Source organism: Sorex araneus, chromosome 11, assembly GCF_027595985.1.
Source record: "Sorex araneus isolate mSorAra2 chromosome 11, mSorAra2.pri, whole genome shotgun sequence".
Taxonomy (NCBI): Eukaryota; Metazoa; Chordata; class Mammalia; order Eulipotyphla; family Soricidae; genus Sorex; species Sorex araneus.
The window spans coordinates 26,402,135-26,458,431 of record NC_073312.1 but is presented as its reverse complement, the minus strand read 5'-3'; the positions used below and the strand labels follow the sequence as shown (position 1 = coordinate 26,458,431).

The 56,297-nt window shown below is 50.9% G+C and overlaps 2 protein-coding genes and 1 non-coding gene across 3 annotated transcripts; 1 reads left to right on the top strand and 2 right to left on the bottom strand.

Moving 5' to 3' along the window:
* Positions 1-4,858: 4,858 nt before the first annotated feature.
* Positions 4,859-12,087, bottom strand: NDUFB8 (NADH:ubiquinone oxidoreductase subunit B8). Its single transcript, XM_004616354.2, has 5 exons — positions 11,929-12,087; positions 11,562-11,688; positions 8,468-8,567; positions 7,948-8,103; positions 4,859-5,043 (listed from the first exon to the last, which is right to left on the bottom strand). The coding sequence occupies exons 1-5, from the start codon at positions 12,011-12,013 to the stop codon at positions 4,951-4,953; spliced, it is 561 nt and encodes a 186-aa protein (XP_004616411.1). The 5' UTR covers positions 12,014-12,087; the 3' UTR covers positions 4,859-4,950.
* On the bottom strand, positions 9,630-9,761 carry LOC129399506 (small nucleolar RNA SNORA84). The gene has a single exon (XR_008627138.1). It is a non-coding gene; the product is annotated as a small nucleolar RNA SNORA84 (small nucleolar RNA).
* A 4,536-nt stretch (positions 12,088-16,623) lies between the features above and the next one.
* On the top strand, positions 16,624-33,871 carry HIF1AN (hypoxia inducible factor 1 subunit alpha inhibitor). The gene is made up of 8 exons (XM_004616353.3): positions 16,624-16,826; positions 17,016-17,266; positions 22,300-22,448; positions 25,846-25,991; positions 26,926-27,032; positions 27,436-27,499; positions 27,735-27,845; positions 28,678-33,871. The coding sequence occupies exons 1-8, from the start codon at positions 16,650-16,652 to the stop codon at positions 28,720-28,722; spliced, it is 1,050 nt and encodes a 349-aa protein (XP_004616410.1). The 5' UTR covers positions 16,624-16,649; the 3' UTR covers positions 28,723-33,871.
* Positions 33,872-56,297: the final 22,426 nt, after the last annotated feature.

Here is a 56,297-nt window from a genome sequence, read left to right as displayed (position 1 = left end):
AAGCGGAGACGACCTGGTTTGAGCTCCAGGGGCTCTCGGTGGAATCCACTTAGTTGAAGAGGTCAAGAAAAAACAAAACAAAACATCGCAGTGCTGCAGAGTGGTGAGCGGTAACTCCGCAGCGCAGCTCCGACAGCGGGTTGAGCTAATTAAGGGCTGTCCAGTGTGACGAGGGCAGCGCTACTCTAGACCCGGGCTGCCTGCGAGGGTCCCGAGGCCGTGTCATTTCAGTCCTGGGAGCTGCAAAAAAGATACGGACCCACCAGCTCGTAGTTCCGTAGCATTCCCCAGGAGATGAACGGGAGGCTAGACACAGAATACAGGTTCAACTGGGCAAGCGGGTCATCGGGAAGGAGGCAGTGTCAAGTATGGCTAGGGAAGCAGGAAAACTGCATTTTTGATTTGTTCTGTTTGGTTTGCTTTTTGGGTCATACCATCCGTGCTCCGGGGTTACTACTGGCTTTATCAGTCAGGAATCACTCCTGGCAGTGTTTGGTGGGGGGGGGGGGGGAGGGAGAAGGGGGGGCAGGGGAACCACAGGGGATGCTGGGGATAGAACCCTGGTCGGCCGCGTGCCCTATGGACTATCACAGACCCAAGACTGCATTTATACTGCAAACAGTATAAATCCTTTCGGAGAGGACAGAACTGCAGGCAGGAGTTAAAATGAGGAGCTCCTAGAACCACCTAAGCACCAGGCCATTAGAATTTAGATTAATATTGTGGAAATGATCATAAGGGGAGTCCAGCAGACCCCAATGACTCATAAAGGAGTTAAAGATTGTTATGGCTTTATTTTTTTTATTTTTTTAATTTATTTTATGGAATCACCAAGTGGAAAGTTACAAAGTTCTCAGGCTTATATCTCAGTTATACAATGCTCAAACACCCATCCCTTCACCAGTGCCCATATTCCACCACCAATAAAAACAAAAACAAAACAAAAACAAAAACAAAAAAAAAACAGTATACATCCCACCCCTCACTCCCCAACCCCCCCCATGCGTGAGTGATAAGTTCACTTCCTTTTCTCTTTACCTTGATTACATTCCAGATTTCAACACACAACTCACTATTGTTCGAGTTTCAAAACAGACTCACTATTTTTGTTGGAATTTATCCCCCAAGAATACAGCTCTATTGGCAAGGAAATATTTGATAATAAGTTTTCCACTGATGAGAATGAAGAGATAAAATGTCACGCGGCCGCGGTAGTGGCCACGCGGTTTACAATTTCTGTATTATAGTAATTAAGTCCGCGGAGATTTAAGTTGGAAAATGAATCATTTCCCTTCCTGGAACAGCATGTAGCAAAAGCTTAGTTCACAGTCTCCATACATGGGTGCAAGCACTTGCTGGAACCCCAAATCCTAAAGCTGTCTCTGGTTCCCGCTCGTTCCACATCCACCGGCTGTGCAGAGGCATGGACTGCCCCAGTATCCCGAGGCTGTTTCAAGTTCAAAGCACTTTTTTTTTTTTCCGCGCCAAAAGTTCATACCTTCTCAAAGGACCCACAAAATGTCAGACACCACGCCTTCTCCCGGAGGGGAGAGAGACCAAGAAGGAAGGATATTTCCTCCGTTAGCCGGCGTGGGGCAAAAGCTTAGTTCACAGTCTCCATACATGGGTGCAAGCACTTGCTGGAACCCCAATTCCTAAAGCTGTCTCTGGTTCCCACTCGTTCCACATCCACCGGCTGTGCAGAGGCATGGGCACCCGGGCCAAAACTCGGCCGGAGCCGAGCACCGGCCCCGGCTGGGACTGCCCCGGTATCGATTGTTATGGCTTTAGAGCTTGTGAGACTAGGAATGCAATAAGTGCTATTAGCAGATTCAGGGAACTGGAGGAACTGGGGGATAGAGGTGAAAGGCCTTTATTGGGACAGGAGTGGTAGTACTACAATGGGTACATACAGAAAACCCTGGTTCACCCCATATAATCCCCTGAGTCTGCCAGGAGTGATCCCTGAGCACAGAGCCAGAAAAAAGACCCGAGCAATGCCGGATGTGGCCCCAAAACAACAACAACAAAATTGTTTTTTTTTGTTTTTTAAAGATACAAACCCACTAGAATTATGGCACTTACAAATAAAAATGTTCTTTAGGTGGCCCAAGCTCTTAGACCTAAGTTGAGTCCAAACTTGGATCTAGCCGGAATTCTACTGTCTCCCTGACTGACAGACTTCCAAAAGATGCAGGGCCTGTCACCCTGGTGGGCTTCTCCAAGTCATTGTGACACAAGTAGATTTCCTGTTTGTTGGCAGGACAGAAGACCTGCACTGCGCCTTTCTGCCCTATGTTCAGGTTTTTTTTGCCACCAGAAAGGTCCATGAGGGGGCAGGGGAGAGACATAGAGTGCTGAGCACCAGGGATGTGGTTCCGAAGTAGAGCACTTGCCTTACGGGAGGGAGGCCCTGGGTTTGCACCCTAGCCCTGTGGGAGGGGGGAGGTTTAGGCTTGCAAACAAATCTTGGGCTATTCCCCGGATTAGGGAATGAGGCAGAAGGGTCACCGCTGTGTGCTTTGAAATGCCCACCAAAAAGCACAGTCAGTTTCAGACACTCTTCTCTCAACTCACACAGCTCAGAAATTCTTTTCACCTTGTTTTGTGACTGCCAGTGTCATCCTCTTCTAGGTAACTACTTGAAGGCAATTATTTTGTCTTGCTCAACTTCATATCCTCAGGGCCTATCAGTGTCTGATCTATATTAGGCACACAGATGTTTGTTAAATGATTACCAAAAGCTGCGCTTCTCAGCTGGGGCCATATGGCCCCCCCTAGGCCCCCAGGATACTCCAAGGGGACCACAGGTGAAAATTGTGCAAATGGGGGCCAATGGCTCGAGAGTAGGAGGCCAACTGGTAGGACAGGGGGCCACAGAAAAGAAGCAAGGTCAGAAGGGGGCCTCGAGAGATAGTACAGCGGATAGGGCGCTTGCTTGCAGGCAGCTAGTCCAAGTCCAATCTCCAGCTCTCTATCTGGTCCCCTCAGCCCCACCAGGAGTGAGCCCTGAGCACAGAATCAGGAGTAAATTCTAAGCACCACCAAGTGTGGTCCCCAAACCAAAACAATAAAACTAGGTTGGAAGGGGCCCGGGGCAGGAAGGTTGAGAAACATTGGTCTAGAAGGCAGAGGATGGAGGTAGATAAAAACCCAGCTGGCTGAGAGGGGGCTGGAGTGGTAGTACAGTGGTAGGGTATTTGCCTTACATGCAGCTGACCTGGGTTCAATCCCCAGCACCCCATATGGTCCGCTGGGCCCCACCAGGAGTGATATCTGAGTGCAGAGCCAGGAGTAGGTCCTGAGCATCACTGCGTGGCCCCAAACGAAACAAATACAGCTGGGAATCAGAGAGCTCAATGAGCTGAGCACAAGCCCGCAGGAGGTGCAGGGTTCGATTCCTGGCACTGCAGTCCCTGATTACTTGCAGATGTAGCTCCAAAACCAAGCGGGTGGTGACCCCAAAGTAGGTATTGTCATAGAAACACTCACTCTCGGGTCTAATTGACTGTCTAGACACCTGATAAGAGTTCATGTCTAACTCAAATGGGCTTACTTTTTTACTTCTCTCAGAAACTTTTTTTTAATGCTGAACGTATTTCTATTGGTATTTTTTTTCTTTATGGGATGCCAGGGATAGTACCTATGTTTTATGGGACTAGCTTCCAGGCAATGTGATTATCACTTAAGGAACTTGTCCCCAGGGGATGTGTGAGACCCTGGGTCTCAGCATGTTCCCAAAGGCTGGGTAAGAGTTGCTTAAGGATACTAGGGTCAAGAGATAAAAGAGCAGGTAAGACACTTGCCTTACATGTGGTAACCTGGCTTGGTCCTTTCCACCCTCAACAACCACAATAGGTTCCCTGAGCACTGCCAGGCATCACTCCTGAGCAGAGCCAGGAACAGCGCCCCAATACTGCAGGTTTGGGCCACACCCCATAGTGGTCTGGAGTAACTCCGGTCTCTGTGCTCCGATATCATTCCTGGCAGTGCAGGGGATTGAATCTGACTCACATGCAAGGCAAGCACCCTATCAACTGTCTATTCCTTCACACGCACCCCCACCCCTAATTTTTTTATTGTTTTGGGCTACACGTTGCTGTACTCAGGGCTTACTTCTAGCTCTGTACTCAGGAACCACTCCTGGCAGTGCTCAGGGGACCATATGGGGAACTGGGATCCAACCAGACTGTATCCCATGCAAGGCAAAGAGCCTTACCCACTATACTACCACTCTGGCCCCAGGCTGTCTTTTAAAACATAAAAGATATATTAAGGGTCTGAAGAAATAAGTTTAGCAGTGTGGAGCACATGATGCAGGGAGCCCAGGTTTTGATCCCTGGCACATGGCCGCCAAACAAGATGATGACACATCGAGAGACCCTCAAAAATGGGATTTGCCTTTTTATAAGGTTATTATAGGAGTTTGGATGAGCCATTAAGGTAGCAAAAGCTATACATTGGTTCAGTGACTCCTTGAACTGCCCTGATTCCTAAACACAGTTGCTGTCATCTAAGCACTGGGACTTACAGGCTGCCTTGGAGAAAGGGGACAGCACAGGCTGTCACAGCGAACATCTCTCTCCACCTGAATCATGTAAGAGGACAACTGGTTTGTAAACCCAAAAGGATTTCTGTGAGAAATACACTGTGTTACAACTTGCAACATCAGGAACCTCTCCTCATTCTTTCATCCCCCCAAATGGAAAAAGGCCCCCCCCACGTGGGCTGCACACATGGCAGCCTTGACCCGCACCAGTCCCAGCTGGGAGCGTGGGGGGAGCCCAGGAAACAGGAGCAGAGGCGTAAGATGGGGTTCTTCAGCGCAGCGGCGGCTGCTGGGGAAATGAGGCAAAGAGACCGTAACACTAGGTTTTATTAGGGTTTTCAGTGAGATGGAACCTTGAGGAATGAGGAGCGGGGGCGGTGCACGGAGCCCCTGAAGCCGCCTCAAATCTCATAATGAACCACTGGCTCGGGTGTTTTGTTGGGATCGCCGCCTCGTTCCAGGTACAGGTTATTGTAAGGATACTGCTTTGGCCCCTACGGAGAAACAAAAAAAGACAGTCAGCAAGAAGCACTTGCCTAACAATCACCCTCTACTCGGTTAACTAACGGTCACATACGGCAGCCTCTGGTCTGCCCCAACCAGGCTAGAGCAGAAGGAAAAGCACTTGTCTTCGTGGCTCAGTGCAGGGCAGACAGAAAACCTAGATTGTAAGAGAATTGTGACAGAGCGGAGGGGAGAGAGAGAAAGAAAGGAAGAGAGAGCGCGAGCAAGAGCAACCCCCCATGAGAGGGGAGGGGAAGGGAAGCAGAGGAAGGGACAGAGAAAGGAAGGAAGGAGGAGGGGGAAGAGGGGCAAGAGCGATCGCACAAGCTTTCTAAATGAGACGATGCATCCATCCATCCTACTCTCTCTCGGGGTCGAGACAGACTCAATCTCCTTTAAGTCACTCAGCCTCTAATGGTTCCACCACTAAAGTGGCCCAGCAAATGAGGCGTGCAGGAGCAGCAGTGGGGGAAAGCACAGAGGAGACACGGCTGGGACGTGCTTTAGGAGCTGCTGGCTTTACCAACAAACAGCTGTCAGAGAACACCGCTCAAGGGGAGGAGAGAAGGGTGATGTGCTTACAGAACTGAAAAATGGAAGAGCCACACTGTGTTTCTTGCTCTCCTGAAGTGAAGTTAGTGCTCACACCAGCCGACGTGCTCGCTGCAGCCTGGGGCCCCTGGGGCTTGGCAGGAGGCTTGTCGGCAGCTTGTGCCAGTGCACACAGACAGCCCGGCTACCATCAGGACACTGATTAGCTCTGCAGAGGTAGCACTGGGCAGCTAACTGCAACCGGCGGCTCCCTGCATTCCTGGCCTTTCCTTACTCCGGGTGAGGCCTCCCCTCCCCAGAAAAACTTGTGGATTCTAGGGCTGGAGCACAGGCTTTCCATATAGGGGCCCAAGTTCCACTCCCAGCACACAGTCACCTGAGAACCCCTGGGCGTGAACCCTGAGCACTCAGCCAGGAGTAGACCCCTCCCTCCCTTCCTCAGCAAAACAAATAAATAACCAAATCAAACAAACAAACAAAAAAACAAAAACCTAATTGCTTCCAGAACCTCATCATGGAGCTGAACTAGCAGTCCAGGAGTGAAGCCCACCCAGGAATCTGAATTCTCAGCAGCTCTCCAGGTAACCAATGCAATAGTATCCAGGAACTTTGTGTTTTGGGGGTTTTGAGCCATACCTGGTGATGCTCAGGGGGTACTCCTAGACACAGATTTTCCTGGACAGGGTTGGCAAGCTAGTACAGCAGGTAGGGTTCTTGCCTTGCATGTGGCCAATCAGGGCTGGCATCCCTGGCATCCCATATGGCCCCCTGAGCACCACCAGAAGTAATTCCTGAGCACAGAGCCAGGTGTAACCCCTGAGTATCACCAGTTGTGATCCGAAACTAAAACAATACATACATTGGGCTGGAGCGATAGCACAGCGGGTAGGGCGTTTGCCTTGCACGCGGCCGACCCGGGTTCTAATCCCAGCATCCCATATGGTCCCCTGAGCACCGCCAGGGGAAATTCCTGAGTGAAGAGCCAGGAATAACCCCTGTGCATCGTCGGGTGTGACCCAAAAACAAAACAAAACCAAAAAACAATACATACATAAATAAATAATTTCCCTTCATAGGGCTTGGCAGTGCTCTGGGACCCTGGGTTGGCCACGTGCAAGGCAAATGCCTTAAACCCTGCACTACCTTTCTGGCCCTTGTTTATTTTTTGGCTTATGAGCCATGCTGGGCAGTGCTCAGGGATCAAACCTAAGGGCTCACTTGCATGTACTCCAACTCTCTGAGCTAGCTCCCTGCCTCTGGGAACTAATTTATATGCCCATCCACTTCCACTAATCCTTTCTCCTTTTCCTTCAGTCCTTCTTTTTTCTTGTTCTAAATGTACTCTCCAAGTTTCCCCCACCATTCAGTCTATGTATTTTTAGCATCTAGTATAACCTGTCTCCTTAATAACATGTCATACCCTTAACACATTTGCTATACATGTATGTTCACAAAAACTATGCCAAGCTCCAACATTTGTGCTCAGATGTGGCTCAGTGTGCCTGGCAGGTGCAAGGCCTCCATCTGATCCCATCACGTCCCCACCACCTGGTATGGCTCCTAGAAAGAATTCAAAATCATCATGCAGGAGGCCTTGATTGGATCTGCCATCAAATTTTCTCCTGAATACCACCAGGAATAAGCACAGAGCCAGGAATAGCCTTGGAGCACCACCAAGTGTGGCCTCAAGAAATCAAACCAAAAACATAAAAACAATCCCCCCAAAATATTTTTTTTTTTGGAAAGGGCACACCCAACGGTACTCAGGGATCACTTCTGGAGACTCAGGGCGTGCTGTTTCCATACAAGGTCTGTTGCACACAAGGCAAGAGCTGTACTATGCTCCAATCCCAAGCCAAAAAGTTTTTAATTAAACGGGGCAAAAGAGATAGGACAACAGGCAGGGCTCTTGGTTTGCGTGTGGCAGACCCAAGTTCAATTTCTGGCACCCTGTATGATCCCCTGAATTCTGCCAGGAATAAGCCCTGAGCAATGTTGGGTAGAGCCCCCAAACCAAAAATAAATAATACAACTTTAATTTTTTAAAAAAATCACTTGCTACAATACACTAACATCCGAATGGAATTGAGCAATGGGCTGCCTTCCATATTTTTATTCCTCAACGGGTCCTAAACTGTTTCTTCTCATTCTGGCTGACGGAAGGTGCAAGCATGGCGCAATGATCTGCTACTTGTGCCACCCCACTGGGGAAGGCCCTCTGAGGCCTTACCTGGGAGCCAAGCTTGGAAAGGGCTGGTCGGCTTTCTCACCCACAGACTTCATTCCCTCAAGAAATGGGACACAGCAAAAGGGACAGAGGGGAGCATTTTTCAGATACTCACCACTGGCTGGTAGGTGGGGTAGACCTCGCCCATCCAGAACATGAACAGCATGAAGGCCACGAAGCCGAAGAGCTGCTTACACATGACATCCCAAGAAAGAGCCGTGGGGGACGTGTCCACACGGTTCCTGAGATACATGTCTACGTCCCAGTGGATCTGAGGCAGAAAGGCAGACAACAGTCACACATCAGCAAAAGGCAGGCGGTCCAGAGTGCCTGACAAGGCCTGACAAAGGCCTTCTGCTGGCTCGGGCAATATTCTGAGAGTGTGAGATACTGGGCCCACAGGGTTTTCCCAGTTCTGCTGCTCCGATGGAAAGCTCAAGCACGGAAGTTCACAACTTTCCTAACAGGGACCCAAAGATTCCCAGTCCCAGCCCATGTACTAGACAATGGGGTCAACGGTTCTTGTTTCCTTGTGCAAAAAATTACATTACTCAGAGAAGTGCCACTGGAGACAGAATCTCCAGGAAGATTAAAGGGAGAAGGAATGAAGATCAAATAAGACACGGTTCTCTCACCGGCTCACCCCAGTTCATCCTCAGGTCGGTGTGGTCCCATTCATACCACGGATCCCTCTCGTGCAGGGAGCGCTCAGGAAGCTTCGGGTAGTCCCCATACCTGAGACAGCAAGAACTTCTGGGAAGGGGCTCTGAGCAGCTTCAAAACAACTCAGATGCCTCCCAGAGTGAAAGCTAACTGCCTCACTGCCGGGCAAAGGGACAGACTTTCCAATCAAGATCTCAAGTTCTGGGGCTGGAGCGATAGCACAGCGGGTAGGGCGTTTGCCTTGCACGCGGCCGACCTGGGTTCGATTCCCAGCATCCCATATGGTCCCCTGAGCACCGCCAGGGGTGATTCCTGAGTGCATGTGCCAGGAATAATCCCTGTGCATCGCTGGGTGTGACTAAGAAACCAAAATAAATAAATAAATAAAAATCTCAAGTTCTGGTCACTAGGCATAGAACTACAGAAACCCAAATTCCTTTTTTTTTTTTTAAAAAATGCATATATATATATATATTTTATTTTAAATAATTTTATTGCAAGAGAAATCAAATTTATTACTCTAAGAAAAAGTTACCAGAGACTGGACAGAGGGCAGGGAGTTTGTTTTACATGTGATGGGCCAGGTCTGATTCCCGGCAAAGCATATGATAGCTCAAGGGTGATCCCTGAGCAGCCAGTCAGGAACGTATAGAAATGTTGAGTGTATGCATTCCTGTCCATGTCTCTGTGAGTGCAGTGAGTATATGTATTCCTGTCCTGTCCATGTCTCGGTGAGTGTATGCATTCCCGTCCATGTCTCGGTGAGTGTGTGCATTCCCGTCCATGTCTCGGTGAGTGTATGCATTCCCGTCCATGTCTCGGTGAGTGTGTGCATTCCCGTCCATGTCTCGGTGAGTGTGTGCATTCCCGTCCATGTCTCGGTGAGTGTGTGCATTCCCGTCCACGTCTCGGTGAGTGTATGCATTCCTGTCCATGTCTCGGTCAGTGTATGCATTCCTGTCCATGTCTCCGTGAGTGCAGTGAGTATATGTATTCCTGTCCTGTCCATGTCTCGGTGAGTGTATGCATTCCTGTCCATGTCTCCGTGAGTGCGGTGAGTATATGTATTCCTGTCCACGTCTCGGTGAGTGTATGTACTCCTGTCCGTGTCTCGGTCAGTGTATGTATTACTGTCCATGTCTCAGTGACCGGGCTATGGCGACTGCTGAGGAAGAACAGCCCCATGCATAAATCACAGAATCACTCTGGCCCCTTCTATCCACTGGAGAGCTGTACATGAACAACAGCGTCCAGAAACCACAGGGCCTAAATTTATATATATTTTTTATTAGTGAATCACCATGAGTTACAGTTACAAACTTGTGAACTTTCATGTTTGCATTTTGTTTATATCCCTACACCAGTGCCCAGTCCCCTCCACCAATGTTCCCAGTATACCTCCCACCCTCCCACCCCATCCCCCCCACCCCACCCCACCTCTGGCAGGGCATTCCCCCTTGTTCTCTCTCCTTTTGCGTGTTGTGGTTTGCAACAGAGGCACTAAGTGGCCATCGTATTTGGTCTAGATTCTATTTTCAGAGTCCATCTCCCATCCCGTGTGCAGAAACCCAAATTCTAATTAAAAGTCCAAGTCAAAACTTTACAGGGTGTTTTTCTCTTTTTTCTTTCTTTCTTTTTTTTGCTTTTTGGGTCACACCTGGCGTGGCACATGGGGTTACTCCTGACTCTGCACTCAGAAATCACTCCTGGCAGTGCTCGGGGACCATATGGGATGCTGGGAATGGAACCTGGGTCGGCTGCGTGCAAGGCAAATGCCCTACCCTCTGTGCTATTGCTCTAGCCCCATGTCAAAACTTTAAAATGTTTTATTAATTCTTACCTTCAAGATTCACACCAGTGCTATATTGTTGGACCTACAGGGAAATTTAGTACCTTATCTGATTCCCTCAATAGAAAAAACACACACATGAACTTTTGTGTCTGAACCTTAAGTCACCCAGCTACTTGGAATAAACCCCCAAAGGGTATACTGAGTAAGGGCTAAAGCAACAGTATAACAGGTAGGGTGCTTGTCTTACACACAGTCCAACCGGTTCGATCCCTGGCATCCCATATGGTCCCCTATGTGTGATCCCAGGAGTGATCCTTGAGGGCAGAGCCAGGAGGGAACCCTGAGCACCACTGGGGTGGCCCAAAAACCAAACTCCAAAACCAAAGAAGGATACAGATGAGAGAATGATTCTCTTTGCAGCGGCTGCGCTCCTCCAGCGAACCACTCGCACACCGGCCTGGGACAGTCCTTACTATCCTGTGCACCCCCGCCCCCATCACCACCACACCCACACTCATCTGACATCGACTGCTGCCGTGGCTGCGCCTGTCCAACGCCAAATAACAGACGCGGAAAAATGAGGACAAGCAGGCATATGTCAGAGAAAATGACTGGGAAAGAAGAATAGGAGCTGCTGCAACTGCAATTGAGAGGGTGATGCTCGGGCAGGGAATGAGGGAGCCGGTGATGACCCCGGGCCATTAAATCCGGGGATGCTGTGTGATTATGAGGGGAAGGGGGGAGGAGAGAGTAACATTGACTAAAGGAGCTGTTAAATCTGCATACGCGTTTTGCTCTGATCGCCACGGCCCCCATCAGCCAAGTTTTCTGGTTTTGCTTTGAATGGAGCTAAGCGCAGGCACAGAGGCCACTCCATCTACCGTTAAGTTCCTGCTGACAGGGGTCCAGCTTCCAGCGCGGTCACGTGTCGGGACGGCAGCACCTGCGCCCCGGCAGATGCTCCATCTAAATGAAACCCTGCGCTCTGGATGGAGCCAAGGAAGGATCCCGCCATTCGGGGGTCCTCGAGGGAGCGATTAAAGCCTCGGCTTCCTCATTTGAGGAAAACAGCCCGAGCCAAGGAGAAAATTGAAGTCCTCTCGGCTGCAGCTGCTGCTCGCGGCCCCTCCTCCGAGGAAAGCTCCCGCCCGGCCGACCCCTCGCCCCCCCCTCCTCCCCGCCCCTCCGGGGTCAAGACAAAGTTCAGGGCCCGGCCAACACACGCAGCCTGGCTTCTCCCATCACCACCAGGGCAAAGGCCGCGCCCCGCTCACCCCATGCCGTCGTCCGGGTACGGCTCGTAGTCTTCCACCCGCATGTTGTACTTCTTGGCAGCGGCGGCCCGTTCCTCGGGGGTCCTGGGGTAGGGCCCCGGGAGCATGTCCTTAGTCATGTGGAAGGCTGCAGCGCGGAAGGGGGCAGGGGGTCAGGAGCGAGTCCTGCCGCCCCCCACGGTGCCGAGCTGCAGCGACAACGAAGGCCCGGGTGGGAGACCCGGCGAGACCCTCCATCCCCCGCGGGGACTACACCAACCCCCACCTCGGCAGGGCCGCCGCGGTGCGCACCATCCCCACCCACTCCCGGCACGCCGAACTCCGGACAACCCCTTCCCACACTCAGGCCGCGCCCGCCCTAGCCGACCTGTCCGTGCCCCGGAGGGCACCACGCTCCGGACCGCCCTTTGCAGCCATCGGACTCCCAGGGCCCCGGCCATGGCCGCCGCCATCTTCACCTTCGCTCCGTTTCCTCCTGCGCATGCGCAGAGGCCCCGTTACGGCGGCTGAGCGGGGCCAAACGCACCGGGTGGCGTCGGGGGTGGGAGGGGAGTTGAAGGCAAAAAGTCCTAAGGGCGCAGCAAAGGCGGAGTTTGAATGGTGCTGGGAGGCTGAAGGGCGAGGGAGTGGACTGGTAGAGGGGCGAAAAGAAGGGTGGGGGGAACCCGGGAGGGCATTGACTTGATGTTTCAGAGTGTTCCTTTTCTCGCTGAACTCACACGCGTCTCAGGGCAATGGGGACTGAACCGGGTTGAGTATCTCCTGTGGACAGCTACCCCAGGAACAGGACAAATGGAATGAAATGTCAGTCTCTTTACTCTCCTTCACCGACTTTGTCTCCTGTTACCCTCCACTCCTACCCCCCACGCCCGGCAATGACCGTTCTTCAAATCCAGCTGTTGGCTTTGCTCTCTTGTTCTTCACATTGGTTGATTTCTTTCACTTGGTTCACTTACTAGTGCAAACGTACAAATCAGCTCCAAAAAAAAAAAAAAAAAGCTCCAGATTGGCTTCTCATGTCAATCCATGTTTCCACCCAAGTCACTCAACCCAATAGTTTTCAAACCAACTCCACCACCAGTGGCAGCTCTCTCGAGGCATCCTAAGAAGCCTCAAGTTTGCTAAGATTGGGGCAAATAGATTTCAATTACGGAATAAACCGTAATTAATAAACACTAGATTAACAGAAAGAGAACATCATTAAGCTTATATACGAATGTGCTTTCACTTTATTTACACAGCTGGATGTGCACACTTCTATGCTCTGATTTCCTAAGCTTTTGGGAGTGTTCGCTGTTTTGAAGCAGACACCACAGTTATAAACAGTCTCATTTATATATCTTAAAGCAGTAAAATTGGAATTCTATTTATTACATAATTTTGGGGAGGACTACTTCATAGCGGGCTGGAGTTATCACACAGCGGGTCGGGCACTTGCCTTGTATGCGGTTTACCCGGGTTCCATTCCTTCGCCCTTCTCGGAGAGCCTGGCAAGCTGCTGGGCAAGCTACCTGTGGTGTATTCGATATGCCAAAAACAGTAACAAGTAACAAGTCTCATAATGGAGACGTTACTGGTGCCTGTTTGAACAAATCGATGAGCTACAGGATGACAGTGGCAGTGACTTCATAACAACTTGCCCTCTTCTAACAATTTTTTGGTAAGAGCTTGTGAAGGATTTAATACCTTTTCTTTTCTTTTCCTTTCCTTTCCTTCTTCCTTTTCTTTTCTTTCCTTTCCTTTCCTTTCTTTTCTTTTCTTTCTTTCTTTTTTTTTTTTTATAGAATTACCATGTGGAAAGTTACAAAGCTTTCAGGTTTAAGTCTCAGTTAAACAATGCTCGAACACCCATCCCTTCACCAGTGCACATATTCCACCACCAAGAATCACAGTATACCTCCCCCCATCTTCTCTTCTCTTCTCTTCTCTTCTCTTCTCTTCTCTTCTCTTCTCTTCTCTTCTCTTCTCTTCTCTTCTCTTCTCTTCTCTTCTCTTCTCTTCTCTTCTCTTCTCTTCTCTTTTCTTCTCTTTTCTTTTATTTTCTTTTCCTTTTATTTTCTCTTTGGGTTTTGGGACACACCTAGCAGTATGACTTACTTCTGGCTCTGCTCTCAGGGAGCACTCCTGGCAGGATCAGGGGACATATGCAATGCAGGGATCTAACCCAAGCTTGTGCAAGGTGAGCACCTTACCCGGTGTATTATTGCTCCAGGCCTGGAATTAATACCTTTTTTTAAAAGTTCATGGCAGCCTTCATCAGTGACTTCTTTGATCCTGGAAAATTCTGTGTGTAGTGATTTTTATTCCTAATCAACCCTACTTGCTACAGACTCTGAGGGGGTTGTGCTGGGAATTAAACCAGGGCTCCTATATGTAAGTCATGTGCTCTAACACTGAACTATATGTCTGGACCAAGTTTAAAATTTAATTCATTCTTATGTCACTTATTACAGTTTGTGCTTTTCTAGAAATTTGTCTTTTAAAATCTAAGTCACCTAATGTGGGGGGAATACAGTTGTTCATAGTATCCCTTTATCTTCATTATTTTTGAAAGTCCTAATTTGTGTTATTTAATTCTTGAGCTTGACAATTGAAATATTAATTTCTTTTTAATTCCAAAAATATAGACCACTATGCACTGTAGCACTGCTGTCCCATTGTTCATCGATTTGCTTGAGTGGGCACCAGTAAAGTCTCATTGTGAGACTTGTTGTTACTGTTTTTGGCATATCAAATATGACACAGGTAGCTTGCCAGGCTCTGCCGTGCAGGCAGGATACTCTTGGTAGCTTGCTGGGCTCTCCAAGAGGAACGGAGAAATTGAACCTGGGTCGGCCTCATACAAGGCAAATGCCCTACCTGCTGTGCTACATATTCTTTTTTTTTTATTGGGTCACTATGAGATACACAGTTATAAAGTTGTTCATGATTGGGTTTCAGTCATACAATGTTCTGAGACTCTTTCCCTCACCAGTGTATATTTTCCACCACCAATATCCCCAGTTTCCCTCCCACCACCCCCACCCTCTGATTTGCCTCTATAGTAGCAGGCACTTTTCCTCTCGCTCGCTCTTTCTCTCTCTCTCTCTCTTTCTCTCTCTCTCTCTCTCTCTCTCTCTCTCTCTCTCTCTTTCCTTTTGGGCATTATGGTTTGCAATACGGTACTGAGAGGTTATTAAGTATATCCTTTTACCTACTTTTAGCACTTAGTTCTTGTTCAAAGGGACAATTTCCAACTATTGTTGACATGGTGGTCCCTTTTCTAACTTAATTGCCCTCCCCCCCACACACACTTGTGGCAAGCTTCCAACAAACAACTATATATATATATATATATATATATTTGCTTTTTGGGTCACATCCGGTGATGCTCAGGGGTTACTCCTGGCTCTGCACTCAGGAATCACCCCTGCCAGTGCTCAGGGGACCATATGGGATGCTGGGAATCGAACCCAGGTTGGCCGTGTGCAAGGCAAATGCCCTACCCACTGTGCTACCACTTTAGCCTCCCAACAACTATATTCTTGTAAAAATTCAAACATTGCAGATAAATCTGACTCCTTGGTTGCCACCCCAATTTACCTTGATTACCTTGATTGCTCAGAAGTAAACTCACTATCATTTTGGTATACTCTGTAGTATAACATGTAGCCAACATAGTTAAACACAGCATCAGTTGATTGCTTTACATTTCCCACAAGTGAGGAGTCCAGGCAAAAGTTATCTGGGCTTCAGCTCACTGTCACAGGTTGAAATCAAGGTTGGTACCGTGAGTTAATCTGAGGTTATTATGCATGTTTATAAATTCAGTATTTTATTGTAGAATTCAGTTCTTTGTTGTTACTGTTGTTGTTGTTGTTTTGGACCATGTCAGCTGTGCTCAAGGCTTAGTTCTGATTCTGTGCTCAGGGGTAACTCCTGTGTGTGTGTGTGTGTGTGTGTGTGTGTGTGTGTGTGTGTGTGTGTGTGTGTGTGTGTATGGAGGGGGGTTTGTTGAAGGACCATATTGTAATGAAGGGGATTGAACCCAGGTTGGCTGTGTGCAAGACAAGCACCTTACCCACTGTATGATTTATCTGGCCAGGATGTAGACTTAAAGTGAATCTTTAGAATGGTTAGCTTAGGCTCACCCAAGATAAAAAAAAAAATTCCCTCTTGATTAACAGATTGGGCCAGAGAAATAGTACAGGGGTTAAGACACTTGCCTTACATGAAGCCAACTGGAGTCCAATCCTTGGCATTGTATAAGCTCCCCTGAACCCTGCCAGGAGTGACTCCTGAGCACAGAACCAGGAGTAAGCCCTGAGCACCTCCAGGGGTGGCCCCATGCCAAACCAAAAGAAAATGTGGGATGATCAGGAACAACCCAAATATAATGTTAGTACTATTAGTCCTATGGCAAAAAAGGAAAAATCAAATAGAAGAGATGATGATACAGGCAGAAAAATAAAGTGATGCCTTAAAACAGGGGAGGGGCTGAGAGTACAGAGAGGGGTTAAGATGTTCATGTAGTGTGAGGTGAGCCTGACTGGAACCCCCCTGCATATGTCCCCAGAGCTGGGAGTAACCCCCAGCACCACCAGGTAGTGTGGCCCTCCTCCGCAAAAAGGCAAAGAAAATCGTGTTAATTTGAAAAGAATCCTATCTTTTGCCTCCAGGGCAGTCTTTACTCAGCTTGTGTCCAAGGGATAATAGCTTTCCTTCTAGCTTTGTTTCCCTCCCTTCTACATGAAGGTAAAGCTTAGTGTTCCCCGGACTGCTTTCTTCTTCGTCTCTTGTGCAGGCCCAGGCACAGTTTTCCTATTTTGTGAGTGAGTTAACCAGGGGTGATGATCAGAGGATGCCTTAGCCCGTGTAAAGATGTTTCTCCCTGAAAGAACTTGTAGCCCCAGCTGTTCGGAGGCGGAACCTAGGGTGCAGAGCCGTAGGCCACCTTTAGGAGGCGCTCCCACCATCCCGGGCTCCGCGACGCTGGAATTCTCTTTCTCTCGATGCTCATCTCTATGGTTTCTGTTGTCTGTGTGGCTTTTATTTAACCCGGAACAGGCGGCGCTTCCGGTTCCGGCGGGGCCGTCCCTAGAGGCGGAGATGGCGGCGACAGCGGCTGAGGCGGAGGCCTCGGGCTCGGGAGAGTCGCGGGAAGAGGCTGACGTCCCCAGTCCCGCTTGGGATGAGTCTCAGCTGCGCAGTTACAGCTTCCCGACCCGGCCTATCCCGCGGCTGAGCCAGGGCGACCCCCGGGCGGAGGAGCTGATCGAGAATGAGGTAGGGGGCGGGGCCGGGGAGGGGGATGGGACCTGGCCCGGGGTGGGGGAGAGGTCAAAGGCGGGGGGGGGTGGCGCTGGGGCGGAGGAGGGGGGTGTCCGGCGGGGGCTGGGGGGCGCGAGCGGGAGAGGAGCATCCTGCGGGGCGGCGGGGCCCGCGTTCACCGCTGCTCGTGTTTGCGCGCGGCAGGAACCCGTGGTGCTGACCGACACGAACCTGGTGTACCCCGCCCTGAAGTGGGACCTCGACTACCTGCAGGAGAACATTGGGAACGGAGACTTCTCCGTGTACAGTGCCAGCACGCACAAGTTCTTGTACTACGACGAGAAGAAGATGGCCAACTTCCAGAACTTCAAGCCCAGGTCCAACCGGGAGGAGATGAAGTTTCACGAGTTCGTGGAGAAGCTGCAGGAGATCCAGCGGCAAGGAGGGGAAGAGAGGTAGGGGCCCCCTCCGCGGGTGGTCTCTCGGGGCTGGCTCCCGCGCCCCCCCCCCGTGTCCCTTGGTTGGCGAAGGGGGGTGGAAGCGCTTTCTACAGTGGCGGGAGGGCCCGTGGGACCGCGTGGAGGGGCACCGGGGTCCTGCGCGTGTGTTGTCGCTGGGGAGCGAGGGTGCCTTGAAACGGATCGCTGCAAGCCGAGGACACTGAAGGGATGGGGAGCCTGTTGGGACTGGAAAGTTCATTACTCAAAACAGCGCCTTCATTTCTGTCTGAGCGTGGGCTGCCACGCGTTCTGTTTATTTATTTATTTTTTAAAGAGTCAGAAATAAAAGTATTTATGGGTGTTATTAGATATGCCGAAAACAGTAGCAAGGCTCACCATTTGTTGTGAGACGTTACTGGTGCCCGCTCTAGCAAATCGATGAACAACGAGTACAGTGATACAGTGATGGGTGGTATTGCACCCAGTGGTGCTCAGGAGACCATGCAGTTCTAGGCCCTCCTTTTTGCGAAGCGGTTAAAGCTCTGACCCAGAAATCAAATCTTTTTGACTTTTTTTTATGGGCACTATTCTTTTTTTTCCTTAAATGCTAGAGGGAGTCCAACATAAATGTCTTTGGAATTAACCTTGAGATTGCCGAAAAACGTTAAACAGGCTGGAGACAGTTCAGTGCTAAGTTGTATATTTTGTTGTGATTTGGGGAAAGGATAGCATCCTCTTGTTTTAAGGAAGGTCAGAGTAGATGGGGGGAGGGTGCTACATGTGATAACGAACAGGGCATGAGAAAGATTCCTCCTCTGCTGTTTTATTTCTTCCAGTCACACTGGCTGTGTGTGACCTACTCCTGGCTCTGCACTCAAGGATCACTCCTGGTGGGGCTCTGGGACCATATGGCGGGGGGAGAGGGGGTGGTGTTGGGGTTGAACTCCTGTGGGCCGTGTGCGAAGCAGACATTCTGCCCTTTCTACCCTTTCGGGTGTTCCTCTCTGCGTTTGTCCCTGTTTATAAGAAGAACCTCCTACATAGATCCAGTATAGCGCTGAGTCCTGCATTCTCACATCACCCTGGGGAGTTGCTTTCTTCAACTCACATTTGGTGCCCAGCTTTAAGAAGCTGCTAGTCTCCTGTCCCATTTGTCTTTCTGACTCCCTTAGAGCAGTGTTTGATTGAATGAAAGAACTTGACATTTGTCTTTTTTTTTTTTTCATTTTGCTTTATTTTGGGGCCACTCCCAGCAGTGCTCAGGGCTTACTCCTGACTCAGCACTCAGGGATCAGTCCTGGTGGTGCTCAGGGGACTATATGTGATGCCAGGGATCAAATTGGGGGTGGCATATTTGATGGAAGCAAGCTCAACTCCCTTGTACTTTTTCTTTCCTGACAGCAGTGCTTACCATGATAGGACTTGGACCAAAATATTTGAATTGGATTCATCAGTTTTGTTTGTGCTTTGGACAGACTCAGCAGTGCTCAGGGCTACTCCCAACATAGAGCTTGAAAATTGCTCCTGGTGGTGCTTGAGCCACCAGGTGTTGCTGGGGATCAAACCTGAGCCTCCCACATGGAAAATAGACTTTTCAGGCCTTTTAATCTTCTTCGTAGCCCACATTAAATTTCTTGCCTCCTTTCAAAAGCATTTTGCTTCATTGAGTATGAACTCTGGGTGATTTCAAGGAAAGCTTTTTCCTGTTTGCAGGTTTTGCCGTGCCAGCTGACTTTAGCACCAAACAGCTGTGCAAGTTGTGGTGATTCTGAGGTAGGATGTATTGGGATTTTTTTTTTTCTTTTTGGGTCACACCTGGCAATGCACAGGGGTTACTCCTGGCTTTGTACTCAGGAATTACTCCTGGCGGTGCTCAGGGGACCATATGGGATGCTGGGAATCGAACCCGGGTTGGCCGCGTGCAAGGTAAACACCCTACCCGCTGTGCTATCACTCCAGCCCCTGGGATCCTTTTTGAGCTCTTCGAGCATTTACTTGAAACAGGAAATGTTCCAGGAACTCAGTTATAATGGGACTTGCTTATACTCATTGTTGAAATGTGGTCTTGACTGAGAGTTACTTGCAGATTTTTATATGATTATGTGTCTTTTCTCTGAGAGACCAAACATTGTATTGCGGGTCTTGCCAAAACAGGAGCCACTGTTTCCAGCTCAAGATTCTAGTTCATGTTGTCTAAATATCACAATTGAGCCTTTTGACCTAATGTTCTTCTTTTTTTTTTTTTTTTTCTTCTTGAGTCACACCCAACAATGTTCAAGGGTTACTCCTGGCTCTCCACTCAGGAATTAAGTTACTCCCGGTGATGCTCAGGGGACCATGTGGGATGCTGGGGATCGAACCCCTGTCATCTGTGTGAGGCAAACGCCCTCCCCACTGTACTATCACTCCGCCCCCTTGATCTGATGTTCTTAGGATGGTTGCTTATGTGTTTTACCTATATGGTGGCCCCCTTACAATGTCATTTGTGGGATCGGATTAGATATGTTGTGTTTTTATATCCTGCAAGGTACTCCTGACCTCAGGTGAGTTAGCAGCCCTGGATCTGTGAAGAGCCTACTGAGGTACCTTCCTTCAGATGTTCCTTCAGGCTATAAAAGAGAGATATAAACTAGGCCCACAGTGTGGCACTTGAAACAGCAAAGATGTTTCTCACTCACCTTACTTGACTATCATAGGTCACCTGGAAACGGTGTTCTTAAAGATTCTTTCCACTTTTGGAACCCAGATTGGCCCAACAGCTGTTTTCTGGGACTTGGTAAAGATAGTAGTTGTCATGGTAGTGCATACTTTGTTTTGTTTTGGGGCCAAAGCAATTTAAATAAGCAAGGCTGATTTCTACCGTGCTCAGAAGAACTCACAGTGTAGGAACTAGCTCTTGGTGAACCCTGACAGCTGTTTACCCAAGTACCATAGGGGATATTTTCAGTTCTCAGAGTCTGGACCAAGGCTGATTTATCTTTCTAAGGTCTGTGGATAGGTGCTTAGGGATGTTTGAGATTGAATGTTCTGTGTATATGTGTCCTTTTATGGGGGCACTTTGTGTTCTTAAAGACTCATTTAGTGAGCCAGAAATCACCTCTTCAAAATATTCACACACCATACATCAGCTAAAGGGTCACTCACTAATATGTAAAGACTTTTTTAAAAACTTAGCAACTTAAAAAAAAAATAGCCCTATCAAAAAATGGGAGGGGCCAGAACAATAGTACAGCAGGTAAGGCACTTGCCTTGCACATGATTGACCCTGATTTGATCCCCAGTAACATGTATGGTCCCTGGAGTCCATCAGGAGTGATCTCAGTGCAGAGCCAGGAGTAAGCCCAGAGTATCACCGGTTGTGTCCCAAAAATAAAACAAAACAAAAAAATGGGAGAAGAGCTGAATAAACACTACCAAAGAAGACATATATAGCCAACAGGTAACTGAAAAAATGCTTATTGTCACTTCTAATCAGGGAAATGGCAAATCAGAATGACAGTGAAGATACCACTTCAAGACTATGAGAATAATCAAAACAAACCAAAAACAAGCAGTGGCAGAGATGGAACAAAAGGAACCTTCATTTACTCATGCTTGGAATACAAATCAAACCATCCTCTAGTGAAAACAGTATGGAGAATTCTCACAAAATTAATAGAGGGATCAGAGAGATTGCTCAGTGGGCTGAGTGCATTCTTTTCATCCGAGAGGCCCAGATTCCAGCACTGCATAGTCCCCAGAACACTGCCAGGTGTGGTCTTAAAAAGCCCTGTACCTACCAGATGATCCAGGAAGTCTACTCCTAGGCACCTATCCCATGAACACAAAGACATTAATTGGAAAAGAATAAATTACAGTCATTGTTATTTACAGTAGCCCAAATCTGTAAACAGCCCAAGTGTCCAACGTATAGATCAGTGAATAAAGATGTGGACTCTAAAGGAATTCTGCTCAACTGTTAGAAAAGAGGAGCTCTTGCCTTTGTGACACGAAGGATGAAACTGGAGGGGGTCATGCTAAATGAAGGAAGTCAGAAGGAGAAAGACAAGTACTGGAGAATCTCTTGTGTACAGAAAGCAAGGAAAGAGTCAGTGTCCAGTGAAGGCATGGACGCTGAAGAGGACTGAATGTGTTGAGTAAATGATGATGGACAGAGAGTGACGCTATGGTGGGCCTGGTATTGGTAGCATTTTACCTCTAAACCAAGCATTACATTAATGTGAATGAGTGTTCTCTCAACAATAAAATGTAAAAATAGGTGTAGGTATATATTACGGAGAAACTGTTTTAACTACTACTGGGGTGGGAGATGGTTGGCACTAGGAATTGAATACAGAACTTCACCATGAAGGCCACTTGGCACTGAGCCACATACCTAGCCCCTAACCTTTTCCTTAAATGAAAGTTTGGCTCTTATTCAGGGGCTAATACTGGTAGTGCTCAGAGGATATTGTGCCTGGGATCATGCCCTGGACTCCAGAGGCACAGCCTGTACTCCAGCCCTTTGAGCTGTCTCCCTAGCCCCAACGGAAGGGAGGCTGAGGAGATAGCTCAGTGGCAGGACACATGCCTGAATTTTATCCCTGGTGCAGGATGTTCCTACTCTTTCAAACTCACCCCTCCCATTGGCGCCAGATACTGCCCTGGTTGCCTCCAAGCACAATATTCTTGGACCTGAGCTCTGCTGAAGGTGACCCCTAAAGAAAAGCATTTTATTTTTTGGGTTACACGCAGCGGTGCTCAAGGATCACTTTTGGTGGGGCTCGAGGGACTATCTGGGGTGCCAGGGCAGGGATCGAACTCAAGTCAGTTGCATGCAAGGCAAGCAAGCACCCTATCCAAAGTACTCTTCCTTCAGCATTTTTATTTTTAAAGGTTGGTATTGAATAGTGCAAAGAAAAATACATAAGGACGCGCAGTTCCATAAGAATCGATGTTGACTAAGGTTTGCACTGCTGCAACTTTTCTCTGTGAGACTGATGTGGGTCTGGATTTCCAGGCATGGGGAGAGACATGCACTAATGAGATTTTCTTCTTGGGGAACATAGGTTGTATCTGCAGCAAACACTCAATGACACTGTGGGCAGGAAGATTGTCATGGACTTCTTGGGTTTTAACTGGAACTGGATTAATAAACAACAGGGAAAGCGTGGCTGGGGGCAACTGACCTCCAACCTGCTGCTCATTGGCATGGAAGGTAAGAAATCTTTCAGAAAGCAGCATGCCTTGGAGTCATAAAACCACCATTCATTAGCTCCTTGAGTTTGAACAAGTCACTTAATTTTCTTTTTTGGGGTGTGTGTGGGGGGTAGGGTTGGTGGAGAGAAGTCTCTCAAGCAGTGCTCAAGAGCCTCAGAGACCACCCTTTAGCATAAGTGGCTAACTGAACTGGACAGTTCAGTGCATTGGCCCAGCAGTGTGGTGCCAGTTGGGGCAGTTAGAGCCTCACCTGGTGGTACTTGAGCATCATGTGATACACGGGATCAAATTGCATTGCGCTGCACTGGTCATGCACCCTGACCCCAGAGCTGTCTCCCTAGCCCCTCACTAAACTTGCTTTAACTTTAGCCTTTTGCTTTGTGAAAGGGACACAGAACCTTATAAATTGCTGTGAATAGTAAGTTGGATAATATATGTTAAGCCTTTAAGCTAGTTTCATGCGCTCTAAAAAAGGAAGTGCTTCCCTTTTTCATTCAGTAGCATTCAAGTGCATATATTCACATATAAGGGATATCTTTCTGAAATACTGCTGTTGTCTATTGGATTCAGAAAGTTTTTATTCCAATAGTAGGAGAGATATTTTCCCAGGATAAGTGTTACTATCTTTCAGTAATACATTCGTAGCATTAAAAATCAAAAGGTATAGGGCCTGAGTGTTAGTATAGCAGGCAGGGTGCTTGCATGCATGCAGCCAACCTAGGTTTGGTTCCTGGCACTCCTTCCATAAGGAGTGATCCCTGAGCACAGAGCCAGGAGTAAGCCATGAACACTGCCAGGTGTGGCCCTGAAACAAAACAAAATTGAAAGGTATATTAAGAGGACTAGAGCACATGTTTTGCATACTGGTGCCCTGGATTTGATCACCAGCACTAGATGGTCCCCTAGGCACACTCTGAAGAGTGGCCCCTAGAACCATGCTTGGGAGTAGAGGTGGCTTCTCGAACCATGCTGGGAGTGGCGCCTGGCCCCGCACCCACACCATGACAGCCCATCCCCGTCCTGCTAGTTGTGCCCTAAAGGAAAAGGATATAAGTGGTACTTAGTGATAAATGTCCTTCCTACTCCTTTCTCCCAAACTCCTATTTTTTTCTTTGGAGTCATGCATGCATGTTTTTAGTTGCTTGTAAATCCTATAGGATTTTACACATATGCGTATGTGAGTTGTTTTTCTTTAAGTATGGTGATATATATTTTGGGGGAGTTTGGGGGCCACTTCCATTGATGCTTGGGGTCTACTCCCAACTGTGCTCTGGGAACCAGGCAGTCAGGGAGCAAACTGGGTCAGCTGCATGCAAGGCAAGTGCCTTAACCTCTGTACTATCTAGCCCTGTTTTTCTTGGTGGGAGGGGAGGCGGGAGGTGGGGTTGGGCCACTTCTGGCTGTATAGCACTGCATCATCAGGCCCTGCCATTGACCTGTCCTTCCTGGTTGGCTGAGTACAGTGGGAAGTCGCCCTTAGCCCCAAGACCCTTATCCTATATCTTTATGGGAAAGGAATTATTACTGATTTGGCAGTACCAGACTCAAAGGACTCGAACCCCGGGCCTCATACATGCAAGGCAAGTGCTCTCTCTGACCCTAGCCCCAAACTGTATATTTTTGAATCCATTTCATGTTAACTTACCAAGAGTTAGTTCTGGCTTTCTGCCTTATTATGCTGTGGTAGAGTTCGAGGAAGCAGAGCCCTCAGGAAGACACGAGAGCAAATCTTTGAGGATGCCGTGGGCTGGCAGCATCAAGAAGCCAGTATAGTGGGTAAGGCATTTGCCTTGCAGACAGCTGGCCCGAGTTCAATCCCCGGCACTCCACATGCCCCCAGGTGTGGCCCTAAAAGGAAACGAAAAGGCCAACCATCTGACCTATCCAAAAAGACCTGGGGAGTGTTTCCTAAACTCTAGTCTTGCAAAGAGCTCTTCAGCTGTCAAGGATCATCCAAGGATAAATAACAGATGTGGCCTCAGCTTTATAGAGTAGATGGAGAATGCATACGCATGGGCAGAAATAATTCACGATAATTAAGTTTTTTTCAAATTGTACAGCACGCCACAATCAGATTTGCTTTCCCCTGAGAAAATCAAAAGCCCCGTTGTTATTCTAAGAAGTGTTGCATCCCACAGATGTATTGAAGTTGGACTGAAGGTTGAGACTTTTTGAGCCCCAGATGAGCTATCCTGAGCATGTTCATGCAGCTTCGAACAACTGGTTAATTCCAGCAAGGAAAATGATGCACGCTTCATCAACACCAGTCATTTCAGTGGTTTCTGACTCTAGTTTTGCTGCCTGTGTATTCTTGCCCTCATTAAGAAAGTGGATAAGCATGCCTGATATATTACTTGGTCTTGGTTTCATTTTGATGTGCCATTGCTTCCATTAAGGGCAGCAACTATAGTATTAAAAATCTTTGTAGGGGTTCAGGGAGCAGGTGGAGTGCTTGCCTTGCACGCAGCCAACACATTTCAGTCCCCAGCACCCCATATGATTCCCCGAGTCCCACCAAGAGTAATTCCTGAATGCCGAGCCAGGAATAACCACTGAGCCCAGCCAGGTATGCCCCCCCCCAAAAAAAAATAAAACAATTCTACTTTGTATTAAAAGCAAATTCAGGTTATAAGAACAAAATGGTGCTTACGAGAGGAGATGTGGATGTGGTGAATGAAACTTAAAACTTCCTGCAGTAATCATGCATAAATAAACATTAAATTATTGATTCTAATGCTATATATCTGAAACTTATACAATGTTACAAACATGTTATTTCAATAAAACATTTTAAGAAAAGAAAGTCTACTCTGCTAATTGCTGGTGAATCCTTAGCTGGTAATGTTTGCTAGATGTTTGCTACCGATTGCAAGTGTAATACTTGGGACCAGAGAGAGAAAGAGAGAGTGAGAGAGAGCTCAGTGGGCTGAGCATGTTTTGCATGCGAAATCTGGGTTCTATCCCTGGCACCATCTGGTTCCCTACATACTGCCAGGAATCACCCTGACCCAGAGCCAGGAGTAGCCCCTGACTGCCAGGTATAGACCCCAAATCATTAAACTATAACCCCCGTGCAAGGGAGATAACTTGAAAGACTGGAGTGCACTACTTTGTATGCATGCTGAGCTCCAGCTTCAGTCTTTGGCTCTGCATGGTACCCAGAACATAGCTGGCATTGTCTTCCCTCTCCATCTTCAGCACTACTAGTTATGCCTCTCCCCCACACCCTCCTTGAAAAAAGCAACCAACATATAACGCCTAATTTCAGTCTCCCCGTTTCTGCCTTTGATTTGGAGCCTCTCCTAAGAGGACAGACCGGCTTGCTCTCCAGCACCGGGCCCTGAGTTTCAGCAGTATGTCCTCTGCTCTGGATAAGAAACTGTCTCTCCCCACAGGAAATGTGACACCGGCTCACTATGATGAGCAACAGAACTTCTTTGCTCAAATAAAAGGCCACAAGCGATGCATCTTATTTCCCCCGGATCAGTTTGAGTGCCTCTACCCATATCCTGTTCATCACCCTTGTGACAGACAGAGCCAGGTGAGCTGTGGAAGAGGTGGGACTGTTTCGGGACCCACGGTTGGCATGTTTTTCCCCTTGTCCCTGTAAGCCCGGTTTGGTCAGAGTGATTTCACAGGGTATCTCACATAGTCCAGTGCTGACTCTTACGTTGTTGGACATGGGTTACCTTGTTTGATTCGCTCAGACGTTTCTGGAGTACGTTGTAAATGAACCAAATGGGTATGTGATGTTGGATTTAATCATTGTTATATTTTGATGTGGATGTTATTTCTTTTTGATGAGGGGTGGCTAGAATTGAGATTAGTCACTTAATGTTTTCCCTGGAAATAAGTGATATATAGCTCTTCATGGCCAGAGGGGTCCACTACTTCTTTGAGAAAATCGCCTAGCCACCCACAGAATACTATTTGTTGAGTAGAGTACATTTGGGAGAAAGTTCTGGAAGGTTTGGGTGAAAGATGGGTCTTGGTTCCTCATATCTGCAGGGTAGGAATTGACTCTCTGAATTGTAAGCTGTGTTGATTGACCTGTGGAGCACTGAGGCCTAGGATTCTTTGTCGCTTTACACTCAGCATGCTCGTTTTCCTTCCTTCTGTGAGAGAGATATGGGACTGGGGTGAGGTAGGTGTAATCAGTTATTTGGGACAGAGTGGGAGGTTGATTGTCTTGGGATAGCAGTTCTAAGTCCTTGGGTAGATGAAGAGGCATGGGATTGAACTGACTTCAACAAAGAGGTTGGTCCTAGGAAAAAGTAACGGCGCGCGCACTTGCGCGCGTGTGTGTACATATATACACATACAAAATATAGTGGTGGTGTTTCCACTGCTGGATTATGTTTTCAGGCCTTTTTAAAAAAAACAAACAAACTACAAAGCAGCAAATAGTTGTTAGTGATAGGTAATGGTGATTGACTAATTTTTTTTTCCCCCCTTCTTTCTCTTGAACCTCTCAGGTGGACTTTGACAATCCTGACTACGAGAGGTTCCCCAATTTCCAGAACGTTGTTGGTTACGAAACAGTGGTTGGCCCTGGTGATGTTCTTTACATCCCAATGTACTGGTGAGGAAGGGGGGACTAGGACTGGGGACTCCCCTGCCAAGGCTTATCTGTGTCCCCCCCCTCTTTGAGTTGTGGCTGGGTTGGTCTTACATAGTCTACAGAAAGATTGTCATAAGCACACTGAATATGGGGGAAGTGACAGCCTTGTCTCCAGGATGAGACGACAATTCCTGAAGTCAGAGTGGTGCCAGAGGAAGCTGGAGGCAGGCATACTTGCTCTTCACTCACTGGCATTTGGAGACCGATCAGTACTTACCGTCTTCTGCCTCTTGGGTGGGTTTGACCAAGTGAGGGTGAAGTACTGTGTCTTCATTTTTCCCCCTTTGCTGGACTCTGCCTAGTCTCCCATGCTTCCTTTTGGAAAATATTGATGGCAAACAGGAGCCTGTTTATTTTCTTGCAGGTGGCATCACATAGAGTCATTACTAAATGGGGGAATTACCATCACTGTGAACTTCTGGTATAAGGTGAATATGGGCTGGTTTTTGTTCTTGTTTATGTTTTCCATAGATGGGACTCGGTGAGGTAGGTAACAGTATTGGATTATCTGGGATGAAATGGGGAACTTAGCTATCTCTGGATGTGATTTTCTAGGTCGTTGGGGAGTTGTAGAGGGTTGGGAATGAGCCAGTTTCTTAGAAGGGCGGATGGTGCTGGGAACAGTGGGTGATGCTAAAGCTTGAGCTGCTGCTTCCTTTGCAGGGGGCCCCCACCCCTAAGAGAATTGAATATCCTCTCAAAGCCCATCAGAAGGTCGCCATAATGAGAAACATTGAGAAGATGCTTGGAGAGGCCTTGGGGAATCCACAAGAGGTATGTGGCTGCCCCGAGGTGGCACTCCTGTGGCTCCATGGGCGGAGTGACCAGGGAAAGGCAAGAGTGGGTCACATTCGCCAGAGCTCATCTGTTTCCGTGTCGAGTGTCCTCCCTGTTCATAGAGGTTATGGGGATTTTTCAGAAAATCCTTGTTTTCTGGTGAGAGCTGGGCTTGACTGGCGGATCAATTATAATCTGTTCCGTGCTGGTGGTAATGTTCCCCGTGGGGCGTTTGTACCAGCTGGGGACCCCTGAAGGGATTCTTTTGGAAAGGGAAGCGAGTAGTAAAGCAGCTCTTCACTCTCTCCCAGCTGTGCCGAGGCTGCTATAGGTAATGTTGAGACCTATTTCACACACAGGTGTGGAATGTGCCAGCGGCCCATTGGGTAAATGCGAGACATTTGTGTTAGGAACACTCCCCCCCTCCTTCAGAGGACCTATGAGGTTGGAAGATGCCACCAGACCTAATTATAGGTGACCTTTCCAGGTAGTGAGGGACCTGATCTTCTTATGGCATCCTTAAGGCACATGCTAACACACTCTCTTGTATGTTCAGATGTACACTCTTGTGTGCTCCCCTGACTCCTGTCTATCAGTTTGCTGCAGGCTTCCAGGCATGAGACTGGTCACAAAGGATGGACCCAGAGAGCAGGGCCATGCCCCCGAGTCCTGGGTGGGCCCCCTGGAAGAGATTATTGGAGGGTCTATCAGTTTGAATGAAAGCCATGTCCCTGTCCTTGGCTGGCCGTGGCTCTGTCTCCAGACCCACCTCTTTGGCTCCTGGGCCTAGAACAGGCCGTTCTGACTGGTTCCTCCTATCTCTTCACAGGTGGGGCCCTTGTTGAACACAATGATCAAGGGTCGCTACAACTAGCCTGCCGGGAGTTGAAGCCTCCTGCCAGGCGACCGCTCGCTCGTCCACACCGCTTCATTGATGAGGACAGGAGACTCCAAGCGCTAGTATTGCACGCTGCACTTCATGGACTGGACTCTTGCCATGGCCCTGAGGCAGGTGTCCGGGCAAGGCAGGGTGGCTGGCGCTCTACTCCGTTTGGAGAGACTTCTTACCCTTGCCGCTCTGCCCCAGCACCTCCTCTCTGCCCCCTGAAAGTCCTGTATTTAGTGTGTGGAGTTCCAGCTTCTGGTCGTCATCATGTCTGTCTGTCGGTCTGTCACTCGGGATGTGTATGTGTGTGCGTGTGGCCTGCGCACACACACGTGTGTATATGTTCCTTGCTCCCCCCTTTGGGTCAGGATCCCACTCGTGGCTCTCAGCCCATTCTCCTGCAACCTCAGTGCCTCAGCCTGAGAGAGGAGATGCTCCTGGCTGCCCACAACATCTGGTCTGCAGGGCCGCAGCTGTCCTGGTTCTTGGGGCAGTCGGCCCCTTCGCAGCATTCACAGAGCCAGGCTCTGGCCTCAAGGAATGGCTCCTGGGACTCCAGTGGGGACAGCAGGACGGAGGCTTGCCTGGAAGAGCCTCGTGGGTCTGCCCTTGGGAATCGGATGGGGTTCGAGCCAGGTCCTTCAAGCTCAAGCCATATATAGAAAAGAGCCTTGGGACACGAGAAGGAAGGATTGGGCTAAATTCCAAATTACAGACACATGGCTTTTCTCTTTCCACTCCAGCTCTTGCTCCCTCTGCTGGGTGCCAGGGGACTTCTAGCAGTGGCTTCTCTAGGTTCTAGGGCTGCAAGTCTGTGAACATGTGTGTACGTGTGTGTGTGTGTGTTCACACACTGGCCTGCCTCTCTGCTTACCAAGTTTCTCCACTGCTTAGCTGTGTCCAGTGGGACAGAGAGCAGGAGCCCCAGGCAAGGGCTTCCAGACCTTGCCTGGAGCTTTGAAAGTCCCTTTTAGCCTGCGTGTCAGTCAGGTTTGCCTGCGGACTGCACAGGCTGCCGGGCAGAGCCTCCAGCTCTCCTCACCCTCCCGCCTGGGTCCTATCCTCGATTCCCGCAGAGCTTCCTGGCGAGTAGATGAAAAGGGGTCCGGCTTAGGCAAGTAACTCATCACCTGCCACCCACTTTGGAGCAAGGACAGAAGTGTAGTCTTGCCCCTTCCAGCCAGCGCCTCTGCCGGCCCCACAGCAGTGTGCCACAGAGACCCTCCCGAGTCAGGGCACGTGGCGGCAGAGGAGCGAGCTGTCCCTTTCTGTCCATAGCTCTTCACAGGCCCCCTCTCAGGACTGCAGCTTCCAGCTGAGCAGCTGGGCGCTGCACAACGTCAGTGGCCATTTCATCCACCCAGGGGGACCCGGCAACAGGATGGTGTGGGAGCGTCTGTCTTCTCACTGCCCACTGCCTCCTCGTCTCCGTGCCCGTTCTCTCTGGAAGAAATGAAGAGTTGGAAGTTTCTGGGCTTTTCTTGGATTTTTCTTTTTTTTCTTTTTTTTTTTGCCAAAGGTTTATTTCCATTCTCAGCTCTGACTTTTATTCCCCTGGAATTCAGTTTACAGTTACAGTGCACTGATGGACTGACTGTATGTGTGTGTGTGTGTGTGCGTGCTTGCGTGCTGATGCATTGAGAGTGTGTGTGTGTGTGTGTGTGTGTGTGTGTGTGTGTGTGTGTGTGTGTGTGTGTGTGTGTGCATGTATGCGCCTGCCTGTGGATTTGGGAAAAGCTGTTGATTTTAGAACTGCCTGGGGTTTTCTGATGCCGTGTGGGTGTGCAAACATGGTACCCTCTCACATGTAGTGCTTTCAAGTATGTTAGTATTGGCAAATTGGAGTTGCGCTGATCCTCCTGCCTCCCATCAAAGAGGCGCGCAGAGGAGTCCTGGGGAGTGGATGGTCCTCCTCAACTTGCCTGCTGGCCTCAGCTCTTAGAGCTGGGGTGTGTGCACTGGGTGGCGTGTGCCTCTCGGCTGCCCCAGCTCTCAGTGACTGCCGCAGGGGGCCTTCACAGGTTCCCTGGTAATAGAGTTGTGCCTCCGTGCTAACAGATGCCCAGTGCTCTTGTCTTTGTTTCTCACAGCCCTGGGATGCAGGAAGGGGCTCAGACAGCTGACGTGATGAGGGCAAGTGGGATTGCAATCTTCTACTATTTGGCTGCAGCTCTGTGCCACCCGCTCTCTCCACTGGACTCTGCTCCTGCTTCTGCTCCGTCTCCTCCTGGGCACTGTAGACCACCCTCATTGCTCACTGTCCTGTACCAACTCTGGTCGGCTGAGATCGTACCTTCCCAAGAGGCTGCAGGAGACCCAGCTCCGGGCTGCAGCTCTTTGGGCTCTGGTGGAGGGCAGTTTGGGAAAGCATTCTGTATTGGGTGACGGGAGGAGCTCCCACGGAACTAAGTTCACAATACCGTTGCCTTGAGTTTCCTCGGGTATGTCCGCTGACACCTCCCACCCCACTCCTGTAGCTGTAGAATGGAAGGTCTGGGTCTCAGAAACCTTGATTCATGTTCGCTCCTTTTCCCGCCATGGAGGAGGTGGAGCCTCTCCACTGAGTGCGGTTCGGGCGGTTTGGGCTCTCCTTCTCCTGTCACTGGAGGAAGCAGTTCCGCTCTGTTGCTCTCCCCTTGTTCTAGTCCGCACACACCAAGGGCCTGTATGGAGGTCAACCATGTTGCAAACCCCCCACCTTTTTTTTTTTTAAGCATGATCAGGTACAGAGGAGATGACTGTTTAGTGAAGTCAAATATTTGTTGGGGGGCTGGGGTTTGGGGGGATGGAGGAGGGGCTGTTGTGGTTATCAGTTGAGCAGATGCCCAGGATGCCTGGGGGAGACCAGCTTCCCCTACAAATCAGAGCTCTAAATTACAAGGTTTTTACCAACGCGAACAGTTGGGGGAAGTCGTCTGCTCTCATTTGCGTAATGGTTTCTGTCACTGGTGATTAGACACAGGATGAAGGAAAAGAAATTTGACAATTAGGAATGAGCGATCATTAATCTGAATCTGTTAAGAGACAGAGAGGGGATGGCTCCTTATCAATGGGCCAGCCCAGTGTGGAGAGACCCTCCCTCCATCAGTGTGCCCACAGGCAGGCTGAGACAGGGACGCCTAAAGGCTCTCTAGGCAGCCCCAGTCCCCAGCCTGAAGGTGATACGGGAATAGAGGAGAGAGGTAGGGGTCAAGTGCGACCTCCAGGGCAAAAGGTGAAATAGAAATGTTTGGGCACGTGCTTGCTGTGTGTGGGGAATAATTTTGTGGTACTCCAGGTATAGACCACCTGTGACCAGTATTTGTTGCCTTTCAACCCTGCAGGGAGTGGGCAAAGCCTGCTCTTTATCTTCCAGAAGCTTCCACCTAGGTAGAGAGGGAATCACATGAAACAGTTGGAGTTGATGAGGCCAGAGGTGGTACACTCTGAGTCTGGGGTTAGAGATGCTGAGAGGAGGCAGCGCTCTCCTGCTAGGATCATCTGGGGCCCGGGCTCCCAGGGATGAGCTCTCCAACCCGGCCTCTGGGCAGCCGTGACCCCCACCCCGTCATTGCATCTCAGTGTGATGGACACTGAGCTTCCCGTCCCAATGGGAGTCTTCCGATACAGAGCTGAACGCTGGATTGTGCCACCACTTCGAGTGACCTCATCTCTTCTGTCTCTTGAGACGTCAAGAACAGTTCTCAGAATCAGTGGGCCCCAGTTGGTATTTTCTCTGGTGGGTTTCTTGAATCGTTTCCCTGTAGTAATGGGGGCCACAGCACATGATTCACCTACTCCTGGGATTTTATTTTTTGGGGCACCATTGGTAACTGCCTTGCCTCTGAGTCTTTGATTCTTCAAACTTGAGTGCAAAGTTCAGAGACTGTAGGGGTCAGGCCTTCCCCAAACAATAAGAAAGCTGGGGTGCACTTGCAGGTGGTTGGCAGGGTTCTAGAGGTCTGACCTTCCAGCCCGTGTCCTTTCTCCCTGGGACTTCCAGCAGCTTGTCCAGTGATTGCCACCTGCTCCTCTGATGGCTTTTGCCAGAGCTGGCCTGGTTTCTCCTCAGCTGGCCCTACCTGTTTTCTTCAGTAGCCCACCTGACCTGTCACAGAGGTCCCCCTCACCCTCACAGTACCCTTTGTTCTGAAGTTTCCTGGCTGCTGGTGTTGGCATAGGCTTGTCTCCCAGGCCCTTCTTCCTGTGCATCTCCGAGCCATCTTTCTACTCTTCAGGCTCTGCTGATGTTTGTCCCCGTGTCTTTTTGCTCTAGCTTCTTGCCATTCCTCTGTCAATTCTTTACACTCTGGGGACTCTGTTTAGTGCTTTCCTGGGGACAAAGCTGCAGACAGTGACAAGCCAGAGAGGCCCAGAGGCCTGCAGTCACCACGCCGTCCAGAGATGGCTGAGGAGAGGGGTCCTAGACACTGGTGGGTGGTGGAGAAAGACACCCCTATCTCTCTCCGCTGCTGGGGCCTCGCCTGGCAGCACAGGTGCAGGTTTGGTTCCCGTCCAGGTGTGGCTTTGTGCCTCGGGATCTGGAGTATCTTCATGAATTATCTCCGTATTTCCTCGGGTGTCAGGTGATGCGCCAAGCATGGGGCTGACCTTTGTATTTTAGTGGTTGCTAGAAGGAAAACAGCAGATGGCTAGTCAGAGGATCAGGGGTGGAGGTGACAGATGAGAAGGACCCTGCGGACTAGGGGAGCAGGAGGGGAGCAGGAGAGCCATCCCAGGGGTCAGCCCTTGTCTGGACCATCTCTTCACTCCACATCTGCAGCATGATAGCCGACTAAAGAAGCTTGAAGACTTGGATCTTGACACTTTCACCTACAATCAGGCCCTTGGGTAATATTTTGGCAAGGACTGTGTCCCCTTTAACGTCAGTGTGAGACAGTCTAGCATAGTGTTTAAAAGCGTGGATTTTGGAGTCATGAATTTGGTTCAGGTTTCTAGCTGTGCTACTTACCAGCTGGTTGTGACCTTGGTTGATTTTTCTTGACCTCTCTGAGCCTCTGTTTCCTCAACTGATAATGTGTTTGGGGAAAGGGAGGTGTTGAAAATAACTACCTCAGGGTTGTTGGATATACCGAAATGTTGTAAAGCTTTAGCACAGTGCTTGGCAAGCACTTAATAAACGGCTGTGGTGGTGGTGGTGGTGGTGCTGTTTATTCATAACTCAGAAACTTGATTCCATTAACTCCCGAGCAGATTTCCAGTGATAACCTGTCCTCAAGAAAACCCTTGGGAAGAATAAGGACACGCTGACTGGAGAAATGCATGTTGGTATGTGGGCGGACAGAAGAGCCTTGATGCTTGATGCTTGAACCTGTCCTCGAGGAAGGGAACAGGGATGCCTCTGCAGCGTCTCCTGGGGCCCCAGCAGGAAGCAGTCATGTATGAGATTGGCTTGTGTGAGGGGCGGAGGGCCACAGAATGAGTGTCATACCTACAGAAGCTGTAGCCACTTTGTGCTGAGGTGGTGTGGCAATCAAATTGGTCCCCGTCACTCACTTTTATTCGTGCCCTTCCATATATTTCTACGTGTCATGATCTAGGATGGATGAGGATACAGAGGTGAGTTTAGAAAATTACAAGATGGGCTGCGGGGTATAGTTTAGTGGTAGAGCATTTGCCTTGCATGTGTGAGGCCTTGGGTTTAGTCACAGGTGCCACCAAAAAGGGAAAACATAAAACACACACACACACACACACACACACACACACACACACAGAGTGGCCAAACATGTAGCTCAGTGATAGAGCACTTGCATGTATGAGGCCTGGGTTCATTCTCTAGCACCTCATAAAAGTTAAAAATCTTTGATGCTGGGGTTCAAAGGCTTTGCACCTGCTAGGCATGCACTGTACCACTGAGCCGCATCCCCAGCAAGATACCTTGTATTTGTTCGGGAGCCACCTGGCTGTGTTTGTTTACTCCTGACTCCTCTCAGGGATCACTCCTGGTGGACTCTGGACATCATGGGCTGCGGGGGATTGAACCCAGGTCGACTATGCAAGGCAAGTGCCTTCCATGCTGTACTAGTGCTCCGGCCGCGGATGTTCATAGCTATTATTTCTGGCCGTCCCTGGACATTTCTGCTCCAGAGCTTGTTTCCATCCCTGCCACATTCTGCCTGTGGCTTCCCTGAGGGAGGTGAGCACGCACAGAGGAGCCCGGGTCCAGCCTGTGCTCCTGGTCGCCCTACTAGAAGCGACAGCCTCGACCTCCCTCTCCCAGTCCTGAAACACTGCTCCTCAGTGCTTAAGGATTTTGCCCATTCCTAGGAAACCCTGATGATAGAATAAAAATGGTTGTTGCCACAGAAATAAGTCACTTTTGGAGCTGGCACTGGTTCAGGTGACAGAATGCATATCCTTGCGTTGTAGGAGATCCCAGCTTCACTAGCACAGACTCTCCCAAGTGGCAGATAGCTGTCATTGGTGACCCTGTCTTCTCCCGCAGAAGGCTTCACCTGTGCTTTCTGGAGCCCCTGCCACCCTCCTCAGAAGAGATGCCCAGCCGAGTTCTCAGCCCTCAGCGTGTGGGGGTCCTGTTGATCCCAGACTTGTCTCCCACCCTCGGCCACCTTTCACCGCCCATAGCTACTCCACTCACTGCCTCTGGCCTCTTGCTCTGGTTCCCAGTGATGAAGGGAACTGGGTTTGTGCCAGCTGCTCTGTGGTCACCCTGAATTCACCTCTTTGCCTCTAGATTGCCCTGGCTCTGGGCCTCGGAAGCCTTCTCTTTGGTCCCAGAAGGCTTTGCTGTTTTGCTCAGTTTGCTGAAAACCCTTCACTTATTGAGGTCCATCTTGCTGTCAGGGAGAGTGTCCTGCTACTTAACCCCAAATCTGAACTGCATCCAGGCTGTTTCTCTGACCGTGACTGTGGTGTCTGGGCTATACGCTTGTGATTGAGAATGAGGACTGTAGACATCCAGCTCTGTCCTCAAGCTGCCTTTCCATTGCCTGGGCAGATGGAGATTGCCCGAAAGCTTTTAGGGGTGGTGGTGGGGTGGGGGGAGAACACTGCCTGTCTGAGTCCAGGCAAAGCACGTATGGAAAGGCTCAGCAGACTGATGGGTCCTTAACTAGATCCTGCTTTTCACTGGCTTCCAATTGTCCCAGTCCTCTCCTTCCCAAGCTTTAGTCTCTCCTCACCTGTATTCAGATACAGCTTTGAGTCTCGGGGCAAGTTTCATGGTGGGGCTGTGAGCCCAACAGCAGCAGCAGCATCAATCACCTGAGCCACAGAACGGTCACTTGGCCGTGACTGCACCAAATTCCTCTACTATTAAAATGCCTGAGCCACGGGGTCAGCAAAAAACAGCAGACACCAGCCTTGCTGCTGCCCTGGGCAGTCAGCACAGGTGTGTGCAAGCTGGATGGGACGGTGTCAGGGAGACCCAAGAGCCCCACACACGAGAAGTGGGCTTGAGGAGTTCGCCGGTTGGTTTTTGTTCTAGCGGAATCGCCCATCCAATCAGGCAATCACTGTTCTCACAAGGGTTCCTGTGATGTTTCTGCAGGAATGGGAGTGGGTGGAGTGGGATGCTGATTTCCTGGCTTTGAATCCCTGTCACTTCCTAATTCCATAGCCTTGAGAGAATGAAGGTCTTGAGTTGGCCACTAGAGGGTCCTTAGGTTTGTGAGGCCATTTCAAGACCCAGCTCAGCAGGGCCACGCAGGACATGAGTGTCTGAACCAAGTGTCGTGGATTCTCATCCTGCTCTGCCACTCCACACGGGACTCCCGATGGCGGATCACAGTGGGTGCCGTGGGAAGGAAAATGGGAACGAGGTGGCTGTAGAAACTTGCAAGGTAGGGTGGGGGACAAGGTTTTGACGAAGGGACAAGGGTGGGAGTCCTAAGGAACAGAATCCAAGGTAGACTCAAGGCTATGGGCCAGGACTGTGTCTGGAAACCGCGGTGTGACCCATGGAAGCAACAGTTTCGGCTTAAGACTGTTTGACACTTTAAATGTGCTTTTCACCAGCTGGTGACTGAGCCTTTACTCATCTGTTCTTCAGCCTTCTCATCTTTAAAATTATTTAACCATATCCACTTCCCTAAAGGGTTGAGGGGATCCTTGTGTATATTGAGCACCGTGTTGAGATTGTAGGTTTGGGCAACTTTACCAGAGTAAGGTATCAACAAAATCAGGGACGCTCACAGATGAGAACTTTCCACATTTCCAGCAAATGTAAAGCTTCTCCCACCAAGACTCCATTCTTTGACCCTGCCAGCAGTGTCTGTGTGTAAAGGAGGCTGTGTATGAAGGAAGATGTGAGAAAGAGCCTGCGTCTGGATTACAAGGTTTGAACCCTGGTTTCCTCTTTCCCAGTACTGAGGTCAGGTCATGTACCCTCTCAGACTTGATTTTATGAAGCTGTGGCCTTAGGTAACTTGGGAATGAATGGGACGCAAATAGGACAGTGCAGTGTTTAGTAAGTGCCCAGCAAACGATATTTCACTTTTCTTTCCTGCCTCCCTTTCTTCCTTGAAAACACATAGGGAGCATGAGAGACTCATTTGTCTCTGAATGTGAACAAGCAGCTTTCGCTTTCCAAGAGGAAATGAGTGAGACGGGATCATAGAGAAGAGGCAAGACTACCCGATGCACTGGAGAGGAAATAGGAGTTTGTTGGTCAACAAGTAGGCATGTGGGTGGAGAAAAAAAGGTGACAACATGGGGCTGGAGCAATAGTACAGTGGGTAGGTGTTTGCCTTGCACGTGACTGACCCAGGTTAGATTCCTGGCATCCCATGTGGTCCTCGAGCACCGCCAGGAGTAATTCCTGAGTGCAGAGCCAGGAGTAACCCCTGAACACAGCTGGGTCTGACTCCCCAAGCTCTCCCTCCCCCGCCCCCAAGCCAAATAAGGTGAGGACATTGAGAAGTGAGGGTCTGAAGGCGGCTGCTGAGCATAGAGGGAAGGCCAGAGGAGGAGAGGCAGCGCGGGTGAGGAGGCCAGCTGTGCCCAGAGAACATAAGCATGGTGCCCGAAAGCCCGGATGTAAGAGGAGCATGCAGCCAGCCAGTGACACCTGTCAGAGTAACCCGTGGTCCTTCCAGAAAGACTGGAAAGAATGCAGCAGTCACAAGAAGGAAAGAGTTTTGATGGATTTTTTTTTTTTAATTTTGGACAACACTGGACTGCGCTGGGATATCTGGTGCTGCAGTTGATCTGGACCACCTTAACCTTTATACTATCTTTAAGTGGCTTTGAAGCCCAAACGTACACCAGCGCAAGGTATATAGCCACCTAGGTAGGGTTCCAAAGTTAGGAGAAAATGTTAGAAGAGCATCAGACTCGGCCTGGGCGAAGTGACCACCTCTTTAATAGAGACCTATGGTAGGGCTTTCAGATGCCCACATAGGGCTTTTTAGATCCGTTCTTAGGATCTTGCCAGTAGTTCAATGGTTTTTGTGTGTGTGATGGTTTTGCAGGCTAAAGGCAGCCTGCAAAATATATGGGGCAGCACCTATTGCTCCTTGATAGGTAAGCATCTTTTACCCAGATGACTTAGGGTGAAGGACAGGAGGGTTAAAGCAGTAGTTTTAAGGAATTGGACCCTGTGGGTTGGAACCAGGCTTCTGACCGACCTAGCTGAAAACTACTGCGTTAACATCAAACCTACAACATTCCCGTGTTGGCTTTATGGAATCTGCAGTTTGTATATTAAGTCCTTGATTTATGAAAGAGAATTCACCTGTTTCCTTGATAGATTGACATCATAATAGCAACTAAAGAGTGTTGAGTAGTTTGTTTAGACTTCTAAGTTGAAGTGTTGCTAAGTTTTTGTACTGTTTTTGTTTTTTGGTGGGGGTGGAGGAGGGAGGGGGCACACCCGGTGTGCTTCAAGGGCTGCTCCCAGCTCTGCACTTCCAAGTAACTTAGCAGTTCTTGGGGGACCATGTGTTGCTGGAAGCAAACCCAGGCCTCCTATGTGCAAAGCGCGCTCTCCAGCTCATGTGTTGAGCTCTCTTTCTTAACCCAGTTTTTTTTATAGTTTTGGGACATTTAAGCTACACAAAGTTTGCTGTATTATTGGGTCAGAGTGACAGTACAGCGGGTAGGGTGTTTGCCTTGCACACAGCTGGCCCAGGTTGACTCCTGGCATCCCATATGGTTGGTCCTCTGAGCACTGCCAGGAATAATTAATACCTGAGTGCAAAGTCAGGAGTAACCCCTGAGCATCATCAGGTGAGTATGGGCCCTTCCCTAAAAAATAAAAAAGATTCGCTGTATTTACAGTGAGGGTTAAATAAGACAAGCTGCAGAACTTTGTTTAATTTGTAAGAGATATAATAGTAATGAATGTATTTTAGCCAAATAAATGAAAAACTGAAGTAAAACATATATATAAACATATATATGTATGTATATATACATATATATATATTTGCTTTTTGGGTCACACCTGGCAATGCACAGGGGTTACTCCTGGCTCTGCACTCAGGAATTACTCCTGGCGGTACTCAGGGGACCATATGGGTTGCTGGGGATCGAACCTGGGTCAGCCGCATGCAAGGCAAATGCCCTACCCGCTGTGCTATCGGTAAACATATTTTTTAAAAATCAAACTCCCTTGTTTTATAGACCAAAAAGAAAAAAAGAAAAAAAACCACCAAAACCTTTATAGTTGAACTGAAAAACAGAAAAGAACTAGGCTTTTCAGTTGGTAACTTTGAAAATTAAAAATGTCTTTTTTTAGGGTTGGGGTGGATGGGCCACACCCTGGGGTGCCCAGGGCCTACTGCTGGCTCTGCACTCAGGGTCACTCCTGGCTTGCCTGTGTAACTGTTTGACAAGAGCTTGAGTGACCTTGAACTGAGGCTCAGGGGTGCCAGGGATGAAGCCTGGGTACGCCATGTACAAGGCAAGTCCCCACCCGACCCACAGTATTATCACTCTGGCTCCTGAATATAACCTTTAAAACTATTTTTTTTTTTTTTGCTTTTTGGATCACACCTAGTGATGCACAGGGGTTATTCCTGGCTCTGCACTCAGGAATTACTCCTGGCAGTGCTCGGGGGACCATATGGAATGCTGGGAATCGAACCCGGGCCTGCCACGTGCAAGGCAAACACCCTGCCCCCTGTGTTATCGCTCCAGCCCCTAAAACTAATTTCTGAATAAATGCTATGCAAAAAAGAAAAAAATCAAGTCATGGATATAAAAAGAAAACGAGCAGGGAAAGTTTCATTATTATTTAAAAGTCAACTTTTACTCTGTTTGTTTTTTTTTGCTTTTAAGGTCACACCCGGTGATGCTCAGGGGTTACTCCTGGCTCTGCACTCATGAATCAATCCTGGCGGTGCTCAGGGGACCATATGGGATGCTAGGGACTTAACCTGGGTTGGCTGCCTGCAAGGCAAACTCCCTACCTGCTGTGCTATCATCCCAGTCCCAGCAGGGAAAGTTTTAAATGTATTAATACAAACCCTGTCATTCAGCCTCTCCAAGTGCCACACAACTAGCATTAGTTAGAGGCTGTCATGGGCCAGACCAGTGCTTGTGAACTTTTATTTTTTTTAAAACATTTTATTAGATATTGATACAAGGTTTTTTCTTTTTTTCTTTTTGGGTCACACCCGGCGATGCACAGGGGTCACTCTTGGCTCATGCACTCAGGAATCACTCCTGGCAGTGCTCGGGGGACCATATGGGATGCTGGGAATCAAACCTGGGTCGGCCGCGTGCAAGGCAAACGCCCTACCTGCTGTGCTATCGCTCCAGCCCCAGTGAACTTTTTTTCTCCTATAATTTGTTGGCAACATTTCAGGTAAATTTCCAGTGCAAGATTGTACCTCAGTAATAAAGCACTTGCCTTGCATGTGTGAAACTCTAGATTTGATCCCTGAAATCCCATTTAAAAGACCAAGATTTGGGCATTTGGGGAAACCAAATAAAATAAAGATCTGGTAACAATAAGATGCATTCCTAACGACATCAGTCAAAGAACTGAATAGCTCTTGGGCTTCTTACTTCCAGTTTGTCTGGCTTGTCTGTGTAACCTTGTCTCTTTGGCTGACAAGAGATTTGAGTGACCTTGAACTGGAAGCTCTCAGAGGTTCCTAACTGCTTGATTTACAGCCTTGCGGAACAGCTCAGGAAAGGCGCAAGCCCCACGCTTCTTTCTCTTACCAGCATCGTCCCCCTTCTATCAGGACCAGTTCCAACACTATGGGAAATACATAAGAAGTTCCCCAGATGTGGAACTTTTCCACATCTGCTGCCCTGCCCGTGGCCAGCCCTGTGCCAGATCCTCCTTTGAATTTGCCTGCAGACTTCCTGATCACCTTCATAGTTTGACCAGAGCCTCACGTTGGGATGGGAGAGCCCAGACTCTGCTCTCTGACGCTCTCAGACCTCATCCTCCCTGAGCTCTCAGCCAGGGCTGTAAATCTTCTGACTCAGACTTCTAAACCCTGACCCCACCTCAGTCATCACTGCTCACTCTACGGGTATTTGTGGCTGGTCAGCTAGGACTGGAGGCCAGATTATGGAAGGTTCCAGAGGCGTGGGAGCCGAGATGGAAAGTGTTTGGCCTTTTGAGAAAGGACAAGCAGAAGCCCAGTCACAACTGACGGTGGCAGCGAGTGGAAGGCTTGTTCAGGAAGGGAGGTGACTCTGCACATATTTGGAGGCAGAAGAAAGTGACAGGAGAGATCTCTGAGGAGGCTGAGGCTGATGCAAAAGGAAATAGCAATAATTGGCTACTCCCAGGGAGATCTTTAGACTCAGACACATCTTAACAATTTACAAGATACAGGAGAGGCATTATGTCAAGTCTATAGTTCTTCCAGTTATAGTTAAATAGATCATGTGATGGGGCATGATACAGGGGAAGGGCACTTGCTTTGCACACAGCCGACTCTAGCTCGATCCTGGGCATCCCATATGGCCTCCCAAGCACTGCCAGGAGTAATTTCTGAACGCAGAGCCAGGAGTAACCCCTGAGCATTGTCGGGTGTGGTCCAAAAACAAACACCCCCCAAAAAAAATCACACTAGAGATTTGGAGAATGGACATGATGTTGGGGACACATCTGTGGCAGAAGAAATTCCCAGCAATTGCAGTATCTGTCCACATAGTTGGATCATCTGAACCAAATGGTCGTGAATTTGGTGAAGAGCCAGACCCAGTGAGGGTTGATTAATGAGTCCATGTCAACCTAGACTGGAGGGAAGTCTCCGTCAGTGTGCCCCAGGGCTCTGTTTGTGCCTGCAGCCGGTCTGCCGTTTTTATCGACGACTGACTGGAGAGCGGGCACATCAAGTTTGCAGATGATAGAGCGAGGAGGGGCAGCTAATACTTTGCATGAAAGAGTCAGGATTCAAAACGATTTCAACAGGCTGGAACACTGGGCTGGAACCAACAAGATTAAATTTAACAGGGATAAATGTAGAGTCCTGCACTTAGGTTAAAACAAAATCAATGACATAAGTACCGGGTGGGGGGCGGGCCTGGCTTGACAGCAGTTCATGAAGAAAAGACCTGGGGGGTTTAGTTGACTGCAAGCTCAATATGAGTCAGCCGTGTGATGTGACTGCTAAAACCTCTAATACAATCACGAATTGCATCAGCCAGGTCAAGGGAGGCACTCTTACCCTGCTGCTTTCTGAAACTGTTTGACTGCCTCTGGAATTCTGGGTCAGAATCTGAGGTTCTCTCTTTATTGTGAGGAGGTCAGAAACAAATGAGAGTGTTTCGGGCAAGCCGCCTGTAAACCAGTGGGCTTGAGTTCTGCCAGAAATTCTGCAGTGCTGAGTTTCTGCAGAATTTCCACAGAATGAAAGGCACGGCATATAATGTGACTCCAGTTAGCTGTATCTGAAAGCTTTTCAAGGATTTGAAGGAAGATACTGGAGGCTGCATGACCTCGGTTCCTGTGGGTACCTAAAATGCATGCATTGGAAAATCTCATGCTAGGAATTCCTAAAGGATGGGAAGCAGGGTGTGTGTGTTAAGGGGTTACTTAGAGGCGAGGGATGGGCATCGTCATATGAATGGGTAGAAAGGACTGATTTGGGAAGGATTATGGAAATGTGTACCTCTAGTACTACCATTCAGATGCCCCGTCCCCCCCTCTCCAAAATAGACTCCCTAAAGCAGAAATTTACTTCCCTCTTCTGCCACAGTGTGGCGCCCTCGCTCCACGTGGGCAGCCAGCACCAGCGGCGGGTGCAGAGTGGCACCTGCCGGCAGCTGCTGTTCTCATCCTCCCCACCATGGGGAGCCCTCGAGGCCTTTCTCTCAGGTCTGCCTTGTCGGGGAGTGGGGGTGGGGGGGAGCGGCGGGGGGGGGGGGGCGCTCCGTGTGGTAGAGGATGACCGCGGTGTAGAGAAGCTCACCCGAGGCCCAGGCAGGTGGAATCCAGATGCGGCTCGTGTCCGGGTCAGCCTGCAGCAGCCTGGCCTGATGCTCTGTGACTGGCCTCCTGTCCGCCCTGGCATGCAGCCCACAGGGCAGAAAGAGCTGCTCTTCTGCAAAGTGCTTCCCTCGCCCCCAGAGCCCGAGAGGAGCCCCACCGCCCTGTCACTGAGTGGCTCTGTCAGTTTCACTCATCTCTGAAGAAGTTTGATTATTGGATTCTGGAGTCAAAAAATACTGGGATGGAATGAATCAGGCGTCCAGGGGAACAGGTCTGCACTGCCACAGAAAGCTCCAGAAAGGCTTGTTGAAAATGCAGATCCCCCGCCCCCACCCCAGGTATTAGTGTTTGTTTGTTTTTTTTAATAAATGCATTTGGATTTAATAAACCAGCGTTTGGAATGATAATACAGTGTGTAGGGCACTGGCTTGCATGCAGCCATACTGGGGTTGGTCTCCAGCATCCCACATGGTCCCCTGAACCTTGCCAAGGAGCAATCCTGAAGAGTAGAGCCAGCAGCAAGCCCTGAGTACCACTGGGTAAAGTACAAAAACAAAAATAAAGCAAAAAATATTCCTAGAACATTGGGCTTCATTTAATAATGATATTAAATATCAACTACACTGGAGTGATAACACAGAGGGTAGGGCATTTGCCTTGCATGCAGCCGACCCGGGTTTGATTCCTCTGTCCCTCTTGGAGAGCCCAGCAAGCTACCGAGAGTATCCCGCCTGCACGGCAGAGCCTGGCAAGCTACCCGTGGCATATTCGATATACAACGAGTCTCACAATGGAGACATTACTGGTGTGTGCTCGAACAAATCAATGAACAACAGGACAACAGTGCAACAGTGCTACATTAAGTATCAAAACATTTTCATTGTCTTCATAAGTTTTACACTAGTAATTGATTTAAGTAATGTTTCAACGTTTAGATTTGTGGGTGGGTGGCTTTGGCTACATCTCATGATGCTTAGGACTTACTCCTGGCTCTGTGAAAGGCTCAGGGGACCACATGCGGTGCCAGGGATTGAACTGGGTTGGCTGCACTCAAGGCAAATGCCTACCCACTGTATTATTGTTGTAGCTCGACATTTAGAATTGTATAGTCATGGGAAATAAATGTTTTATTCAAGGAATGTGTCGGTCATTTAGGTAGCATGGTTCTAATAGTATTCATGTTTTTTTTAATGTAAGAGTACTGCTATTTATTCAGCCATAATTAAACTGATTGAATTGGGCAAGTATTCATGTTTTTGATGTACAAAATTACCGTACCTCTCCACCACCACCAGACAGTTGGTAGTTCTGGACAGAGCCCAGGACTCCTTAACCATCTCTCCAGGTGATCATGGCTGTCTATGGTTCTCTGACCACATCTGGAGAAGCTGACCTAGAACATTTCAGGTTACCTAGAACAGTGCCCACTAGTTCTCTTAGGTCACTGTGACAACCCATGGGGCCCAATTGACACAGACTTGCTTTCCAGGTGACCGTAGTCCCAGTGGTAGGAAGAAGGTGACTCTGCGGATGTCTACTATTAGTTAAGCTCAGCATGGATGTGTGAGCCGGGGGATTCAGGTGTCCTGAGGGCCACACGGGAATGAGGCTGCTGATTCCATGGATGGGGCACTCAGTGGTAAGGGATTGGGGAAGAAGCGTTCTGGAATGTTGAGTTTAATGTGTACTGAAGGGAACGGGGCAAAAAGACAGGGTAGAGTAATATTGGTGTTCCTTGGGGGGGGGGCGCTGGAGATTTTTATGTCCAGGGGGGTTTATATCCAGATGGGGCCAAAGAAGGGGTGATGAAGATTGCGATGCTCAACAGAACCCCATGGGGGCAGCCATGCTTTGTGATTTGTGGCGTGGCATTGAGTCCAGGCATGGGACTTCTCTTAGGAGGGAAAAGTAGATGGTGCGGGGAGGGCGTCCATAAGAGTCTGGGGGTCTCCCTGACCCCAGGAGGTCTGGGTGAATGCCCACCCAGCTTTCAAGGTTTCCTAAAGTCCTGGAATTCCTGACTTCCAGAGAGGGCGCGGCTCCCGGACACCCTCTTGGCCCTTACCCCTTATCCAATATCATTGGACCCTACTCTGGGGGCCAGGGACCCAAAAGGCATTTCAGCTGGGAGTTCATGAGCGTGTGGGTATCTGCTAACTGGAAACAGCTGCCGGAAGCTTGGGAGACCTTCCCAGGAAAAGGTCTAGAGCGAATCTAGGAAGAATCCTCAAATTCCACATTCTTGAGCACTGTAGCAGGAAGAGAACTTGGAGAACATCAGGTGCAGTTTCCTTCAGCCCAGTCCCCGGAAACAGATGCTGTATGTGGACATTCCAGCATCCTAAGCCTCTGAGGACCTCGGGGCCTGGTGCGGGCACAAGATCCACGTGTCCTGAAAACTCCAGAAGAGGAAGACAGTAGAAGCAGAGAGTGGGTTGTGAGGGTCTGTGAGAAACCCCGATGAGATCAGGGCTGGGTGAGCGCCTAGAAGCTTCCTTAGAGCAAGGCAGCTGGAGCCACACTTTAGAATGGGTGGGACTTATTTCCCAGGTGGTTTCTTTGATTTCATGAGAAAAATAATGATCAAAAGAGAGTGGGGTGAGCGAGTGGGCATATGGTCTGTCTCTAGGGGAACAAAGTGACAGAGTTGGGGGAGACAGGAGATGGACAGGCGGGGAGCACTGAGGAGCGGGGAGGCTGGCATCTGGAGGCCAGGAAGTCCCAGGTGTGTTCATGTTGGCACGGACAGTGAGGACTGAGGTGTCCAAGGCAATAGGAGAGAAGGGTTCAGGGATGAGTGTGACCCCACCAGGGAAGCAGGAATCGAACCTAGAGAGCAGGGGCCTCTGAGATGGAAGGGGGCTACCCAGGAGAGGCGTTCACTGGCTCCCGCTCTGAAGAGTTATTTGGTATTTGGGGCCTCTCTGGCAGTGATCAGGGCTTACTCCCAACTCTGGGCTCAGGGATCACTCTGGCAGGGCTTGGGGGACCATATCTGGTGCTGGAGAATTGAGCCTGGGTCAGTCGCATGCCAGGCAGGTGCGCTACCCATTGCACTATCTCTCCGGCCCCCAACACTGAAAAGTGGATGTAGGAGGTGGGGTGACCCCGAAGGCCACTGGAGTTGGTTGATGAAGAGGCATGAATGGGATGGTAGGGTTAAAGACCCAGTGGGTGGAAGGGAGTCGGGGGGAGAGGGCAGAGGGACAGACAGCTCTTGTGAAGCCCTGGAGAGCTGCACAGAGGCTGAATTCTGCTCGAGAATCCAAGAGGAGAGGGACCACCGGAGAGCAAGAGAGCAAAGCGGCAACGAGGGAGAGAGAGAGAGAGAGAGAGAGAGAGAGAGAGAGAGAGAGAGAGAGAGAGAGAGAGAGATGGGGAAGGACAGCCAGCCAGGTCTGGGTGAGGTCAGAGCGTAGGGGAGAAATCGAGGGAGCGGAAAGGCTTGGACCTCCTGAAAGCTGGACTCAAAGCAGGGGCTCATGGCGGCCAGGAAGGGAGGTGGAAGAGGGCAGCAGCCACACGTGACACCCTTCAGTGGTGGCGGGAGTGCAGGGCGCTTGGGACCAGCGCTTGCCCCGCCTGCAAGCAGCACAGAGCAGGCAGCTGCGGTGTGAGCAGAGTCCAGCCTCTTTGCCCAGAGGCCAGTGAGAGGAGAGCGGGTGAGGGAGGCCCCAGAGCCCTGCCTGACGCCCCTGCACGGGGAGTCATCATGAGGAGGGGCAGAGGGGGAGCCCCGCTCTGTGCTCACCAGCCTAGTGCTGAGAAAGGGCCTCCCTGGGGCCTCCCTCGTTGTGTTTGGTTCTCGCCGTTGCCCACAGCACCCCCACCCTACCCCCCAAAGCCAAGGACCTCTTGGACTTGAGCAGAAAGTCTCGGGCATGTTGGCAGTTCAGGGAGGATCAGGTGGTGGGTCAAGCTCAGGACAGCACCCAAGGAAAGATGCCCACCCGGGGCCACTCTCCCCGCGGCCTGGAGGGGCTGCTGGGTCTGGGTGGGCAGGAGCTGGGAGTGCCGGCAATGGCCCGTCACTGTCCCAGTCGGGAATGTGTAGGAGAAAACACCTCGAAGGGAAGGCTTGGCACGTCCCTCCCGACACGGGAGAGGCAATGCCCAGAAGGCCAGGTGGGGGGCTCGGGGACCCCCGTGGGCAAGGGAGACGAGGAGCTGCAGGGTTCTGGTTATAGGGCATGACTTGTGAAGGAGGATGGACTCGACAGCCAGGGAGGAGGTCACGGGCGGGAGGAGAATCTTGGGGACCCATCTGGGGACTAAGGCCACGCCTGGCGGTGAAGACTTAAGAGCTGTGCTGGGTTTGGGGTTGAGCATGCCGATAATTATAACACTGAGGGACTTTCGCTTTTTTTGGGGGGGATCACACCTGGCGATGCACAGGGGTTACTCCTGGCTTTTCGCTCAGGAATTACTCCTGGCGGTGCTCAGGGGGCCATATGGGACGCTGGGAATCGAACCCGGGTCGGCTGCATGCAAGGCAAACGCCCTACCCGCTGTGCTATTGCTCCATCCCATAACACTGACTTTCAACATTTTATTTGATTTATTTATTTATTTGGGTTCTGGGCCACACCTAGTAGCGTGTGATCCTCAGAAGTAACTCCTGGCTCTATACTCAGGAATCCCTCCTGGCAGGGCTCAGGGGACCACAGGGGATTCTGGGGATCGAACCCTGGTCAGCTGCCTGTGAGGCAAACACCCTACCCACTGTACTATCTGTCCAGACCCTGTTTTGTTGTTGTCATTTGTTTGTTGTGGGGTCACAAAAACAAAATTACTTTGGGGGTCCTCCCACCTCAGTGCCGGGGTGAAGGCAGTCAGCTCCTGGCAGTGCCCAGGGACCATGCGGTGCTGGGGATGGACCCCACAAAGCTTGTGCTCCTGTCCATTGACCTTGGCTCCTGTCAGGGGCATTGGAAGGAAACCCCCCCAGGACGGTGATGGGTGATGCATGAATGGAGAGGATGGGACTGTGTCCCCCATGTAGGGGGAGGGGGATGATGGGAGTGGGGGGATTCTGAGAGAGGCTGGCTGGGGACTCAGAGGGATCCCAGAGAATTCCAAGGGATGATGGGGAGTGTAGAAGGGGGTTCAGGAGAGGAGCTGGAAGCAGGATGGAAGGACCTGTTTGGGAGCCATTCAGCCACATCTGCGGAGTCTCCACAGTGCTCCATGAGCAGAGGAAAGAGGGTCAAGAGGGTCTCTGAGGGGGTTGTCGGTGGAGTGTGGAGTCCGGGTGGTGGAGAGTCCTGGAATACTGCCGCCTGAGCCAGGGCAGAAGAGAGGCCAGAGAGAGTGGGAGGAGGAGGAGAGGACAAAGGGCTTCTAGAAGGGTCTCGCCAGCACCTGGGGGCAGTGGCGAGGGCGAGTGACCGGGAGGGAGGGAGGGCCGCAGGGTGCAGGCTGGGAAGGCCAGAGACCTGCCAGGAAGGAGCAGGTGAAGAGAGCTCAGTGGCCTGGAGGTGCTTGGGTGAGCAGGGAAGATAAAGAGGGGAAACTGAGGCCGGGAAGGGAAAGAGCAGGAAAGGAGGTTTCTGAGGAGCCGCGTGCTCCCTGGGTCACCTTGGTGGGTTTCTCTAGCCTCCCTTCTCTGCCTCTCCCCCTTCCACCATATTCCAGTTTAGGCCAGTTCCTTGGCCCCGGTCAGGAGGGCCCCAGAGGAAATCTGCCCTGTAAGTATCCTGATTTGGGCGGAGACATAGTGCAGCGGTTACGGCACCGGCCTTGTACACTGCTGGCGCCAGTTCAGTCCCCGAGCCCTGCCGGGGTCCCCCCTGAGGACAGAGCCCAAAATGGTCCCTGAGCACCACCTGATGTGGCTGACACCCACCCCAACTACCAAATATGGCCCCCAACAAAAACTGACCCACTTATCTTCTACCACCCTCCTGGCCCTCCGCCTCCCCCTCCCCAGGATCAAGCGGAGATCCTGCAAGGAGACCTGGTGGGTTTGTCCCGTCGGCTGTGCTCGGTGCTCTGGGCTTTGCAGGGAGCTTGTGGACCACCCTGCGTCCTTCCCCCCACCCCCACCCTTGGCCCCCTGCTCCTCCAATTCAGGCCCCACTTGTCTCGTTTGGGCGCTGGCTTTGATCACGGCCCCTTCTGGGAAGTGGAGCTCTGATCCCTCCCCCGGCCACTCCCCCTCTCTCTTTGAGTCTGTCACCAGAGTTAGGAATCAGCGGAGGATGATGAAAACTCCTCTCCTCTCTGAATCTTCCCCCAATTGGGCTCATTCAATCCTTATTGCTCCTTTCCTCTGTCGGCTCTGCAGATGAAGGCGGGGGCCCAATTAGATAACTTTGCAGATAAAAAGCAGCACGTGCTCCGTGCTCTGACTGGTTCAGAACCAGACTGCCGCCGCCGTGGGCCGGCGAAACCCTGGAAGGAAACTGGAGATCACCTAGTCTAGGAGGCCAGAGACTATTTTGAAGTTTAGAAGCTTCTTTTTCAAGTCTCACACACACACACAGACACACACACAGAGACACACAGAGACACACACACACACACACACACACACACACACACACGATCAGGGCTGTGGCTGAAGTTCGTGCGCTCCAGGAGCCGAATGTGCACAGAGCACGTTCTGAAGGTTCTGTGCCTTTCTTTGAGGATGAGAAGACTGAGAGATGAAGGGACTTGCCATGTTCTTCCAGGAAGAATAGGAACCCAGGATTTGCCCAGATTCTGGAGACTTCTCACATCCTAGGATTCCTAACTTCTTATTTATTTATTTATTTATTTATTTATTTATTTATTTATTTATTTATTTATTTATTTATTTATTTATTTTGGTCACTCTCAGTAAGGCCCAAGGGACCATGTGCCATGCCGGGGCTTGAACCCGCATCTGTTGCATACAAGGCAAGCGCCCTACCTGCTGCACCATCTCTCCAGCCCCCCGGATTTACTGGCTTCTAACTGAGCTCTCTGCAGTGTGTTGTGTGTGTGTGTGTGTGTGTGTGTGTGTGTGTGTGCGTGTGTGTGTTTTGTCGGTCAGTCACTCACTTCGTAGCTCTTTGTTGGGCACCTACACAACCCTCAGGACAGCTGCGTGCAATGCTGGGAGTCGGTGGAAACAAAAGCAGACACTCTTTGCCCTCATGCTGTTTGCGGGTCTTGTGGGAAGCTCCACAAAACCCACCCTGTGAGGGGTGCCCTGAAGGAGAGCTCCGTGCGGGCCGGGGAGGGCTGCGAGAGGGTGGCCGTCCGTCCGCTCCAAGAACAAATGCATTTCTCACAGTTCTGGAAGCGGGGAAGGCCAAGGTGCTGGCCGACCGGTTCCCAGTCTTCTCTCTTTACTCTGAGCCTGCCAGGGAAGACTCCCTTTCACAGGGGCATTTCTCACCTCCCAAAGGCTGCTGCCCCAGATCCAGCATGTGGGGGTCTGGGTTTGATGTAGGAGTTTGGGAGGAGCTGAGCAGGGAGTGGCATCTTCAGTCTGTCGCGTGGGGATTTAACCCGCTGGGGAAGGGACCTGGAGCCAAGCGCGAAGGGTAGAGAAGGAGAGTGAGGAGTGCTCTGTGAGCAGGAGCAGGGTGGGGAGGAGAGAGCCAGTAGCCGGGCAGCACGGGCGGAGCGGGGGTGCTGGCCGCCCTCTGAGGATGAGTGTGTGTGTGTGTGTGTGTGTATGCGTGTTGCTGGCAGTCCTCTGAGGATGAGTGTGTGTGTGTGTGTGTGTGTGTGTATGCGTGTTGCTGGCAGTCCTCTGAGGATGAGTGTGTGTATGTGTGTGTGTATGCGTGTTGCTGGCAGTCCTCTGAGGATGAGTGTGTGTGTGTGTGTGTGTGTGCGTGTTGCTGGCAGTCCTCTGAGGATGAGTGTGTGTGTGTGTGTGTGTGTGTGTGCGTGTTGCTGGCAGTCCTCTGAGGATGAGTGTGTGTGTGTGTGTGTGTGTGTATGCGTGTTGCTGGCAGTCCTCTGAGGATGAGTGTGTGTGTGTGTGTGTGTGTGTTGTTGTTGCTGCTGTTCTGCTTTTGTGTTTGGGGGCCACTCCCCGTGGTGCTCAGGGCTACCTCCTGGCTCCATGGTTAGGGATCACTCCTGGCCAGGCATGGGGGACCCATCTGTGATGCCAGGGATAAAACCAGGATTAGATGTGTATAAGGCAAGTGCCCTGCCGCTGGGCTGCCTCTCCCCAAGCCTGTGTTTGAAAATATAACTTCCGTTGCCAAAGGTAAGTGTCCTCTCCCTGGCCCCTGACCCAGGTGGCGTCCTTTCATCTCGATATGGATGCGTTTTTTTTTTTTTTTTTTGCTTTTTAGGTCACACCTGGCAATGCACAGGGGTTACTCCTGGCTCTGCACTCAGGAATTACTCCTGGCGGTGCTCAGAGGGCCATATGGGATGCTGGGAATCGAACCCGGGTCGGCCGCGTGCAAGGCAAACGCCCTACCCGCTGTACTATTGCTCCAGCCCCTCGATCTGGCTGCGTTTTCTCGTTTCCTCTTTGACTGCAACTGCTTGAGGCATTCCACACGTGTGTGTACCTCTGGGGTGCCCAGACATCTTGGCTCAGCGTTTGGGTGTGTACGTAAATGTGTGTGTGTGTATGGGCGCCGCATGACACACATCACCCCTCAGCCGCTGTCATTCCATGTCCCCAGGACCCAGGGGCGAACGTCATTACCTTTACAAGCACCCATTCCTGTGGGTGAGCCCGGGTGCCGTGTCGCCGTGGGTGGGTGCTTGCGTGGGTGTGACGGCCTCCGAGGTGGTCTTCTCTGCGTGTCCTGACATGTGTGGGAGACTCACTCCACATAACCAGCGGGTGGCGGCCGAGGTGAGTCAAGTACACGGACATGCCAAGGGGCGAGATGGCTGCCGGTGTGCAGGGCGTGTGTGACCTGACCCGGGTGGGCCCGGTGAGAGGGACAGGTTTGTGGTTGGAGCCGGGTGCCCCCGTGTCCTGCTGTAAATCCAGTGGGGACCAAGCTCTCTGGGGGCTGCTGGAGGTGCTCACCGTGGCGCCCCGATGATTGATGCTGGCGGTGGTGCCCCAGCCCGGGGAGACCCTGGGATAGAGGGACCCAGAGCCTCCCCCGCGGCTGATGGCGCTAGAAGGGAAGGGGAGATGGGGGGGGGGCAGCCGACGGGGCGGGTCCAGGCAGGGCCAGCCAGACGGGGCCAGATTAATAAAGAGGGACCCGAGGGAGGGAAGGCCAGGGCTGGCGTCTGGGGCGGCTGAGATGAAAGTGGCCTGCGGGCGGCCGGCAGGTGGCCTCTCCCCGGCCCTGTCAGCACTTTTTAATGTGCCCCTGGTTAGTGTGTGGGAGGGGGCGGGGAGGCAGCTCACCTTTCCCAGGCCTGGCGGCGGGCGGAGGAATGTGCTCTCGGGTGCAACCGAGAGACTCTGCCCACACCCCACGCCCCAGTCACAACCCCTGTGGGGTTCTGTCTGTCCCAGGGAGCGGGGCTGGGGGGTGGGCTGCAGGCTGACCCCCGTGTGTGAAGGGGATGCCACACGCAGGGCCCCCCCGCGCACCCGCAGACCTGAAGTCGGGTTCCTGGGCACGGGCACCGAGAGTCCAGCGCGGAGCATGGGGGCGGCTCCACACCCCACACGGGGACTGGGCATCCTGGCTGGCCTGTCCCTGCCGCTGTGGGGGCACTTGGGCCAGGTCCCACTGTGTCCCTGCGCTGCTCGGCTCCACCTCAAAAGCGGGGACGAGGAGAGTGTGTGTGTGTGGCGGCAGGGGGGTGTGGGAGGGGGCTTAGACAGACGGAATCAACGTCCGACCGTGAATCTCTGTGCGCGGTCACTGTTAGCAATCGCTCAGGCCGGGGGCGTGTCGGGTGGCCGTGGGCAACGGTGTGGGTGTGTCTGGGGGGCCCGAGTATCTCAGTGTCCGTGAGAGCAGGTGTGTGTGTGTGTGTATGTGTGTGTGTGTGTGTGTCTGAGTGTGTGTTGGGGTGGCGGATGTGAGCCAGTCAGAGTTCCGTGTGCCACGAACTGGCAGGCAGGCGGGGGCCATGGGCGGGTTCGACGCCGGTGGTTCTCCAGGAAGCACCCGAGCCCGTGGCTGTGGGTTCCTGAGGGCCGAGCGGGTGTCCGCGTGGGGTCGGGAGTGTGTGGGTGCAGCGAGCGAGGCGGCTGCGGTTCCCCCGGCTCTCCGAGGCTGGCTGTGCGAGCCGGGGCCAGAGGGTGGCTGAATGTGCCTTTGTCTGGGCGGCGTGAGTGTGCCGGCGGTGCCGTGGTGTGGCTGTGTGTGACAGTGTGTGCGCGCGCGCGCGTGTATTTGGTGAGCGGCTCTGCTGCCTTAAGCACCTTTCGAATACATTGGCCACAGCTCATTGAATCCTTTAACAATCTGACTCTGCTCTTCCTTCCCCGTTTTTTCTAATTCAGTTCCTCTTATTACAAAAATAAAAAATAAAGCGCTGCCCCTTTCCAGTGGCTGCCCCCGCGGAGCCCCCGCCTCGGGACCAGCCTCGTTTCACTCCATTTCGGAGAAAACGGGAAGTCGGTAATTTTAAAAAATATTTTCTACTTTATTTGGGATTTAATGTTCTTACAGAATCCTGCTGCCTCCCTCGTTCCCCCCAACCCCCTCCACCCCCAGCCCCGCATGCAGGAGGCGTAATGGCCCGTTCAGCATATTAGGGGAGCCAGGCGCGTGCCCGAGTAGATGTATGTGCGCGGGCACCACACGCGCGAGCGTGCGTGCGCGCACGCGCGCACACACACACACACACACACACATACACTCACACACACTTGGATAAACACACACAGGGACCTACAGCAGCCACATGTCGGAACACACAGCAGCACAGATGTAAACTCAGGCATGTGCTCTCCCCAGGACACACACAAAGCCAGTCCTGGTGGCATCACACTGCGATGGGACCAGGGAGAGGCCTCTGGGGCCAGGAGAGGAGAGGGAGGCAGGAGAGAGACGTGTCCCCTGCGAGGGACAGATGGGAGCAGTTTCCCCTCGTGAAGGAAGTAGAATAGTTGTAGGGAATGCCAGGGAGTTGGAGTAACCCCACGCTGGACACTGCCCCGGTGGTACAGGAGGGACGCTGTGTGGTGGAGAAAGGATTGTCGGGAGTCCGAGTCCAGACCAGCTGTGGGAACAGACACAAGTAAGAGTCCTGAGCTCTGCCGCCCGGGGCCCGGCAGCTAACGGAACCCATCTGTGTGTGGAAGATGTCCTTTGGACTCACAAGAACATAGGGTCAGGTGCGTATTAAGTGCCATCCACAGTGTCTCTGGAGTTGGCAGAGCCCCCATGGCTGTTCGAGGACCTTGGTGTGTACTAACCAGGGAGGTGCCTGCATGGTGCATAAACCCAGGAGAGTGTGGCATGTGGTAGGTCCTCTGAGTGTCTGTCCACACATGAAGGGATGCATGGAATCACTCCAGGGGTTCAGGTCGCTCTGGGAATGCCTGGCAGAGACCATGGGCAGCCTCTGGTCAGGACCTGGTGAGAGGGGAAGTGGCGCAGTCTGGGGTGGCCGGTGAGAACGCTGCTCATTTTTTTTTTTTTGAGGGGGTTGGCATTGGATCATACCCAGCAGTGCTCAGGGCTTAGTCCTGACTCTGTACTCAGGGACCACTCCTGGCAGGGCTTGGGAGACCCTATGCAGGTGCCAGGTATCGAGCCCAGGTCAGCCATGTGCAAGGCAGACGCTCTACCTGCTGTACGGTTGGTCGCACTGGCCCTGAGAACCCTGCTCATCTTTCTCCGACGCCATCACTCTCGCCGGGCGCTGTGGGCCCTGCGGTCTGTGCTCTGTCGAGGGCGATGCATTTCAGCCTCTTCTGGGGGTGGGGATGAATGAGCGCTCCATTTGTTAGATGCAGGACAGGTGAGGGAGAGAGGGCAGTGGTGAACAGAACTCAAGATGGATGAGTGGACCCAGACAGTGAGATATACTGGCTAAACACATTCGCTGATGAATAGATTTATTTATAGACAGATCAAAAGATAAATAGAGACCCCGATAAATAGACAAAGAGCTCGACACACAGACTGACAGGAGTCGGCAGGCAGACAGTCTCCAGGAGCATCTGACAGACCAACAGACAGACAGACCAATCGATAGGGAGATGGATGGACAGCTGACTGCACAGGGGCGATGGATGTGGACAGCGCAGCAGACAGAGTGGGCCCGCCCGACAGCCCTGTCCCTCATCCCCGTCCGTCCTCGCTAATGGAATCACTCTCTTGGTTAGTGTTTGGAGACCAAGTGCGCCGGGGAGAGTGGAAGCCGTGCCTTGCCCCGGGGTGGGGGGGGGGTTCTTTGCTGGCCTAGGAAAATCGGGCCTTGTGCTCTGCGCTGCTCTGCTCAGAGCCGGGACTCTCCCAGGTTTGCAGGCGACTCCCCACCGAGACCTTGGAGACCGATGGTTCCACTTTCTAAGCAGCCCCCGGATGCCCTCTGAGTTGTGGCCCTTGACCTGGTCCTTCGGTCTTTGCTCTTGCCAGCCACACAGTGCTCCGTCCTTTCTCCTCGCCACCCGCCTCCCTCTCCACTCTCGAGAGCCTCCTGGGTGCAGACTGCCCCTCCCTAACCCAGAGCCACACTAAGGGCCAGCCGTGCCCAGTTCCCATCCTGGGCCAAGCTCCTCTTCCTCCCTCTGTGAGCACAGACACATCACTGAGCTTGTCTGCGTCCTGCTTCCTCATCTGCAAAATGAGATTAATAATGGCGCCTACTTCCCAGGATCACCCAGATCTGGGGAGGCTCTGTCGAAGAGTGACTGGCACATAGGATCACCAACATGAGAGCTGATATTCTAGCATGTGTCTGGCCCTGGGGAGGCAGGGGGGTTGAGAAGGTACCATCAAGTCTGCAGAGCAATCCGTGTTCTAAGTATCTTACAGGGCTACCTTTGCTGTTGTTGTTGTTGTTGTTGTTGTTATTGTTGTTTTTGGGTCACACCTGGCGATGCTCAGGGCTTACTCCTGGCTCTGCATTCAGGAATTACTCCTGGCAGTGCTCGGGGATATGAGATGCTGGGTATTGAACCCAGGTAAGCCACATGCAAGGCAGATGCCCTACCTGCTATACTATTGCTCCGGCCCCACAGGGGGTATCTTTTTATTGGCTTGTTTTGGGGGCCACCATAGTAATGTTCTATGGTGTGTCTTAAGATTAAAAAATAAAAAGAAACAGGTGAGAAATAATCATATCACATCTGTTCTTCAGACAAGGAAAAAGGTTTGAGGGA

Coding starts and splice junctions, on each gene's coding strand:
- NDUFB8 (XM_004616354.2), bottom strand. CDS start 12,013: ATGGCGGCGGCCATGGCCGGGGCCCTGGGAGTCCGATGGCTGCAAAGG. Junction 8,104..8,467: donor GGATGAACTGGGGTGAGCCG/GTGAGAGAACCG, acceptor TTTCTGCCTCAG/ATCCACTGGGACGTAGACAT. Junction 5,044..7,947: donor ACCCCACCTACCAGCCAGTG/GTGAGTATCTGA, acceptor GTTTCTCCGTAG/GGGCCAAAGCAGTATCCTTA.
- HIF1AN (XM_004616353.3), top strand. CDS start 16,650: ATGGCGGCGACAGCGGCTGAGGCGGAGGCCTCGGGCTCGGGAGAGTCG. Junction 16,827..17,015: donor AGGAGCTGATCGAGAATGAG/GTAGGGGGCGGG, acceptor TGCGCGCGGCAG/GAACCCGTGGTGCTGACCGA. Junction 27,500..27,734: donor CTGTGAACTTCTGGTATAAG/GTGAATATGGGC, acceptor CTTCCTTTGCAG/GGGGCCCCCACCCCTAAGAG.